Raw genomic sequence first — 72,089 nt, forward strand, 5'->3', positions numbered from 1 at the left:
TGGAGTTTCAGCTTTAGCATCATTCCTCCCAAAGAAATCCCAGGGCTGATCTCCTTCAGAATGGACTGGTTGGATCTCCTTGCAGCCCCCTCAAAATAAGTCATCAGCAATAAGTAATATATGAATATATAAAAGGTTGCGTCTTCTTCCTCTGAGTAGTAGACTGGAGAAGGCTCAGAATACCTCGTTGGTTCTAACTGGAAAGTTCCAAACTGGTTGATTAAGGTTTTATTTGGGAGTAAGGCCAACATCTGCTGGATCATGGAAAAAGTAAGAGAGTTCCAGAAAAACATCTATTTCTGCTTTATTGACTATGCCAAAGCCTTTGACTGTGGGGATCACAATAAACTGTGGAAAATTCTGAAAGAGATGGGAATACCAGATCACCTGACCTGCCTCTTGAGAAACCTGTATGCAGGTCAGGAAGCAACAGTTAGAACTGGACATGGAACAACAGACTGGTTCCAAATAGGAAAAGGAGTACATCAAGGCTGTATATTGTCAGCCTGCTTATTTAACTTACATGCAGAGCACATCATGAGAAATGCTGGGCTGGAAGAAGCACAAGCTGGAATCAAGATTGCCAGGAGAAATATCAATAACCTCAGACATGCAGATGACACCACCCTTATAGCAGAAAGTGAAGAGGAGCTAAAAAGCCTCTTGATGAAAGTGAAAGAGGAGAGTGAAAAAGTTGGCTTAAAGCTCAACATTCACAAAACGAAGATCATGGCAATTAGATGGGGAAACAGTGTCAGACTTTATTTTTGGGGCTCCAAAATCACTGCAGATGGTGATTACAGCTATGAAATTAAAAGACGCTTACTCCTTGGAAGGAGTTATGACCAACCTAGATAATATATTCAAAAGCAGAGACATTACGTTGCCAACAAAGGTCCGTCTAGTCAAGGCTATGGTTTTTCCAGTGGTCATATATGGATGTGAGAGTTGGACTGTGACGAAAGCCGAGTGCTGAAGAATTGATGCTTTTGAACTGTGGTGTTAAAGAAGACTCTTGGGAGTCCCATGGACTGCAAGGAGATCTACCAGTCCATCCTAAAGGAAATCAGTCCTGAATGTTCCTTGGAAGGACTGATGCTAAAACTGAAGCTCCAGTACTTTGGCCACCTCATGCGAAGTGCTGACTCACTGGAAAAGACCCTGATGCTGGGAGGGATTGGGGGCAGGAGGAGAAGGGGACGACCGAGGATGAGATGGCTGGATGGCATCACTGACTCGATGGACATGAGTTTGGGTGAACGCCGGGAGTTGGTGATGGACAGGGAGGCCTGGCGTGCTGCGATTCATGGGGTCACAAAAAGTCAGACACGACTGAGCGACTGAACTGAACTGAATTGAAGGTCAAAACTGCAGTTAAGTTAGGTATTAAATCTAGGTTTGGTACATGTGAGGCTGTTTTGAATCTGTGGACCATGTTTAGCAGTGTGTGTGTGTTTGTGTGTGTGTTCGCGCGCGTGCACTCAAGCGCAGTGGGTCATGTCAGACTCTTAACAATCCCATGAACTGTAGCCTGCCAACCTCCTATGTCCATGAACTTTTCCAGGCAAGAACACTGCAGGGAGCTGCCATTTTCTTCTCCAGGGGATCTTACTGACCCAGGGATCAAACACACATCTTTTGCGTCTCCTGCACTGGCAGGCAGATTCTTTAGCATTGTGCCACCTGAAAAGTACCATGCAGCTATTTTCCTTAAAATGAATTCAATTTCTTGCTGTGAAGAGATCTCTCTAATGTATATTTAAGAATGAAAAGATTTCATTAAGAATGAAATGAGGTTGATGAGAACGAAAGATTGAAAACTAGTTGACAGCATTGTTCTAAGCATTTCACATATTAACTCAGTCAGAACTTCACTACATCCCTATGACGTAGGGCCTATTATTAAGTTTTGCTAACAAGGAAACCAAGTCAGAGAATATAAACAGCTTTTCTGAACATAGTAAGAAGTGATATTAAGATTCACATCAGGGCATTCTGTATCTAGAATCTGTACCCTTGAACATATGTGTCCTGCTTCTTATGCATATTTGTAAGTGACTGGGTAATTTTAGTAGAAAATTTGGAAGTGTTCACACCAGGGAGGGAACAAAAGTTGCCTTTCTTGGCAGAGTATAGATGGAAAGGGAAAAAATCTGTAGCAAATGGCAAAATATATTTAATGTAATTTATTGAGTTTTACTATTTCATGTAATAAAAACACAAATATGATTAAGAAGAAGGGATTTAAAAAAAAAGAATGAATAGGAACAAATGAAAATGATGATAAATTTGAGAGCTTTTTGTCTCAAGTTGTTACATTAACTGAATCTGAACTAGTTATTTATTTAAACATTTAACTATTTTTAAATTCTAAGAAGTACTATTAGTTTAAAAAATGAGAGAACTGCATAAATCAGTTTGATCTTACCAATTAAATTAGTAAAAAGTAATAATGTTAGCTTATTTTCAACTTATCAAAATGAAATATTTTCAACATTCCCCTATCATTACCTGGGTAAGTAATGTAATTCTTGGTAAAGGAATGCACTTTCTCAACGTGAATAAACGGATAGTCTTGACCTTTAAATCAGCCACCCTGTGCTGGTTTGGCTGTGTTCATGCCAAGACTCTCTACAGCTTGCTATTTTAGAATTTACCTTGACTTCATGTTTCCCTTTCAGCCATAACCTAGAGAAAGAAGGGGAGTCAAACTGAACTGCAAAACTTTGGAAATAAAGTGCCAAGATGAGAAGGGGGGTGACAGAGGATGAGACGGTTGGGTGGCATCACTGCCTCAACGAACATGAGTTTGAACAAACTTAGGGAGACAGTGATGGACAGGGAGGCCTGGCGTGCTGCAGTCCATGGGGTCGCAGAGGTCGGACGCGACTGAGCAACTGAACAGCAAGGCATGGTCCTCTTGTCCTACGTGTGCTTACACCCTGACTTGCTGATAGCTTATGAAATAGTTCTAAGTCAGCGTCTACAACTTGGAAGCTAATCCACACAGGTATATAAACTTAAAATTTCAGATATTGCTGGGGCTGCAAAGTTGGTCCCTTACAAGCTGACTATCTCTGAAAGTGAACAGCATGAGATGCGAAATATAAACATTTATTGAGTGACATGACATTTGCCCCGTGAAAATTTGAGACTGATCTAAAGGTCAAGTCTATCAGTTTCTCCAAGTTGAGAAACTGCATTCGTTTCCCAAGAATCACATTACTAACTCTGGTAATGATATGGGGTTGTATAAAATACTTCATTTTAATATGTTGAAAGGGCTTCCCTGATAGCTCAACTGGTAAAGAAGCCCCTGTAATGTGGGAGACCTGGGTTCAATCCCTGGGTTGGGAAGATCCCCTGGAGAAGGGAACGGCTACCCGCTCCAGTATTCTTGCCTGGAGAATCCCATGGACTACACAGAGAGTCAGACACAACTGAGCGACTTTCACCATAATAAGCTGAAAATAAGCTGACATCATAAACCTGATAAGTTGTAGAGTAAGTGGTTTCAATCAACATTTAATAAATATTTATTGAGCATCTATTATGTCCTGGTGACACGGTGGTGAACAAGACAGACAAGGCCCAAACCTCACGGAGCTTCTGTTCCAGTGGGGCAGATACAATAAACAAGAAAGGGCAATAAGTGTAGGCATTTATCATTGTTAGGTAGAAACAGCAATAAAACGAAGAGCTAGAGGCCACTTCAGATAGCATGATTAGAGGATACCTTCCTGTGGAGATAAAGTATTTATCAGTGAGAATTTCATACAGTGAGAATGACAGGTCATGGGGAAAGCTGAGTAAATTATTTCAGGCAGAGAGGACAATAAAGCCCAATGGTAATGGAGACAGAAACTTTAGAAGGTTTGAGGATTAACAGAAGGCAGAGTTTCCTGACACAATTAGGGGGATGAAGGAATAGGTGGGCATATTGTACAGGATCTTATAGAATTTTATTCGAAGATGACAAAAGTAACCTATTTTGAAATATTCCACTTGTCAACATTGGGAGTACCTTGATATGGTTTACATTTCAAGAAAAAATAATGCTGCAAGTAAAACAAACTTAGTAGGATAAATTGGCAGATCAGCTTGGGTGGGGGACCTGGGGGGAAAAATGAGTCAAGGATGACACTTAAGTTCCTGGCTTTCATAAATTCAAGAAATAGTGGATGAAACTAGAAGGTGAATTTGATCGACCAGGAAGAAATGATAGCCCATTGGCCCAGAGTGGTATTGGTGGAAAAGGAGGAAAGTGGAGACATTCACTGTTTATTGGGTCGCTAGGGTTGCCCTACCTTTGTGTGACCTATAGCAGCCATCCCCGGGGGGGGGGGGGGGTTTTCGGGGAACACAATTTTCCCAGGGGGGGGGGGGGCGGTGGTGTGGATATGTATGTGCCGGTGTTGGGGGTGGTTTCAGGATGATTCAAGCACGTTACACTCACTGTGCACTTTATTTCTATTATTATTACATTGTGATGGATGATGAAATAATTAGACAGCTCAGCATAGCGCAGAACCAGTGGGAGCTCGGAGCTGGTTTTCTTGAGCTCAGGTGCTCATGTGAGCTATGGGGAGCAGCTGTAAACACAGAGGAAGTGCAGCTTGTCCATCTGCCATTCACTTCCTGCTGTGTGTACTGGTCTGCGGCCTGCGGGTCGTGGACCCCTGACCTATAGGATAATCCTGGTGTATCAGTAAAAAGTAAAGCTTCTCAAAATTCTCATTTCAAAAACATGGTTTATTTCACAGAAGGAAATAGTGAACTGAGAACAGGATCAACAGTAGAGACCAACTCAGCAATTCCTCGTTTCGCAGCTGCCTCAGCACGCATCTGCAGTGGAACTTTTCCTTCTCTTTATTTTGTATCTGACTCTTATCAAAGCAGACAAAGCTTCACGTGCTTAATTTCATTCTAACACTCTAACTTGAAAATGGAGGCTTTTTATTGGTTATCAGAGCTATACTCACTGGCAGTTTGACCACAGAAAAGTCACTTATCCTTTCTAAGCCCCAATTTTCTTATCTGTAAAATGGGAGTAATAGTATCTGGGAGATTACTATCATATTGACATAATATGTGAATGTACTGTGCAAATAATGATGAACTATTCAAATAGAAAACATAATTGTTATTTTTCTACCTTCACCAGCTCACATTGCATCAAATTCAAGATAACTTCCTTCTATTTCTACATCTTAACTAAGTAAACCTACAATATTCCTGCTACTGGAAAATGACACTGGAATGTGCTTGAGTGGATTTTTTCCTTGGTTGGAATTGTGTCCGTGGTCACATAACCACATCTCTCCTTATCCCTATTCACCTCATGACCAAGGGCACACACTTTCAATAGTTGACAGTGAGAGAATCTCAGAATGTAAAATTATTCTGGTGAAGAAGTTCTCAGAATGTGGTCCAAGGAGCCAGGGGATTCATGAGACCCCTTCATGGGCTGACAGGTTATTCCTTTTTCAAGTATTAAGTCTTTGTATCTTCACATACTGCAACCAAAATAACGTATCCTAATGAATGGAGCACAGGAAGGGAAAATATAGCATTCATCAATTAAGCCAGGCATTAGAGTTTGCAAAACTGTAAAACAATGTAACTCTTCTAATTTTTTTTTCATGCTATATTTTAAAGTGCCGCTTTCATTTTATTATTATTAAATGAGTAAGTCAATTGTTATTATTATTATTATTTTTTCATCCTAATGGAGTAAACACTGCCAGATATAATCCATATAAAAACTCTTTGGAGTCCTCATAATCTTTAAGAATGTAAAGGGATGCCAAGAACAAAAAATCTGTGAAATATTGTCAGAGTGCAATCAACCAGCCTAGGCAGCATTATTAAGCAACCCTGTGATCTTTCCCAGATAAGCTCTCATCAATTGAGTTTGCATGCACAGAAAGCTAATCCTGCCTTCTGTAAAGGTGTGAAACCTTCTGTAAAGGTGTAAAACCTTCTGCCTTTCTTCTTGCTTATCTTCCTCCCTTCCTTTCTTTCATTAATTTTATTGAGAGGATGAATGAGTTGGCTAACTGACAAAAATCTTGAGATACAAAATAATGGTCCATAGAGTCCATACAGAGCATGGACTCTAGCGAAAAAGGCATTCAATCAAATGATGTTCGTGAACTGTGAACACAGGAATATAAGGCCACAGAAGAGAGAGTTTTGACATCTGCCCAGGAGATCAGAAGGAGAAAAGCAGCGGATGGCACTTGGAGCATCACAAGATCTGAACAAATAATTCAGGTCTCTTTTTACTCTTGTGGTTCAACCTCTTATTTTAAATAGAAGTGGCCCACTGTGGCCACCAAGGTGGTACTTTACTCCTATTTCTCTTCAAGAGAGAATGTGTCACAGGAGTGCAGTTTGTTGACAGACTCCGGTTGCAGTGACTTCAGGAACCACCTCAGTTTTCCAGTCCAGGACAATGGCTAAGTGCACCATGAACTGATCATTGGCCTGGGCATTTTTCCTAAGACAAGCTCCTGCATGGGTGTCATTGCACAAGAGTTCCCTGTTGGACTGGCTGACACTATACAGGGTAGTATTCCCGAGTCTCTTTCTCTCAGATTGATCCTCCGTTTTTACAGAGGTCAGAACTAAACTGGAGTCTGAGACTTTTTCCCTTCCTATTCCACTTCCCTTTCTAAGTTCTCTTTCGCAGACATTCAGTTCAGTTCAGTCACTCAGTCGTGTCTGACTCTTTGCAACCCCATAAACTGCAGCATACCAGGCCTCCCTGTCCATCACCAACTCCCGGAGTTCACTCAAATTCATGTCCATTGAGTTGGTGATGCCACCAGCCATCTCATCCTCTGTCATCCTCTTCTCCTTCTGCCCCTAATCCCTCCCAGCATCAGGGTCTTTTCCAGTGAGTCCACTCTTCACATCAGGTGGCCAAAGTATTGGGGTTTCAGCTTCAGCATCAGTGCTTCCAAACAACACCCAGGGCTGATCTTTTTAGAATGGACTGGTTGGATCTCCTTGCAGTCCAAGGGACTCTCAACAGTCTTCTCCAACACCACAGTTCAAAACCATCAATTCTTCAGCACTCAACTTTCTTCACAGTCCAACTCTCACATCCATACATGACCACTGGAAAAACCATAGCCTTGACTAGACGGACCTTTGTTGGCAATGTCTCTGCTTTTGAATATGCTATCTAGGTTGGTCATAACTTTCCTTCCAAGGAGTAAGCGTCTTTTAATTTCATGGCTGCAATCACCATCTACAGTGATTTTGGAGTCCCCTGACAAAGAGTCTGACACTGTTTCCACTGTTTCCCCATCTAATTGCCATGAAGTGATGGGACCAGATGCCATGATCTTCGTTTTCTGAATGTTGAGCTTTAAGCCAACTTTTTCACTCTCCTCTTTCACTTTCATCAAGAGGCTTTTGAGTTCCTCTTCACTTTCTGCCATAAGAGTGATGTCATCTACATATCTGAGGTTATTGATATTTCTCCTGGCAATCTTGATTCCAGCTTGTGCTTCTTCCAGTCCAGCATTTCTCATGATATACTCTGCATGTAAGTTAAATAAGCAGGCTGACAATATACAGCCTTGATGTACTCCTTTTCCTATTTGGAACCAGTCTGTTGTTCCATGTCCAGTTCTAACTGTTGCTTCCTGACCTGCATACAGGTTTCTCAAGAGGCAGGTCAGGTGATCTGGTATTCCCATCTCTTTCAGAATTTTCCACAGTTTATTGTGATCCACACAGTCAAAGGCTTTGGCATAGTCAATAAAGCAGAAATAGATGTTTTCTGGAACTCCATTGCTTTTTCAATGATCAGCGGATGTTGGCAATTTGATTTCTGGTTCCTCTGCCTTTTCTAAAACCAGCTTGAACATCTGGAAGTTCGCAGGCATTACCCCCTAGTAAATTATCTGAACCTCAGTTCTGTCTCCAGTGAACTTGAAATCATATAATATCTTGCTCACACAATTGTGTAATAATTAAATGAGACGAGATATGTGAATTACCTTGATAAAATGTAAAGTCCTAAATGGGCTTCCCTGGTGACTCAGAGAGTAAACAACCTGCCTGCAATGGCGGAGACCCGGTTCAATTCCTGGGTTGGGAAGATCCCCTGGAGAAGGAAATGGCAACCCACTCCAGTATTCTTGCCTGGAAAATCCCATGGATACAGAGGAGCCTGGCAGGCTACAGTCCATGGGGTCTCAATGAGTCAGACATGACTCAGTGACAAACACACTACAGTGGTAAATAAATGAAATTATTATGGTTGCTACTCTGACTACCAATGCCAGATATGTAGAATGCCAAATGGTATTCTACATTGACTGTCAAATTTTTTCTCTATTTCTTTGATCCTTCTTTGTTTCAATATGCATTCCTGAACAGTGACTTTCAAACTTATTCTCAAGGAATATAGGAATCAAGATGTTCTTTGCCAAATACATGAAATATAGCTATATTTATGTCCATGATACTATTCATTCATTCCAAAAATATGTGAGTACTGTGTGCCAGAATTATTGAGGGTGTTAGGATTATAGCAGAGAAACAGGATTTGGAGTCTACTGTCTAATAAAGACAGTTTTCTAGTAGTAATATACACAGTAATAAATGTAGTCAGTTACTTGTAGAATCTGTATTAACTCATTCAGTCTTCTCAAAGCTAGATGAGGTAGTCATAGGTCTACACCAATTATGCACAAGTTATAGATGAGAAAACTAAGGCACAAAAAGAAGTCAAATAACTTCCTCAAGATCAAAATATTAATAGATGGTGAGTAGCAGAACCATGCTTCAAACTTAGGCAGTGTGATACAAGTTCTTGTTCACCTCTAAGCCATCTCTGAGAATCTAAGTGATCCTCAAGCTGCAGCTTCCCAGGATCCTTTGAAAGGGTTAAAACATAAGATAGTGGGGAACTGATTCAGTAGCTAAGGCTGGGAGTCAAGAATCTACATTTCTAGCAAATTCTAAAGAGATACATGTGCACCTGGTCATTTTCACCCAGCAGCTAGAGAATTACTGCCAAGTAATGCTGTGCTGTGCTTAGTCGCTCAGCCGTGTCCCACTCTCTGCGACCCCGTGGACGGCAGCCTGCCAAGCTCCTCTGTCCATGGGATTCTCCAGGCCAGAATACTGGAGTAGATTGCCATGCCTTCCTCCAGGGGATCATCCCAACCCAGGGATCCAACCCAAGTCTCTTGCATTACAGGTGGATTCTTTACCATCTGAGTCACCAGGGAGGTCTAATAAGCAATGCCACTTCTTTATAAACCTAGTTAAAATGATCTGAGCCTAGTACCAAACCGTGGTTTGCACATAAATTGACTTTTACTTCATATCATTTGAAATATACTAAATTTTCAGGAATGCAACTTTCAGATAAATCAATAGGACTTTGTCTGCTGGGAACTTGACCAAGAGTTTTCCAGCATGACATCTGATAAGGCAACTGTGACGTTCATTCAAGATGCTGTCATCTTTGGATCATTTCTCAATAGTAAAATGCATCCACTAGACTAAGGGGTATTTGAGTTATAAACTCATTGAAATAATTTCTCTTCTTAGAAAAAAGGTACCTGTCAATTTTACAGTTCTACATAGACACATAAAATGCAAGTATCTGAATATCTCATTCTATTCTCCAGTACATTCATACATGAGCATTTTAGGTAACGAAATACAGGTGTTTCTATTAAACGTTATCTAAAATATCTTTTCCTCAATATTTACACCTTTTCCCCTTACTTTCTGTGGTCATATCAATGAGATTTTTTCCCTCTGTTTTCATTTTAATTTTTTAAAATATCTTTTTGTCTTTTGTATTATCGGTACTTTTCAAGTAAGCTTATATATGAATTTCATTTCAAATCAGCAAAAGGTCTCTATAAAATATTTGTTATAAAAATAAAGCTTTGCATCTGATCAATTTGAGAATCACTAGTTTTTCTCCCTGCTAATGGAGAGAGGACTAGTTTGAGAATTATTAGATTAGTAGAAATAAACTAAATTGAAAGTCAAAGTACCTGAGGTTTATTCCTAAATCTTAGTAACTGGCAATGCGACTGTTATTATTATCTCTGGATCTTCATTTCCAAATAGCAAAACAAATCCATTAGGTTAAGAAGTCTTCGAGATTCTTTCCTATTTATTCATTGACTAGAGATGTGTTTTCAACTTTTTTCACAATTGTTTGTGCTACTTTGATTACATGATCAAAGAAATTTTCAACTTGATTATTCAATTCATAATTGATGATCTAACATAAGTTTTAGTATTTCAACAACCAATGGCACATTTTCGCAGAGATTAGGAATGCTACATTTCTCTGTCAGCATGTTATCTCTGAACAGTAAATGGGCTAGTTTAATTCATGCTGTCAGCTTTTCATCCTCAGTAAAGGGCAATAAAACCTAGAAGGGTGTTAGCTCCACCCATGCCTTTGCAGTTTGTGACTATATTAGAGAGCATTTTCATTTCTGAGCTTTCAAGGGCAACGCCTTCTGCCTAATTGAAATTGGCTTTCAGGCCTAGAAATCAAGATAAGGTTATTAAGTGAATTTATTTTAACACCTCAGGACACTTCCTTAGTTTTTTCAAGCCATTATCTAGGGAGACAAAGGTGAATAATCGGGACTTGCTTCCTTGAATCTGGTGGAAAAGGTGGGCATACAAATATTTATTTGAAATCAGTGTAATGAGGGCAAAATGAACATGCCCTAGCAGGAACACAGGAAAGTCTGTCTTCTTCATCACATGTTCTTGATGATGCTCGAAGCCTGACGCCTAGAACACTCTGTACAGGAAAGGAGCCCCGACTTCCAACAACAGATAGGAAAGACAGCAGCTCTCACAGAAAAGGGGGATAATTAAACTGCACAAGGAAGCATCTGGAAATCGTGCTACTTAATAATTACCAGCGATCAGACTGGCACTCTGAAACCTGATCACAAGACCGACTATCTCCCACCAGCTACCGTCCTCATCCAGGGCAAGTTACTTCCTCTCTCTGGGCCTGCAGCTTTTCAGTTGTAAAACAAGAGCCTCAGTGCCTGTACGCGTTTGCGGGCGCGCGGGCGCGCAACTAAATCCTATAAAATTAGCAGGAGGACAGAAAACAAAACACTAATACACAAAAACTGCAAGTTTGCACTACAACTGAATTCTCCTGTAGACAACAGGCCAAGAACATGAACAGGAAACCGACAAAATCCAGCAAAAAAAAAAAAAAAAAAGGCAAAGAAAGTTTTCGGAAAAGGAAGGAAGAGCAGTTTTCAAACAGCAGGGGGTGGGTGGGAGTGTGCTGGTGGTCGCACGTAAAGTAGTTCTGAGGGGAAAAAGGTAACTGAGTGAGGACTAAGTGGGGACGACGAGCAAGTAAGGAAAGCTGCCCTGGTTAGACCGCGCGCTCTGGACCCTTCTCCCAGCCTGGATGCCGCCAGCCCCTCACCGCCGCCTCCGCACCTGGCTCCCGCTTCTCTCTGACCTTCGGTCTCCCCTCGCCCGCAAGCCTGACTCTGTACGCCTCCCCCCCACCTTTTTTTTTTTCTTTTTTATTCTCAGTCTCCCTCCCTCCGTTACCCCTCCAGGAGCGAAGGAGCGCGTCCGGGGCGCCCATGGAGTGGCGGTGGCTCTCCTGCCCCTGGAGAGCTGTCCTCGGGCGACCGAACCCGGAGCCGGCGGCCCCCAGGCGACCCGCGCGCCCCGCGCCCCCCCCCCGAGGGGCGGAGCGACCCCTAGCCCCGCCCGAGACCCCACCCTCGCCGGGCCGCGTTTCCGGCCCTCCGCCGACTTCAGGGCGCGCGCGGCCGCGGCGGCTGCAGTCCCGCCCGGCGCGCCGCGGCTCTCTTCCCCCCGCCCGCTTCCTCCCGTCTGCCTGCATGGGTCCCCGGCTCGGCTGGCGGCTCGCCGCGCTCCTGCTGCTCGTCTGCGGCGCTGGCTCCGTGCGCGGGGACACGCCTGCCAACTGCACCTACCCCGACCTCCTGGGCACCTGGGTCTTCCAGGTGGGCCCCAGCGGCTCCCAGCGCGATGTCAACTGTTCGGTGATGGGTAAGCCGCCGGCGCCCGGGCACCCGCTTCCTCCCTGGGTCTGCCCGGGGCTCCTGCCCTTCGATCCCTGTGCCCTTGTCCCCGCAGCGAACCCCCCTCCCCGCTCCCGTTGGCGGGTGGCCGGGCTGTCGTGGCTGGACTTGGGGTCCCTCCGGGCGCCCCCTCCCGCTCCAGGGCGGCGATGTCAGAGTGGAGAGGCTGAGCGCTTCTAACTTCACGTGGTCTTGATTGTTTCCTGGGCCCTCAACACTTTCTGCAATAACTTTTTTTCTCCCTTGAGTTTTGTTTCTTGTTGTTTTTTGTTTGTTTGGAAGAGAGTTGAGACCAGGCAATCTTATCTCCCCATCCAATGCTCAGTATTTCGTTGTGCCAGTGAAAAATGAGCTTAAAGACTCTTGAGAATATAGCTGTTAACTTTTTCTCCTTTTGTTTGATTGTGGAAAAGAGCCCTTATGCCCAGCGGTTTTGATTTGGACTTGTGTTGATGCTGTTAGTCTGAGAAAGCTTCTGGTATGGTTCTCCTCCACAGTTTCATGTATTGAAGGATGGGTTCATGTACTGCAGGGCAGGTAGTATATAATTGTTTTTTTTTTAATACCTCTTTAGCCAGTAATTTGAAATGCAGGGAGCCAAGCACAATGTGTAGGTCACGGAAGGCTCTCAGTATCTAGTATCTGAGCAAACTCAGGGAGATGGTGAAGGACAGGGAAGCCTGGCTTGCTGCAGTCCTTGGGGTCACAAAGAGTCAGACACAACTGAGCCACTGAACAACAACATTTGAACACACTAGAACATTTCATATGCTCTCCGATAACACTGCTATCCTGAGGACAAATTTTAGTCAAGGGAGAGGAAAAACACAGTCTTGGGTCAGGAGAGGCACTCTTGTTCTACTCAGGCCCTTACCACACTGTGGCTTCTGCAGAATGAGCAGAGCTCTTGGCCACAATTTCCTTGTTAACAGAACAAAGATTGCTAGTTCATTTGTCACTGAACAGACTTACTCAGCTGTCCAACTCCAGATGACCATGTGGCAGTTCATAATATGGGGCATTATAATCTTTTTCTCTTTTAAAAGTTGAACTTGGAGGTCCAAAGCAGAAGGGAGATCAGGATTTGCATTGTTCTGTTGCGTGGAATCGCCTGTGTGCGCTCACTCAGTCCTGTCCAGCTTTTTGCAGCCCCCATGGACTGTGGCCCGCCAGACTCCTCTGTCCTTGGAATTTTCCAGGCAAGAATACTGGAGTGGGTTGCCATTCGTATTCCAGGGGATCTTCCTCCCCAGGGATCGAACCTGGTTCTCTTGTGTCTCCTGCCTCGGCTTTTACCACTAGAGCCGCCTGAGAAGCCCTTGGAATCTCCTATTTCAGAGCATTAATAGGAAACATGGAAAATTTGTGCACAGTGTGGAACTTCCAGAGAGGACAAGCAGAATCCTTTTCAGGCAGCCTCTGCCCATATACCATACTTTGACCTTAATCTAATCATTAAAGACAAACCTGAGTCCCTATTTTCTGAAGGTTAAAAGTTTAGTTCCTATCAGTATAAATTAGCTTTGTAGGATAAAAACCTTGAGTTTGCTGAAGACTGGAAGGATTGAGATTCTGAGATTCTGAGCTTTGTAGCCATTTAGGAGAAAGATACCCCATTTCTTCTTTGAAGAGATCATTGTCCTTTGTTCTTATGAACTGATAGCAGATGTTTTTATGTTTTTATATTTCCACTTTTTGACTACCATTTTGTCTTCTCCCCATTTCTGTCTGTCATTTTCAACATTCCCTATTTCTCCTTTTCTTCAGGGAAAAATTTTTTCAGTGTTTGGATCCTCTGGGAAGGTAGTGGCTGTACTTTTGGGGTCTCTACCTGATGGGTTACTTAATATATCTTTTGAGCCTTCACTTCACAGGCTTGCCTGAGACCCCTCTGGGATTATTCAGAAAGAGGCCACAACACACTCTGATATCTTCATAAGCCAGATCCACTGGTATTCAGCAGCAGGAAAGGAAAACTGCTTAAAAATAACGGAACTTATAGATGAGACTACCTCCCATCGAAGTCCAAATAACTTTCCTTTGTTGTGTATTTTCTTTTGTTTAGGACCACCAGAAAAAAAAGTAGTGGTGCACCTCAGGAAGTTGGATACAGCATATGATGACTTTGGCAATTCCGGCCATTTCACCATCATTTACAATCAAGGCTTTGAGATTGTGTTGAATGACTACAAGTGGTTCGCCTTTTTTAAGGTACGTTTTGTTGGAATATGCATTCATTATTTCCAGTGATTTGCTATCTGAAGAGTCTTCTAATGAGGAGACCCTCAGTATTTTAACTTTAGATTAGGAAGATAACCAGAATTGTACCAGTTTTTCCAAGAGAAATTAGATGATGTAATTTTGCCACTTTATTTAAAATTATGACTTTGGTTTAAAAAAAGGAAAAAAAAAAACACTCCAAATCTATATTTGCATGTGTGCAATCCATCTGTGTTTGAATTTACATTTTGGTAAGTATGACTAAATAATTTATTTTCTTTATTACTACACCTTTATTTCTAATTGTTGCTTTAGTTGGCTTCCTACTGAATCTGTAGGAAAGATAGGAATTTTATAAACTTTTCTTGAGGTTATTATACTGTCCCTCTTATCATTGTTTGTTAGCTCTGAGAAACTGACCTGAATGACTCATTGAAATAATGTCATGTACTAAATATATTAATGTGAATAACTTATTTGACTAAGCTCAGACAAAGAGATGGAGAGCCTTGGAGTTACCCCTTGGGCTAAAGTAAAAGGTAGCCCCGCCAGCCCAGCTGGTTTTCTTCTCTCACTGGGGAAGAGCTGATGTCCATTCCAGTGGTCTTACACACTGCTGCTAATTGCAGACACACTCTAGGGTAAAACAGTTGGGCACAAACTGCAATCCATCCCAGATATCCTTCCTGTTTGCAGAGTATTAAATGGTTTAACTAAGTTGAACCCACAAGCCAGAGACTAGCTATTTCTTATTATAAATAAAGGTTATTAAATAGAGACTCTTTCAAGGGATAGTATTGATAGCCTTTAAAACATATGGTAAGAGGTAACCAATTAAATGATAAGAGTTAACCAATTACAGGATTTTGTGGGAACATGAGGGAATGAGTCTGTTAAAGATGAAGAAAGACTAAGAATCAGCAAAAGATGAGTTTCTGAACTTATTGTGATTCCTCATGTGGGTTGTGATGTAATCTAGTCAAATTTCTTAGAATCATAATGCCCAATACTTTTTTTTTTTAAACTATGAGGACCCCTTCTTAATATGAAAAAAGAAAAGAGAGACAGGAAAAACTGTCTCCTCTCACCTGGATTGGCTATCTGCTTTTCAGCTGGTGGGAACCAGTCCATCTGTGCTGGCCACTGGCAGGCCAGCGGTCTGCTTTATTAGTTGAAGCCCATGCTTGACCATTTATTAAATATTTTTTATTATCACCCCTAGATACTATCACCGTATAGATACTATGTATTTTTAAAAATTGTTAAGAGTATCTGTATGAGCTTTTAAAGTGGTAGTGTGTAATGTGATTCCTTCTGAATATAATTCTTGATCTTAGGCCTAGGGCTCTATAGACCTCTTACAGGTACTCTGTTACAGTCCTTTAAAAGTTTTTTGCTTTTAGGTTGGGAGTGAATGCCTGTGGACTTGATGCTCAATGAAAGAGAGATTCGAATCCATTCTTACCATGTACCCTCTTGCCCCTCCTTTCCCCTTTTCTCCCTTTTTCTTCTGTGGATACAAAACAGGTAATCGATATTTGTTTAAAACATGCAAGTGAAGTAGAATTCAGTTGAGAAATAGGTTGCCTGAATTATTTAAGTACAAGATAGGGTGTAGTATATAAATAGATGAATAAATAGTTTTACCCATTTAGCTTGGAAGACTTTTCATTCTTCACTTCGGTAGGCTTGGAGAAACAGGTAGTGGAGCCTCTGATGACACCGTCAGTTACCTAAGATGTAATCAGAAATAGGCAAGGGCCATTTCCCTCCATTAATATTTTCCTGTCGGTTTTTCTGCTCTCAGCTTGATTAGCAGTCTGGAGGTGGTGGGGACAGAGGGTATGTCTACCAGCCATACTGACCCTTGAACAATAACAGGTTTGAGCTTCATGGGTCCACTTACACAGAATTTTTTTTTTTTTTTGATGGTAAATACTGCAGCATTGCTCGATCAGAGGTGAGTTGAATCTGCAGATGAGAATCCAAGGTTGGCTGATACCTTAGATGTGGAACCCAGATTGTGGAGGGCTGCCTGTTAATTATTGGTGGATTTTCAGCTACTTGCAGGATTGGTGCCCCAAACCCTGTGTTGTTCGTTTGTTCAAGGGTCAACTCTATTTCTCTTTAGATCGAAGGTGTAAGCAGATTTCGCACTTTTCTGTAGCCTCAGAACATTATTTTCAGGTAAATAAAGGCTTTTTAAAGCCAAATAAGGTTATAAGTGTTCTCAACCACAATTGGGAAGTCATTGTGTATAGTCTGTTGTAGGGTAGAACCCTACCTGATCATGTGCTTCTGAATGGCATTCTCTCATTAGGAATAAAAATAACAAGGGTGATCTCCTGCTACTGATTTCAGTATATTTTTAAAAGTGTCCATTTGACCAGAACCATTATCAGGACTGTGTTTTCTTTTCCTGCTGAAAAATCAGACACTAGGCTGTGGTTAGGTCATGTGATAAGTGTCATAATTTCAGTAAGCAGAGCAGAACATTAACAAGATATATGGTTTTAAAATTTCTCTCAACATAATCAAGTAGTTCCAGAGAAACATGCTTTCCAGAGTGATAAAATGCTATGTTCTCTTAGCAAAGCCAACTAGAAAAGTAATGGAGAGCAGCAAAGCTTAACAAATTCAGGAAAAATGATAAAGTGGACTTGACTTTACATAATAGGACAAATACTTTGGGGGGAACACTTTTTAACATAAAAGTCTTGCTGGACTTTACCCGAAGCCTTACGGAATTTTGTGCAGTGGTGCTGGGGAAATTACGCTGGGTGTGTGACCCAACAAAGTGCACCTATTTACGCAGAGGCATGTGAGATTGTTTTTTTCCTACTGATATTAGAAGTAACTTTTAAATGAAAATTATTTTTTAAAAAAATAATTATCAAAATATAAGCAGTATTTTACTATTCAGCTATCATATATAAGCTAACTGCTATTGCAGAAACATTTGACGAACGTTTGTCATTTATACCCTCCGTTGTCAGTCTGCCAATCAGCTGGATTTCAGGTCTCTCCTCTGACTGATAACAGACTCTCCCACTTGTTTGCTCTTGTCCTGTTTCAGATAGGCTTTCATGAAATTGTTTCTTAGGGTTGTTCCTGCTCGAGTTTGTTGAGTAGCTGATGCGGGCAAGGTATCCTGTTAGGTGTCTACTCCTCATCCCTCAGCTCAGCCTGCAGTTCAGAACAGACAGCTTCCACACCATTCTCCCTACATTCCAACTTTGGAGCCATGTGGTACCACTTTTATTGCCAGGAACGTGCTGTATTAAGTCGCCCTTATTCAGGACTCATCTGGAGAATAAGCAGAATTTTTCATGATTTGTTCTTTTTAGGCCTTTTTTCCCTTGGTTTTAACTGCTTAAGAAATTGGCAGTGGAGTAGATGATCTCAAGCTAGATAGATTTCCTTCTCAAGAAGGAAATCTTGATGCTGAAAGTTTATGCACTGTGTGAGTCAAGAAGGAAGCACTAGGTTTATATTTTTGAAAGACACTTTTTCCTCCTTAACTTTCACCGTAGGTTCAGTTATCAGAACACTCGGGGTGAGGGGTTACAAACTCAAATGAATTTAGGGCTCACCCAGGCAGATACCTAAGCATCTGAAACAACTTTATGTAAAGCAGTAAGGAGTAATTTGACTTATGGCCTATGAAATGAAAACTTTCCTACAGACATTTGAATTCAGTTTTCCCTTAAAATAATGTGCTGGCCACAGACCAGTTTCTAAGACTATCAACTTTTAATAGGATTGCCATTTGACTGTAAGTCCAACACATCTGCAAATGAAAAGTACTTGCAGATGAAAAACAACCACCTTCTTTTATGAAAACACACAATGTAACAAAACAATATAGAGGATGTTTAATTATGACTGACTTTGTGATGGGTAGGTAAGTGATTATTTTTTCTCCTTTATGCTTTTGTGTACTTTGTTCATTTTTTTACCATGAGCATGTATAACGCTCCTCTCCACTGTCCTCCACCTGATTGCCAAGGAAGGAAGTGGTGTGAAACAGACTCAGCTCCAAAGGATACTCTTAAGTTGAATAGGCTTTCTAACCTTTTGCTGTTTCCCCTTTTACTTTCTGAGACTGTAAAAGGGAGTAGTAGAGAATGAACTCAGTTTATATTTTGAAGATTAAACTACTCAAGGGCTGAAGAAAGTACGTGGAAGAGAAGCTAGATTCATAATGGCTGAAAAACTTATTTGGTGATGGTTAAACAAAGTTCACTGATTTCTAATTGAGTTTTTGTTTGGGAGCTACTAGTCTTAGTAGAACTGTAAGCTAAAATCTCTACCATGAGTATTTCTAAAGCAGCTTGGCACTCAACACAAAGAAATCCATACCAGAGGATTTATTTGCCCGTTTTGTGTGCCAGTGACTTGTAAATTTCAAACTTGTCACAACAGCCAGAAATCATGTGTTTTCTACAGCAAAGGATTTGGGAGTCTCATTGTGGTCTTTTCCATTGTGACTTCTGGTTTTATTTTTAAGATGTAACAATTCAACTTTCAGAGTATTACTGGGATAGAGTTACTTGCTTTAATATAGATTGAATACACCAAAATGAGGTGTTTGTCTTTCTTTTAAATAACTTGATGTTTACTTTTAAAAGTGTTTCGATTCAGGAAAAGAATCAGAAGACGCCTAGCCATTTGTTTTCTTTCATGATGATGCTTTATCTCAACTTAATGACTGAGTTTTCCATTGTAAACCTTTCATAGGATGTCACTGATCTTATCAGTCAGTTTTTCATGCAACTGGGAACTGTGGGGATGTATGATATTCCACATCTGAGGAACAAACTGGGTGAGCTCCACTGAAATACTTCTGACTTTCTTATTAAATGCAAGTTTCCCTTCTCCCTGGTGGCTTATGTAAGTTAATGTTCGTTTCTTCCTCAGGGAGCGGGAGTTGGAGAATAGATGGATCATGGTTTTCTTACAGATTTCTTGCTTGAGCCTGCTTATTTGCCGCTTCTTACCTGCCTGCAGTTTTTTCACTTTAGTATGCTCTGTTTACACACAAGCTTTCTCAAGCATGATGCTCGTAAGTGGACATGAAACCAAAAAGGTAAAGACTCAGTGAAGGAGAGGATGGCCCAAATTCAGTTCACGTCCTTGAAGTAGCTGTGCTGCCTGAGATTACTCATTCTTTTCCTAAAATGACTCAAGAGGGACCTGTGTGAGACCATGGCATTTTAGATGTGTCTTCCCAGTAGAAAAGGTGGCTCTTCCTAATGACAGAAATTAACATACCTGTCACTCATCCCTATGAGACACCACCTGTGTCTTTTTAAACTGGTTCCTTCTCAGAACAGACTATTGGCTAGGGAGAAGAGGATCTTTTTTTACTGTGTACATTCTCCTCATACTTTCAGAATAGATGTTTAAATCACTTCTCTCCCTGGATCCATAAATTTTGGTAGCTAAAATTTTGATGTAAAAGTAGGCGGTGAGAGAGAAGAATTGATGGGGACTTGCCCTCCCTTGCATTTTATACGGCAATCTTTCTCCTTTCCCTTCCTCTTTTACTTAGCTCCTAGGTAAGGAAATGAGATATGAAAAAGGGAACTGGGGCAAGTGTTGAAAGTACCATAGCCTTATCCTGTGTCATCGTTTTTCAAGCTGTTTAATGGGCCAGCAATGGGCCACACATGTGCCAGGAAAAAATTGTTCCTAAGTTGTGTCACTTTGTTTTGTAAAGCTCTAAAGGTTCCAGGCAGCCACTAATAAGAGATCAAAGTGAATATTAGAGCTGGAACCAATAGGCTCGCTCTTCTACCTACTCAACTACCAGAATTTATTTATTTCTGGTAGTTGAGTACGTGCAGACTGTGTGAAATTAGCTTCCTTTCAGAACTGCTCAGAATCTTTATTATGCTGTAGCCGAGGAGGGAGCTACAGTAGAAAAACTTTTCAAAGTTTACCACGTTTTCCTCAGAAAAAATAAGGTATTCTCAGAATGCAGTTTATAAAATTCTGTCTTAAAGCTCTCGTTCTTTTCCTAACTTGGGGAGATGCTTTTACCAGTAGAAAAGATAGATCCTTTGTAAATGGGATAAGTAGCCTTGTACCTGGGAATATTGATCAAAGTAGCATTAAGCCTGACTTCCCTGGTGGCTCGGACGGTAAAGCGTCTGCCTCCAGTGCGGGAGACCAGGGTTCGATCCCTGGGTTGGGAAGATCCCCTGGAGAAGGAAATGGCAACCCACTCCAATACTCTTGCCTGGAAGATCCCATGGACGGAGGAGCCTGGTAGGCTACAGTCCATGGGGTCGCAAAGGGTTGGACACGACTGAGCGACTTCACGCACTTGCATTAAGCCTACGTTTAGAATTTGTAAGATATACATGCTATTATGTCTAGGCTGCTAGATTAGGCTTCTTATCTATATTTAAAAGCTATGTTAGGCTTATTTGGTAGCATTTAATTTGAAATGCATCTGCATGCGCTTCTTCAGCATGTTGGCTGCACGCACAGTACGTGTTGCTTAAGCATTCAGCTTTTGAGAACAGTGGCTTTTTTGTGAATGTCTTAAATAACATAAAAAAAAAATACCAGCATTTAAAATACTCAGTACTGGTATTTTTTTTTTCCACGTAAATAAATGAATATGTTTAAGCATTTTTTAAGAGACAGTGTGATCCTTGGTGGCTTGTAACTCTAGTTTTCATTGTCTTTTAGTTATTAAATAGAGCGTCTGTTGAGCGGCTCTTTTAAAACCACAGCCAAAAACAGACTTTGGGGCTAAGAGGCAGAACAGCGCCCGCCAGTGGACCTGCCTCCCTCTAACAGCTCGCGGAGGCCTCTAGCAGCCACAGTCCCTCTGGAGTCTCTGAGGGCACGTAACACGCAGAGCAGTCCTGGTACCTACCTCCGAGGCAGCTGCCCTCCGAACGTTTCCTTGGAAAGCAGCCACCACCATTTTGGAATGTGAGCAACCAAAGACCAAGCAGGAAAAAGGAAAAAGTTCTGCAAGTCTTAGGTGGCTTTATCCTTCAGCCTTTGAATGAACAGAATGATATGCAACACCAGGGTTTTTTGTTGTATTTTTTTCTCTTTTGAATGTTCTTTTGTTGAAGTGATTTTTTTTTTTCAAACTGCTTAGGACTTGAATTATTTGTTGTATTTTGTGCAGATTTTACTCACAGTTAAAATGGTCTTCCCACGGGCCTTCTCTTTTGCTAATGACCTTGAGGAACCCCAACACGTGTTATAAGAAGAAAATCAAGCTTCAGAATATCCTGAGATGCACAGATGCATTGTGGGAGAGAAGATGGTCTCAGGGAAGACATGTTTTGGGGGGGGGAGCTTTCTGAGATAAGCTGAACTGCTGAAGGGTCTCTTTTTGCAGATCATAGATCTGCAGTGCCCCTGTCTAGAAAGATGGTATGATTAATACATTTGGGGTGGTGAGGGGGTGCTATATTTTTTTCCTTAGATGCCAGTCTTGTGCTAAGAGCTTAACATGCTTTACCTTACAAATAAATGTCCTGTGAAGTACATATTACTAGCTTCAGTTTTCAGATAGGGAGAATTACTCTCATACAGTGCTTAAGCTCACACAGCTTCTGTTTGTTTTTGTTTTTTTTTTAATTTTGTTATTTTTTTAAATTTCTTTGGCCATGCATGTGGCATCTTAGTTTCTCAACTGGGAATCAAGCCCACATTCCCTGTACTGAAGTGTGGAGTCTTCATCACCAGACCACCAGGGAAGTCCTACACAGCTTCTAATTGTAAAATGATACGGGCTATTTGTCAAGTTTGTTTCAGGAAAAAATATTGGTACTTCAGGTCACATTTGGGCAGATTTTCTGGTGAATCCCAAATGTTAGTTCAATGCACTGAATTGCTCTTGTTAAAATTTTAGGAGAAGAACTGGCCTGAAGCTTAGATTTCCTTACCAAATGAGGCTACTCATTTTCTTTCCTAAGCCTGGGTCCCTTTATTCAAGACAAAAATTTACTTTCTCCTTCCTTTTATAGTTCTCCAAATTGAAGGAGAGTTTTATAAGCTTCAAATTAAGTACCCATGTCAAGCTTACTTCTCTTAATTACGTTATTGTTCAAAGCCATTGCTGCCTTTTAGTTCTTTCCTGCTACACAATGGACTAGTTTCCTCCTCAGTTGTTTAGAGCTGATTAAACATCAGCCTTGGCAAACCAGAAACGTGGGGCTCCACCCAATTCGTATTTCCTGGGAGGACTTCTCTGCATCCCTTAAATTACTCCTGGAGTGGAGAAATCTTTCTCTACTGGTAGATTGTCATCATTACTTTATTGGTTCAGATAATTATGTCGTTTGAGAGGCACTGGTCTGCTGTTCTGGAAAGGTTGTATCTTATAAACACTAAGGAACAGTACATCCCACTGCTACCTGGATACTTTCTTCCATCCTGATAATTCTGTATCACTCAGGTTCTTGGTGCCATCTCTGTGCAGTTCCCCAACTCTCTCCATGACTGGGAGGGATGCCATTATGTTGGTTCCAGTTGTACTTGGCAGGGATTTCTGACCTGGTAGTACTCTGCTGTAAAAGGAATGGCTTGAGCATGTCTTCTTCTTCCAGACTGAAAGCCTGTATGGCTTCAGATTTTAATGCGTGTAGAACTTTATCTGGGAACTTTGGAAGATTATCCACATTTCTCTAGTCTTTTCAAAGACTTCAGCAGTAATACCAGCTTTCAAAAAATTAATTCTGTAGGATCCTAGAAGCACAAATCAGGAACGGTGCTACGTTTATATTTCTGGTGTTCTGTTCTAAAAGATTTATCATGTTACATGCCTCCAGTGTTCTGTAAGAGTTGTGTATTTTCAAACTGGATGTAAATACTGACAAAGCAACAAATGTGTATATATTTAGCAAGGCATTTAAAATCACCCCTACCAAAGTAGTTTTTTCCCAAAGTGGTTTCTTCGAGTAACTTTGCATTTAATGTTTGTTTTGATTATAGAAGACTTGGGTACAAATTGCAGGTATCTGTGTTAGAAGTACCCATAATAGATTACTGCTTAGCATTCTCTGTTGTAATTGCCTGTTTGTCCTTTCCTCTGATTTTTAAACTCCTTGAGGGCAGTGATCAACTCTGTATTACCGACCTTTTTATTTCATATGTATAGCACACTATGTGATAAATAATAGACCTTCAATAAATATTTGTAAAAGAAAGAAAATTGAATAATATATCATTGTGTTGTTTTCCTGTTTCATTGTGTTTCTGAAAGTTTTTTTGCCTTTGTGTCCTTTAGAGGCTGTGGTGGACCTTCAAACCATATTTGTTGAATGACTTTGTAGAAAAGGGATGAGACTTTTAAAATTTTATTCTGCTTATTTGTCATTTTTAATTTTTTGTGTGAGACTATAGAGGCTAACGGAGAAGGAAATGGCAACCCACTCCAGTGTTCTTGCCTGGAGGATCCCAGGGACGGGGGAGCCTGGTGGGCTCTAGGACACGGGATTGCAGAGAGTCAGACACAGCTGAGTGACTGAGCATGCACGCAAATTAGCTCTCGGGAGACACTGAGCTTTATTTGTGTCTACAGTGGTTCCCCAAAGCCTAGATAACCAAAGACTCGTATTTTCTTAGGATGCCATAGGTTATCTGTGCCCCACCCCTTGAGAAGCACTAGCTGAAGGTTGTTACTGTTGTCAGTCACTCAGTTGTTTCTGACTTTTCACGACTTCATGAACAGCAGCATGCCAGGCTTCCTCATCATTCACTATTTCCCGGAGTTTGCTCAAACTCGTCCTTCGGGTCGGTGATGCGATCCAACCATTTCATCCTCTGCTGCCCCCTTCTCCTCCTGCTCTCGGTCTTTCCCAGCATCAGGGTCTTTTCCAGTGGGTTGCCTCTTAGCATTAGGTGGCCAGAGTATTGGAACTTCAGCTTCAGCATCAGCACTTGAGTCAATGAATTCTGAGATTTCTTCTAACCCTACATCTTAAGAGTTTACAAGCAAGTAAGTGAGGAATGAGCCAAGGGACTTTGGTTACCTTGCTGAGGATCAAATTGCTGTTTTCTTAACTAGTTCTGGAACCTACATTTTGGTTTAAAGGGGACATCGTCTCAGCTCTGGAAATAAATCTGTGACCCTCCATTTTCACAATTGCCAATTCCTTAAGTAAAATGCTAGAAATTATTTGGTTGCAACCACTGCCACAATTTCCTATCAGTTTCACAATTCATTAAAATTCAACTTTAAAAATAAATGGTCAAGCTGAAATAGTGGGCAGAAAACTAGAAGGAATCCTTGGAATGACATAGGTTTGTTGATGAAACATGTGACCGTCCTGGACGGTTGGCGAAATACCTGTTTAGGAAGATGTGCCTTATCCTAAAGGCTTTATTCACACCACAGACTGACAGCATGTGCAAACAGTTGGTCTGCACTTGCAGAGGCAGACACAGAACACAAAGGGCATAATATGGAGTAAACACTGTTCTTCAGTATTGTTGGAAGGAAATCTCTCTACTTGTGCAGTGTATGATCAAATCATTTAACGTGATACAAAGTATTCTTTTCCGAAATGGTGCTTGATGGATTAGACCTACATGTCCAGATTTTTTTCTTATATGTCCCACAGTATGTGGTGGTGTTTAGTCACTAAGATGGGTCTGACTCTTTTTTTTGTGACCCCATGGACTAGAGCCTGCCAGGCACCTCTGTCCATGGAATTTTCCAGGCAAGAATACTGTAGTGGGTTGCCATTTCCTTCTCCAGGGGATCTTCCTGACTCAGGGATCGAACCCAGGTCTCCTGCATTGCAGGCAGATTCTTTACCAACTGAGCTATGAGGGAAGCCCAGTTATGTCATTAGTATTTGCAAATCCTGTTTTCATTGTAAGTGTTATTTGAAGCCACTTGTTCATTTTGTGTGAGTTAAATTGCATCAGATGTGCGTGAATCTAAGCATGCACACATGAGCAGGAATACGCCATCTTCCAGCCATCTTACAGGCAGCACGCTGCTATTAACAGGTGAGCCTCTGACACTGGGTGGGCATATCAGTGTTACTTTGTATATGAACTAATAGTGGAAGTTGGTTTTCAGTTTTATTTCTGTATTACAAATAAATATAAATTATAAAATGTTCTTTCTAATATTTTAGTGATTATCTTCTCATTTTGGGAAACCACTGGTTGACAAAATAAAACTTTTTATCCGCTGCTCAGTTGAGAGTTGGGTTTGAGAGTATAGGTTCTTTGATGACATGAATAAAGTCTTAACAGCTTCGTATGACCCATGGTAACAGATGGTAGTGTTTATATTGTTACTTGTTTAGTGTTTTATAAGTTTTTAAACTCTTGACGTCAGTATCATCTTTATCCTTGATAGGAATCCAGTGAAGTAGATATCATACCTGTTACCAGCTGGCGAAATTGAGGCTCCTTAGTTGTGATTTGTCCAATGTTACATAAATGATAAGTGCAAGAACGGGAATTTAAAGGGCAAAGTCCTTTTTACTAAAGAGCATTTTTTCTCATAGCCAGTGCATTACATAAAGGAAGTATTCAAATATTTGCGAATGTAATCAGGAAAACAGTGGAACAAAAGGTTTAAGTGATTTTCTCACACTTAGTGTCCAAAAGCAGTTGAGAATGAGATCCAGGATAAATAACTTAAGTTCTAAAATATCCCAACCTTTTCTTTTTCAATTGGTTAATATTGCTAGGTAATTGGATGGAACTCAATAGTTGATAAAATGAATAGGAAAGTGAAGAAGGGCGGCTTTCAGAATGGCAACTCAGTGATAATTTTGAAGAAGCAAATGAATAGTTACTGAATGCTAGTAGTTTTCTAAACTTAAGTGCTAGGATTTGTAATTTCTTCAAATTTTGTGTGATTATCTATTTGTTGCAATAGAAATTGGCATCAGTGAATAGAAACTTAAATTATCTCATTTGTGCAAGTCAGTATTCAGAGACTGTTTATATAAATAAAATAAATGAAAATGGTTAGAAAAAATTTTGACTACATTTCAAGCTGGATAGTGTGGCCAAAACTTCAATTTACTACTTGGTAATATTTTCAGAAATCACATAAGATGTATTTTACAGTAGCAGAAAAAATGACAGCAATACTGAGAATATTCAAATAAAGAAAATAATGGCACAGTGCATGGTCCTCTCAAGGTACTGAGTGCTTGGCTTCTGGGGTGGGTTAAATATCTCTTTTCTACTAAGTTACAGCTGTCCTGCATAGTGGTATTATAGTCCTCTTCTCCCCTTCATAAGGCAATTTCAGGTTCTAAAAGAAGACTGTATTATTTTAGATTGGGAAAACTACAGAATAATATACAATAAAAATTTTAATGGAAAATAATTCCTTCAAATTAATGTATAAAAAATGGTACATAAATGGATATAGCCTCTCTTAGTAATTTGCTTGAGTGAAAACAGTTATAGTTTTTTAGGATTATTTTGGATCACTTAGAATGATTAGATGGGGCTTCCTTGGTGGCTCAGATGGTAAAGAATCTGCCTGCAGTGCAGGTGACCTGGGTTTGATCCTTGGGTCAGGAATATGCCCTGGAGAAGGGAGTGGCTACCCACTCCAGGATTCTTGCCTGGAGAATCCCATGGACAGAGGAGCTTGGTGGGCTACAGTTCATGGGGTTGCAGAGAGTCAGACACAACTGAGCGACTAACAAGCACATTTAGAGAATATATAGATGCTCTGTATAAGTAGGGAGTCTAAATTATTTACCTACTTTGTGAATAATAAGAAAACCGTAGATGTAAAGACTGTGCAGTTAGGAAACTTGCAGGGATGTTTTGGAAGTTTCAGGTCAGCTTAAGTTTACAGGTGAGGAAACAGGTTTGGAGAGGAAAAATTGGCATTCCTGAAGTCATACTAGGAGTCAGAACTTGGGTCTCTGTGACCCCTTTTTAATTATAAAAGGATCACACTTTAATTATAAACTTTTCTGAGTTTCTCATGTTACTGTTTAAGCAGAATTTGGCATTTGTTGTTCTTTCTGTTATTCATTTATTTACTCACTCATCCAGTAAATAATTGCTTTCTACTGCTAGTGTCCTAGTTACCAAATAAGCAAAAAATCCTGTTCACTGTGAGAACAATGCTTATGTGGTAAGACTAACCCTACAGGCTACTGTGAAATTAAATGGGTTAGTATTTATAAAATACAGCCTGTGAGGCTGAGTCTGTTATACCATCCTGATTTTGCAGATGAGGACACTGAGAGTACAGAGAGGGTAAGTAACTTGCTCAGGATCACACAGCCTATAAGAGGCAGAACTGGATGCCATCCAGGAGTCACGCCTGCAGACCATGTCCTCTACCTCTGCCCTGAATCAAAAATCTTCGACAAAAATTTAGGTGAAATTAGATGACCTTTAGATGTGTGGATCTTAGATGAAATCAGATGAAACAAACGTTTAAGTGAAACAAAAATTTTAAAATTAGGTAAAAATTTAGGTGAAATTAGATGACCTTTAGCCATGTGGGTCTCTCCTTAGATGGAGAATTTAGGTGACCCTTAAGATGTGTAGGGCAACAATTTGAATCTGACTCATGAAAGCCAGTTAATTTCCAATTTTTTTTTAAGGAAATGATGAATAAAGCAATGATTCTTACAATATTTGAACTCAAACTTTAATTATATCTTCTCTATTTAACTTTGCAAAGTCTCCTTTTTTTTTTCTCCCCATGAGAACAGTATCCCAAAGAATCATTTTGAAACTCACATAATATAGATGAAAACCTTTTGCAGATTGCTTAAGCCTTTCCTGTGTGGTTTCTAGGTATCTCCTCTCAGTGTTTTTGGCCAGTGACTTGTATGTTTATTTCTCTGGCACTCCGTGAGAAGACGGAGTGTATAAAGAAATGGGGCATGGTATTTGGGAAGAGCACTTGATTCTGGAGTCCTTGGTTCTAAATGCTAGTTCAGCCACGTCTTTTAGTTCTCTTTTCTGTCCCCCGAGTCTATACCTTTATGTTCTGTTGAACCTCTAAGATTTATGAGTAATCTGTAAAATGTATATAAAGTATGATGTGATAGGTAAATGTTAAGATCCTGTAGTTCCATAATATTGATGATGAAGGGTATAGAGTCATTGATCAATATGAACGGTAAGGATCTTTAGCACAGTCGGTCATGTTTTAAGGATTTTTTTCTTCTTCTCCAGTCAAAGTAACAACCCAGCCTTTCCCTCAAATGGAAATTCATTTCGTATTAGCGATCATGTTTATAACTATGACTAAGCTGTGCCTGCTAGGCAAACAAAGCCACACTGACGAAATACATGGGCCCATTTCTTCTAACGTGCATGCCTTGAACTTTTGGTATGTTGGGAAAGTCATTTCATCTGTGATCTAAATTTCTGGGGAAATTTCCCAGGCTTTTCCAAGCATGGTTAACTTACTGAACCACATGGTTTTGGTTCAGATAAATAATCCCATGAATTACATGTTTGCATAGTTCACAGAGTTCCCGTTGTCTTAAGGTCGGGCGCTACATCAGTATACAGTGTGTGCATGGCTAGCACTTATACCTGGAAAGTGTTATGTGACCGATAAGTATTTGATATATAAGTGAAAGGGCTTATTGTTCAGTCGCTGAGTCATTTTCGTCTCTTTGCGATCTCATGGACTATAGCACGCCAGGCTTTCCTGTCCTCCACTATCTCCTGGAGTTTGTTCAGATTCATGTCCGTTGAGTTGGAGATCCCTCTTCTCCTTTTGCCTTCAGTCTTTCCCTGCATCAGGATCTTTTCCAGTGAGTCGACTCTTCGCATCAGGTGGCCAAAATATTGGAGCTTCAGCATCAGTCCTTGCAATGAATATTCAGGGTTGATTTCCTTTATGATTGATTGCTTTGATCTCCTTACAGTCCAATAGGATATATAAATAATGTTTTTTTTCTTCTTTTTCAAGAAACTTAACCATAGTCTCAGACAGAACAAAGTTATTCTAGCAACATCTGGACCATCCCTCATAGATGTTCTTTTCTAAGACTTTGTTGGCATGTTTCTCATTCTTAGGAAATAGGAGCATTTTTTTAAAGTGATGAGCTTTACAAAATCTATCTGTTTATAAATATATAACTTTATAAAGTTAAAAGGTTTTATATAACTTTTTATATAACTCTTTTTTTATAAATAACCAAGAAAACTCCATCCAAAGGCTGTTTTCACCTTTCATTTTTTAAAAACCATGTTTCATATTAATAAAAAATTTTACATATTTACATTCCACTTAAGTACCATCTTGTAATTTTTTTCCTGTTAATAGCTCTTGGGTTGTTTTGTTTGTTTTTTCCATGGACACCCTGCGAGGTTGTAGGATTTTATTTCCCTGTTCTTGTTCAGTCACTCAGTCGTGTCCGACTCTTTGCAACCCCATGGACTGCAGCAGGACTCAAACCTAGGCCCTCGGTGGTGAGCGTGTGGAGAACTACCCACAGAACCGCCAGGGAATTCCCAGGTTCTCTCTCTCTCTTTTTTTAAAATTGTTCTAAACAGAGAGGTCAGTACATTTTCTTGCAGGGTACATAGTAAATGTTTTAGGCTTTATGAGCCTTATAGTCTGTTGCAGCACCTCATTCCTGCTGCTGTTGCACCAAAGCAGCCAGAGTCAAGATACTATAAACCAGTGGCCCTGGCTGAGTTCCAGCAACACTGTTTATAAAAGCAAGCAGCCTTCTCCAGCTTCTTCCTCTGTGATGAACATCCTCCTGTGTTTAGCTTTTTTTTTTCATTTATGTGTATCTGATACTTTGAACAAGGTTGCTCTGAAAAACTCTTAAAGCCTTGTTAGGTTACTTTTTTGTTTAATTGGCGGAAAATTGCTCTATGTTACTGGTTTCTACTGTGAGTGAGTGAGTGAGTGAGCTCAGTCGTGTCTGACCCTTAGTGACCCCATGGATTGCAGCCCACCAGGCTCCTCCGTCCATGGGATTTTCCAGGCAAGAATACTGGAGTGGGTTGCCATTTCCTTCTCCAGATCTTCCTGACCCAGGGATTGAACCCAGGTCTCCCACATTGTAGCCAGACGCTTTTCCATCTGAGCCCCCAGGGAAGTCTGCTGTATAGGACTGTACAATAATGCAACTCATCATAATTTTACATATAAAACCCCTCCCCACCTGGGGCTTCCCAGCTGGCGCTAGTGCTAAAGAACCTGCCTGCCAGTGCAGGACCTGAAAGAGACATGGGTTCAGTCCCTGTGGGGAAGATCCCCTGGAGGAGGGCCTGGCAACCCACTGCAGTGTGCTTGCCTGGAGAATCCCATGGACAGCGGAGCCTGCTATAGTCCATGTGATAGCACAGAGTCAGACACGCCCGAAGCGACTTAGCACACAAGCTCTCCCACATGAGCCTCCCTCCTCTCGCCCATCCAGCCCCTGTGGGTCATCACAGAGTGCCAGGCTGGGCTCCCTGTGTTACATAGCAACTTCCCATCAACTGTTCCAGGTGTGATGGATATATGTATATCAATGCTACTTTCTCAATTCGTTCCACCCTCTCCTTCCCCCTGATGGATCCGCAAGTCTGTTCTCTATGTCTGTGTCTCCATTTCCTTCCCTGCAAATATGTTCACTGGTATTATTTTTCTAGTTTCCATACATATGCATTGATGTATGGTATTTGTTCTTTTTCTAACTTCACTTCATATAACAAGCTGTAAGTTCATCCACCTCACTAGAACTGATTGAAGTGTGTTCCTTTTTATGGCTGGGTAATATTCCTTTGTCTATATGTACCACATCTTCTTCATTCATCTGTTGATGGACATCTAGGTTGCTTCCATGTCCTGGATGTTCTGAATGGTGTTGCAATGAACATTGGGGTACATGTCTTTTTGAATTCTACAGCAGTGGTCGGGGGAGCAGTGGCCTAACCCTGCCTGGCCTGTCCACATCATATGAGGTCACCAGCGTTAGATGGTTTTGATCAGTGAAAATAGCTTCAGGTAGTTCAGCATAATAAATATGAACTTTTATTAACTTTTTCACGTGACATGCCCTCCAGTGTTGCAGCCCGGTCATATCCTAGACCTTTATTTCAGTGTTCCTTTGTCCTAAGTTGGGGCTTTAGCAGGGACATGAGGAATGGTGAGTCAAACCTATGCTTGTGGAGATATTCTTAGCTCGGGGTAGGGATGTGAGCTTCACAGTATCATGAAGCACCAAGACAGAGCAAAATGTACACGTGAGTAGCCTGCAGTCACTCACCCAGTGCAGCCTACTGGGTGGTGAATCCCAGGATCCAGACCTAGCTCTTTTGGATTCTAAGACCATGCATTTTTAACTCCATGTTGTTCTTACACAATCACTAAGTCATGTCTGACTTTACAGTCCCACAGACTGTAGCCCACCAGGTCTCTCTGTCCATGGGGTTCTCCAGGCAAGAATACTGGAGTGGGTTGCCATTTTCTTCTTCCCATACCAGGGATCAAACCCATGTCTCCTGCATTAGCAGACAGATTCCTTACTACTGAGCCACCAAGGAAGCCCTTTTAACTCTACGCCTAAAATTCAGAGACTCGGATGCAGTAAGGTAGTTTTACCTTTAGGTGTAGTTCAGCTTATACATTCCTTTAAACTTGGGGTTTGCAAACCATGGGTCTGTTTTTGTAAATGAAGTTTAACTGGAACAGACTGTGGTTCATTCCTTTATGTATTTCTGGTCTACCTCTCACACTGCAAAGGCAGGGTGGAGTGATAATGACAGAAGCCTGATAACCTGCAAAAGTTAATATATTTACTGTTTGCCCCTTACTCAGGCCACCTAGCACAGGTGAAGTAGTATCCATTCTGCTAGATTTAAGAGTCCACAAACTACATCCCGTGGGCTGAAACCACCCTACTGTGTGCCTTTGTAAAGAAAAGTGTTGAAACACAGCTGCCTGTGCTCATATGTTTATGTTGCCTTTGACGGCTTTTGTGCTTCTGTTCTATGAAGTCAGTGCCTGAAACTGTCTGTATTCAAGTCCCTTCTTAAAAAAGTTTACCATGCATTTTTTTTTTCTTTCCTCCTCCTATGCTCTCTACTTTCATTCAGGATTATATATCCTTCCTCCATAAGGATATATTAAAATATGAGGGTTTTTTTTAAGGCTCTGGAGCCAAAGTATCTGAGTTCTTGATCTGTCACTTTATACAGTTGACCCTTGAATGACATACGTTTGAACTGCACAGGTCCACTTGTATTCAACTTTTTTAAAAATAAATACATACTACAGTACTACGTGAGCCAGGGTTTGTTGGTTCCTTGAATGCAGCACCTAGGATACAGATGGATGATTGAAAAATTGTATGTGGATTTTTGCTCATGGTGTATCAGTGCCCCTGCTCTGTTCAAGGACCAGCTGTAGTTATTTTTCAGTGTCAACACTGATATAAAATAACAGGCTGTGCTGGTGAAATAAAGTGGAGAGAATATTTAATAATTAGGATATTTTAACTCCCTCATGATTAGAATTTGCTAAGAAGTTAGAAGGTTGACAGAAGAAAAAATTTAAATTCCTTGGAAGTTTTTGTATTTTGCTGGAGTGCCTCTTCTCTGAGTGGACCAGTCTGAGGAAGTGAGCAGGATTGTGTTGTTTCTGACCCTTCACAGCTCGGTTACCATAGGCACTGCTTGCTGTCTGAGGCGAGCCTCTGCTTACTCACTGGTCAGTCTCCTCAGAGGCTTGCCGTGAAGATTAAATGAGGTGACTTTGGTAAAGTGCTTTGGAAAGCAGCTGCTTTAAAAATATTGTTTTCTTTACCTGCCTTTCATTCTCTTGCAGTGTTGGTTGTGTAAATTTTGCTCGGTGGTCAGGGATGCTAATCCTAGAAATGTTTCTTTCTCTTCCTCTTTTAGCATAGTTCTCAGACTGAAACCTCTCAGATTTTGTTTTGCCTGACAGAGGCTGGTCCCTCAGGTGAAATGAAAAAGAGGCGTCGTTACTGTGAATGAGAGACAAGGAAACGGACCTGAGAGAAAACAGGTTCATGGGGCCTTTCCTTCTCTTGCTTGGTTGCAGTATAAAGAAGAGGGTGGCAAGGTAACCAGTTACTGCCATGAGACGATGACTGGCTGGGTCCATGACGTGCTGGGCCGGAACTGGGCCTGTTTCACTGGAAGGAAGACAGGAAATACCTCGGAGAACGTGAATGTGAACACAGCACGCCTTGCGGGTCTCGAGGAAACGTGAGTTGTCATCAATGAAAGATCCATTTAGTTTTGTATGGTGTTTATAAGGATGTTTCTGTACTGATCCTTGGAAAATTTAATTTGATTATATTAACTTTATTTGACTTAGAAACGTAAACCATGTTATGTACCACTTTACTGGAAAAATACGTTGAGTGATTTAACTGAGAGAAGAAAGTATTTTTTCAAAATACTTCTAAAGTTATGGACCAGTGAGGGCTTTAAAGAATCTTTATATAAAGGACCACAGAATTGAGTGACTTATACAGGCAAATGGAAGAACAGATGGGTTCCAGATCAGGAAAGGAATATGTCAAGGCTGTATATTGTCACCCTGCTTATTTAACTTATATGCAGAGTATATCATGCAAAATGCTGGGCTGGATGAAGCACAACCTAAAATCAAGATTGCGGGGAGAAATATCAATAACCTCAGATATGCAAATGACATCACCTTTATGGCAGAAAGCAAAGAACTAAAGAACCTCTTGATGAAAGTGAAAGAGGAGAGTGAAAAAGTTGGCTTAAAACTTAACATTCAGAAAACTAAGATCATGGCATCCAGTCCTATCACTTCATGGCAAATAGATGGGAAACAATGGAAACAGTGACAGACTTTATTTTGGGGTGCTTCAATATCAATGCAGATGGTGACTGCAGCCATGAAATTAAGAGACACTTACTCCTTGGAAGGAAAGTTATGACCAACCTAGATAGCATATTCAAAAGCAGAGACATTACTTTGCCAACAAAGGTCTGTCTAGTCAAGGCTATGGTTTTTCCAGTGGTCACGTATGGATGTGAGAGTTGGACTTGAAGAAAGCTGAGTGCCGAAGAATTGATGCTTTTGAACTGTGGTGTTGGAGAAGATTCTTGAGAGTCCCTTGGACTGCAAGGAGATCCAACCAGTCCATCCTAAAGGAGATCAGTCCTGGGTGTTCATTGGAAGGACTGATGTTGAAGCTGAAACCCCAATACTTTGGGCACCTGATGCAAAGAACTGGCTCACTGGAAAAGACCTTGATGCCGGGAAAGATTGAGGGCAGGAGGAGAAGGGGATGATAGAGGATGAAATGGTTGGATGACATCACTGACTTGATGGAGATGAGTTTGAGTGAACCCCAGGAGTTGGTGATGGGCAGGGAAGCCTGGTGTGCTGCAGTCCATGGGGTCACAAAGAGTCGGACACGACTGAGTGACTGAACTAATTCTAATACAGAAAAATCATTTTATTATTGCTATGTAATAAGATGTTGCAGGCTTCCCAGATGGCCCTAGTGGTAAAGAACCCCCCTGTCAATGTGGGAGACATAAGGGACATGGGTTTGATACCTGGGTCAGGAAGATCCCTTGGAGCATGGAATGGCAACCCACTCCAGTATTCTTTCCTGGAAAATCCCGTGGACAGAGGAGCCTGGTGGACTACAGTCCTTGGGATCACAAAGATTTGGACAAGACTGAAATGACTTAGCACAGCACAATAAGATGTTGCAGAATCCTTGCAGATACATGTTTATTTTGCATTAAATATAGGTGATGCTAATCTAACATAAATCTTACGGCAATAAATAACCGAGTTTCAAGTTCTTAGTATTTATGTAATGTTTTTGCTGAGGCTAACATAACAGATTACACAGACTGGGTTAAGCAACAGAGATTTGTTTTCTCATAGTTCTGGAGGCGGTAAGTCCAAGGTCACAGCGTCAGCAGGTTTGATTTCCTCTGAGGGCTCTGTCCCTGGCTTGCCGATGGCCGCTAACAGTTGTCCCTACACGGTCAGCCTGTCTGTGTTCTGATCTCCATTTCTTATAAGTATGCCAGTCATGTGAGCTTCCCAGGTGGCTCAGTGGTAAAGAATCCACCTGCTAATGCAGGAGATGCAAGAGAGTTGGGTTTGATGCTGGGTCGGGAAAATCCCTCGGAGAAGGAAATGGCAACCTGCTCCAGTCTTCTTGCCTGGGAAATCCCAGGGACGGAGGAGCTTGGCAGCCTTTAGTCCATGGGGTCACAAAGAGTCTGACATGACTGAGCAAACACACACACACATACCAGTCACACTGGAGTAGAGCCCATCCATGTGACCACGTTTAACCTTGATATCCCCTTTAAAGGCCATGTCTCTCAATATAGTTGCATTCTGATATACTGAAGGTTAGGATGTGAACACATGAATTTAGCTTATAACAGACAGTTAGTATTTTTCTTAAGTCAGGTCCAGTGTAAGTCCCTGTGAACCACACAAGAGATTTCAGACTTTATTAGTTGGGAAGGAAAAGATAAATATTATTGGTAGCAGATTTTCTATTTTATTTGTCTGTGAAATCCCCTGGAAGTGTGTATGAGCAGATCACCCAAAGCCAGGCCACACAGGCAGTAAAGGGCTCTGTAGCAGAAAAAGGGGACGTGAGTTCAAAGAGGACAGATTGCTCTTGTCTGGGGAGGCACTCCCCCGAGATTTAGACCAATTCATCCCCTCCATTTTGAACATAGATTTTAAGTTGCTTTGCTTGGCTTGACCCTTGAGTGACACATTTCCTGTGAAGCTGCTCACTGTGTACTATGTACTTTTCTGATATTTCCAGCATTGCCTCATTTAGTGAAGAAGCTACAAGCAGACTGCTCAGAATCTATGTTGCCTCACTTGGAAAATAAACATTCAGGACTAAGTTACCGTCAAGGTCTCTTTCAGCTCTTAATGATCAGATCTCAAGATAGATATTTACAATTTAAAAACGTCTTTCCTTTGGTGTTGGAGAAGACTCTTGAGAGTCCCTTGGACTGCAAGGAGATCCAGCCACTCCATCCTAAAGGAAATTAGTCCTGAATATTCATTGGAAGGATTGATGCTGAAACTGAAACTCCAATACTTTGGACAACTAATGTGAAGAGCTGACTGATTGGTAAAGACCCTGATGCTGGGAAGGATTGAAAGCAGGAGGAGAAGGGGATGGCAGAGGATGAGATGGTTGGATGGCATCACTGACTCGATGGCACTGAGTTTGAATAAACTCTGGGAGTTCGTGATGGACAGGGAGGCCTGGTGTGCTGCAGTCCATGGGGTTGCAAAGAGTCGGACATGACTGAGCAACTGAACTGAACTGAACTGAACCTGTGTCTTAAGAAGAAGCAACTGTAACTGTTTTTTGTTGTTTGCTAGTTTGTCAGAAATAGAATACAGAGAGTTTTATGTTTAATAAATGTACCTCTCTGGTTTCACACTTTGAAAAAAGTGGGAAAGTACTTTGATAAAAACATTAAAACATTATCAATGTGGTTGCACATTTTTGTTATTATTGCCAGTGCTTCCAGGTTGTTTGGCTATATCTCAATACTTTCTCTGTGAACATCTGAATTAAAACAGAAAGAAAAGTTCACAGTATGCCTAAAGTTACTCAGGTTAGGTATATCTTGTTTTGTATAACTGAATGTTAATGGAAGTTATACACTCACTATATGAATAACTTAGAGTAAATATAACTTATCTAATAAGTTACATAATATGTAATAACTTACATAATATAGCATATAAGTATAACTTATTTACTATATGTATAACTTATATGTATGTATAGTGTATGAAGTTATCCATACACTATATGGATAGCGAGTCATACTTAAGTCATAGAACCTTTTTTTAGTAGAAATAACGTGGTGAATTCTGTAATTCCTGGCACCTGGCACAGAGGTGTAATACGTGTTTGAGTTAAATGAATCAACTCCCTCCGTCTTTTGTCTTTGTAAACATGCTCTTTGTATATTAGATTTGTTTACATCTCTGTCCAAGCATTTGGCGTCAGTTAAACCAGTGCCTCTCAGTATTTAATGTTGCTGTGGATCATCTGGGAATCCTGTTAAAATGTCAGTTCTGATTCAGGTGGCCTGGAATGACATTCAGAGTCTGCCTTTCTAGCAAGCTTCCAGGTGCTTCTGCTGATACTGGCTCAAGAGCCAAATCTGAGTGACAAGGATATAAACCTTGTCCATACGGAACAACTTTCATCATGTGGTTATGATACTTGCCTTGCCATATGTACACTGACTGCAGTTTCGCTGTGCTTCACCCACCCCCTTTTTTATTATGGCAAAGTTTAAAAGGTGATGTTTGTGTGCTCAGTTGTGTCCAACTCTTTGTAGCCCCATGAACTGTGTCCCACGAGGCTCTTCTGTCCGTGGAATTTTCCAGGCAAGAATACTAGAGTGGATTGCCATTTCCTCCTCCAGGGGCTTTTCCCCAGCCGGGGACCAGACCTGAGTTTCTTTTGCCTCCCGCATTAGCAGGCAGGTTCTTTCCCACTGTGCCACAGATACACATTGAAGACAATTTCCCTGTCTCCGCCACCTTTTTTTTACGATTGTCAAGTTTAAAAGGTACGTTGTAGAAATTGTATTAATAGAGGTGCGATTCAGTGTTACCACTCAGAGATAACCTTGGTTGCATGTTCTTTATAGTATCAATATAAATGTACACTTTCACAAAAAATTGATTCATGCTATGTCAACTTCTTTGATAGTCTGCTTTTTTGTCTAATATAGTGTGAACATTCTCCCATATCACTAAATAATCTTCCAGACATGTTTACTGAATAAACTGTATAGCAAATGAAGTGCCATTATTTATTTAATCCATTCTTTGCTTTAGAATTCATGTTTATAATCTATTACTAGTATAAAAGTGTTTCACTGAACATCCTTATACAGTTATCTTAGTTCACTTAAATTTTATTTTCACGGGACGCATTGCAGTTCCAGGCTGTGGATATAAATGTACAGATAGAGAGACAGAGAGACTGATATACCCAGTTGCCTTCCTGAAGGATTATATCACTTTACGCTCAGGCCCAGGGTATGAGTGCCTATTTTAATGAGCTCTGTTTACATCAGTAAAGAGTGTATCTGAAGCCATCTTAACTTTGGTTGGCAGGTATTCTAATAGGCTCTACAGATATAACCACGAGTTTGTGAAAGCTGTCAATGCCATTCAGAAGTCTTGGACTGCAGCCCCATATGCGGAATATGAGACTCTTACCCTAAAAGAGATGATCAGGAGGGGTGGTGGCCACAGCCGGAGAATTCCAAGGTAATAAAGCACATCTCTGTATCACGGATAAAGATATGTGTTGACTGATATCTTCCCTTCTAACCAGCCCTGCTTGGGTCGCTCACTATGTTATTGGTTATCCCAGCTTAGATATTTATATTATCTTTTCTCTGACTGTGCCCCTCTCCTATTCATACGTATTCTGATGTTCTCCAGGTCCTGTTTATGGGCTTTGCTTTCTCAGCATCTGCTGCTTCCTTTGCTCTCTTTCCGTTTCTCCACGTTGGCTTGAGGGCTTTGTTGTCTCTCGCCTGTAGGATGGATCAGCTTCCTGTCTTCTGTCCTCTTGATCTCTTTCCCTCCCTGTCCCCACTCTTAGCCATTCTATGAAATACTGCCAGTTACATCTTCCTATATTCAGCTCTGATCAGGTTACTACCTGTTGTCTAAGGAATAAATTCAGCCTGGTAATCAAAACCATCTAAATTTGACTATAACTCTGTTTACCACCTTGACCTGCTTTCAAACAGTATGACAAAAAATTACTGAAAACTTTCATCTATCACCATTCATGAAACTCTCTTTGCTCACATACCCCTGAACCTGCCTATAAAAAGATGCTTACTCCTTGGAAGAAAAGTTATGACCAACCTAGAGAGCATACTGAAAAGCAGAGACATTACTTTGCCAACAAAGGTCCGTCTAGTCAGGGCTATGGTTTGTCCAGTGGTCATGTATGGATGTGAGAGTTGGACTGTGAAGAAAGCTGAGCACTGAAGAATTGATGCTTTTGAACTGTGGTGCTGGAGAAGACTCTTGAGAGTCCCTTGGACTGCAAGGAGATCCAACCAGTCCATTCTGAAGGAGATCAGCCCTGGGTGTTCTTTGGAAGGAATGATGCTGAAGCTGAAACTCCAGTACTTTGTCCACCTCATGCAAAGAGTTGACTCATTGGAAAAGACTCTGATGCTGGGAGGGACTGGGGGCAGGAGGAGAAGGGGACGACAGAGGATGAGATGGCTGGATGGCATCACTGACTCAATGGATGTGAGTCTGAGTGAACTCCGGGAGTTGGTCATGGACAGGGAGGCCTGGCGTGCTGTGATTCATGGGGTCGCAAAGAGTCGGACATGACTGAGCGACTGAACTGAACTGAACTGAACTGACCTGCTTTCAAACAATATGACAAAAAATTACTGAAAACTTTCTTCTACCACCATTCATGAAACTCTCTTTGCCTCACAAACCCCTGAACCTGCCTATAAAAACCATCAAATTTGCCACTGGTAAAAATTTCAAAATTCTTTCTCAGTTTTGATGTTCAGCAAAAAAAAAATAAAATAGTTACATATTTATCAATATACTTTTCCTGCCTTCAGCCAGAAGTGGCATTTCCCATCTTAGTTTACATACCCCATGATATGCTTCTGATGGGAAATTATTTCATTCTTTGAATTTGTATAGTCAGGAGTTTGGTAGATTTCTTTTATTCCCTGAAAACTATAGCTGAGTTTAACATATGTAGTCCCTTAACATTTATTAAATGACCAATGACATTCTTGTAATGCCATACCTTGCTGCAGGAGAAATTGATGTAACTGAAGGGTAGGAAACCAATTGGAAAAGCTAATGGGACTCAATACATTGTGTAGATAGGTTATTTTCTTTTAGTATATCAAAGCATTTTGTAATATTCAGAGAATATAATGATCATTTTCTTAATAGCTATAGAGTCCTTTGGTCAAGTTTTATTGTTTAAACAGACCACTGGTAGGTTAATGGTTAACTAAAATACATTGCTGGCCGAATGCTGGACTGGATGAATCACAAGCTGGAATCGAGATCACTGGGAGAAATATTGACAATTCAGATGCGCAGATGATACCACTCTAATGGCAGAAAGTGAAGAGGAACTAGAGAGCCTCCAGATGAAGGTGAAAGAGGAGAGTGAAAAAGCTGGCTTAAAACTCAACGTTTAAAACGGTCCTACCATTTCATGACAAATAGAAGGGGAACAAGTGGAAGCAGTGACAGAGTTGATTTTCTTGGGCTCCAGAATCACTGAGGATGGTGACTGCAGCCATGAAATTAAAAGATGCTTGCTCCTTGGAAGGAAAGTTATGACAAACCTAGACAGTGAATTGAGAAGCAGAGACATCACTTTGCCAACAGAGGTCCGTCTAGTCAAAGCTGTGGTTTTTCCAGTAGTCATATACACATGTGAGAGTTGGATGATAAAGAAGGCCAAATGCCGAGGAATTGGTGCTTTTGAATCGTGGTGGTAGGGAAGACTCTTGAGAGTCCCTTGGACTGTAAGGAGATCAAGCCAGTCTATCCTAAAGGAAATCAACCCTAAATATTCATTGGAAAGACTGTCGCTGAAACTGAAGCTCCAATACTTTGGCCACCTGATGCAAAGAGCCAACTCATTGGAAAAGACCCTGATGCTTGGAAAGATTGAGGGCAGGAGGAGAAGGGGGTGTCAGAGGATGAGATAGTTAAATACCATCACCTACTCAGTGGACCTCAGATATGCAGATGACACCACCCTTTTGGCAGAAAGTGAAGAGGAACTAAAAAGCCTCTTGATGAAAGTGAAAGAGGAGCATGAAAAACTTGGCTTAAAGCTCAACATTCAGAAAACGAAGATCATGGCATCTGGTCCCATCACTTCATGAGAAAAAGATGGGGAAACAGTGGAAACAGTATCAGACTTTATTTTGGGGGGCTCCAAAATCACTGCAGATGGTGATTGCAGCCATGAAATTAAAAGGTGCTTACTCCTTGGAAGGAAAGTTATGACCAACCTAGATAGCATATTGAAAAGCAGAGACAATAATTACTTTGCCAACTAAGGTCTGTCTAGTCAAGGCTATGGTTTTTCCTGTGGTCATGTATAGATGTGAGAGTTGGACTGTGAAGAAAGCTGAGTGCCAAAGAATTGATGCTTTTAAACTATGGTGTTGGAGAAGACTCTTGAGAGTCCCTTGGACTGCAAGGAGATCCACCCAGTCCATTCTAAAGGAGATCAGTCCTGGGTGTTCTTTGGAAGGACTCATGCTGAAGCTGAAACTCCAATACTTTGTCCACCTCATGCGAAGAGTTGACTCATTGGAAAAGACTCTGATGCTGGGAGGGATTGGGGGCAGGAGGAGAAGGGGATGACAGAGGATGAAATGGCTGGATGGCATCACCAACTCGATGTACATGGGTTTGGGTGAACTCCGGGAGTTGGTGATGGACAGGGAGGCCTGGTGTGCTGTGATTCATGGGGTCGCAAAGAGTCGGACACGACTGAGCGACTGAACTGAACTGAACTCAGTGAACATGAATTTGAGCAAACTCCAGGAGATAGCGCAGGACAGAGGAGCCTGACGTACTGCAGTCCATGGCATCATAAAGAGTAGGACACAACTTGGCAAATGAACAACAATAAAATTCATTGCTAAGTTTTTCTTCTGCAGACTAATGATCATAATCTGGCATTTTTCTACTCTGAGACTGTATGGAGTTTTTTACCTGTCTGACTGATAGCATTCTCTCGTGATTCTACCCCTGTCTCAAAAAAAATTTTTTTGTATAATGTTTCTCATAGCGTATTCTAAGGAGTGACTAGTCTATGAGATGTTCTGGTTAGTCAAAATTCAGAAAGGCAGCATATTGTATCCCTTCTCAGATTTACTAAAGTGAAAGAGCCATCCTGTGTCTGTGTGAGATGGAAAGTTGAGAGCTGTCCAGTAGCAATCCAGAGGAGCCCCCAGAGGAGGTGTGATCAGTGTTGGAACCTTAGGGAGACCAGGGCTATCTGGCCTATCTGAAAGATTTGAGCCTGAGACCCAGCTGCATTGCCATGTTTCTGCAGAACTCCTGTACTTGAATTTTTCTCTTTCCACCCAACCACCTTGGTTTTAGAGAAGAGAGAGATTTATGAAGCCCTGTTTTTAAGGCTAATAAGTCTCCATAGAAGGTTTAAGATGAGATAGAAGTGGGAAATGTTGAAGCCAGACACTGTGGTCTAGCTGCCTGGTTTTCAGTAGCATTTTTGTATATATGTTAGATCTACTGAAAGTGACATAATAGAAACTCAGAGATTCTTAATCTGAATCTCTGAAACTGAACCTGCTCAAATTGTAGGAAAACGTACCATTTATGGACATCTCTCTGAGTGAGTCCAGAGCTTTCTCCAAATTCTTAAGAATCTGGACCCAAATGATGAAGAGCCAATAATGTATAATGTGCCTATGATGTTTGTAATTCTCACTTCTCTGCCACCCAGCTTCCTCTTTCACTCACTTCATTTTCATACCGTTGAACTTCATTTATCACGCTGCTTTTATTCTATCTGTGTGCATTGATGGATAAACACTCTGCCTATAGGATGTAGGAAGAAGGAAGTTGACACTTCAATTGAGTGTTTTGTTCACATTTAAGATAGTTACTTAAATGTATCAGCAGCATATTTAGTCTTAAAGACATGGATGTTGATGGTCTTGGGAATCACCATAATAGCTTAATAGCTTATTAAAGACATCCAAGACTAGGTAATGTTTTAAGCACATTAATCATTATTGCATTGAATTATCATAACAGTGCTTAGAGGTAGGTATGACTGTGCACACCATAATAGGAGGTGACATAGTTTTATGATGTTAAGTTCTTAGACAAGTGTCCTACAGCTAGGAAGTGTGAAGCCACTGGAGGTGTCTTTATGTCTTTCTTTTATCTGTTTATTGACCTAGTTTGCCTTCTTCTACTTACATCCTATATTTCTCTGCCTTTCACTTCTTTTGTGACTACCATCACCACCCTCCGTAGAGTCAAACATCAGTAATTGCTCTGTTTTCTCTAAAACCTTTGTAGGTCATCTTCAATTTCCCATATCTACTTTTTTGGGTCAAAATATATGAAAAGAGAATGCTGTTATTTAGGCATACTAAAACTAGCAATGGGAATATATAAAACCAATATTGTTTCATAGGGGAAAATTACTAGATCCTGAAAAATAGATGGGTAATTTTGAGACTTCTCCAGTAGCCAGTGGCTGAGACACTGTGATCCCCATGCAGGAGGCCTGGGTTCAATCCCTAGTCAAGGAACTAGACCCTACATGCTGCAACTAAAGATCCCACATGCCACAACTGAGACCAGTCATAGCCAAATAAATAAATTGAAAAAAAAAAGGGCAGTCTATCTAACTTAGTTATATAATTGACACATTGTATAATAGACACATTTTTGTATGATAGACACATTGAAACTTTGGATCTGAATCTATATCCTAGCCAGCCAGGTGGTTGAAATTATGGGATTAAAGGTTAGGAGATCATCCTCAAAGGAAAGACTGTGTATTGATGTCAAGTGTCTATTTCCATCCTAGGCCCAAACCTGCACCAATAACTGCTGAAATACAGAAAAAGATTTTGCATTTGCCAAAATCCTGGGATTGGAGAAATGTTCATGGTATCAATTTTGTTACTCCTGTTCGAAACCAAGGTAAAAAAATGTCTGATTTTTTTCTTTTGTATTAAATCATTCTGAAATATTTATTGAACATTTACTATGTACCAGGCTCTCACATTCTGGGGATACAGAGATGAAACTGGTATGATCTACTTTAGTAAAGAAATAGAAAATCTATAGCTAATGAATACTCACTTCTTTTTGTATCCTTGACAGACACTGGTAATACGTGATCTCTCCAGCTGAGCTCAGCATTTCTTCAGTGTCCTCCTCAGTGTGTGTTTCAGATAGCTAGTGAAATTCATTAGAGCAGTATATAAGCCAAACTCATTTGTGCTCCAAGTTACGGAGACTTTTATTGCAACAAAGAATTGCAGCTAAAATTAGTCTTTCTTGTCTTCCTTCTGCAGGTGGTTTGTTGGAATCTTTCATTTTTTTAAGTGAAATATAGTTGACTTAGAATGTTGTATTAGTTTCAGGTGTACAGCAAAGTGATTCAGCTTATATATACTTTTTCAGATTCTTTTCCATTATAGTTTAATGTGAATATGTTATATGAATAAGTGATATCATATGTTATTTGTCTTTCTCTGTGATTCACTTGGGCTTCCCCTGTAGCTCAGCTGGTAAAGAATCCACCTGGAATATAGGAGACCCTGGTTTGATCCTTGGGTTGGGAAGATCCCTCGGAGAAGGGATAGGCTACCTGCTCAGTATTCCTGGGCTTCCCTGGTGGCTCAATCTGTAAAGAACACCTGCAGTGTGGGAGACGTGGGTTCAATCCCTGGTTTGGAAAGATCCCTTAGAGGAGGGCATGGCAGCCCACTTCAGTATGCATGCCTGGAGAATCCCGATGAAAGAGGAGCCTGGAGGGCTGATTTACTTAGTAAGATAATCTCTAGGTTCATCCATGTTGCTACACATTGCATTATTTCATTTTCTTATGGCTGAGCAATACTCCACTGTGTGTGTGTCTGTGTGTGTATGCACACACCATATCTTCTTTATTCTGGAATCCTTCTTTAAGTGTCCACCCACTCTCCCCCCACCCCTCCCCCATCATTAGTCTAATTATAGGAGCCCAGAAAATGAATCCTTAATTTTTTTTTGCTGATGAAGTAGATTTTTTGAATTGTGTAAGGATCTTTCAATTAACTTTACATCAGGATATGACATATAGTGGTAAGTATTAACTCAGCTTCCCGGTGGAATGTTTACCAGCATTATCACTATAATTGCATTTTGTCAGTTGTTTCTGAAAATTAGATACAGTATGAGTTGATTTAATAACGTTGCCTCTAATAGCACTTGAGAGCAAATTATCTTAGCCTAAATTTTAGCCAACAATAATTGGAGAATCATGTATACAATGCTCAGGTTTATTACTTCTAAGCTCATTTTGAAGACAGTTGTATGCAGGACTGATTTGTTACTATAAAGTGGGTGTAGTATTTGCTGTCTGGAAACATTCTGATTGGTGTCTCCTGAAAGGATTATACATTAATAACACCCAAAGATAAGCTTTCCTTCCCCTTTCCTAAAAATTCAGTGATCAGCCTCTCCCGGTTCTTAGTATTCACCACCACCCCTTCAGTTCATTCCCACTGCATCCTTGGAGAGTGTTCTGAATGTATGGGGCTTTGGGCAAGTCCTGCAGCGGCAGGGTTCCTGTCCTTTATCTGACACTGGAGGTCTCATCTCTTCGTCTTTCCTTTGTGCCAGTTATTCTTGGGCTCTTTGGCTCCAGAGAAAGTGTGGGTCCTTCTTTGAAAGGGGGCAGCTTCTTTGAAAATGAGGGATTGGAAATGAGAGAAAGTTAAAGGTAATTGAGAAATGAATGGAAAGTCAGTTAAAAAGATTTGATGATTAAGGTTTATTCTGTCATCGAATAGGTTTCCTGAAGTAGATACCACACACTGACTGTTGCGGGCTTAGCACATGGTTTTTCCCACTGCGTTGTTTTTATAGGGTATCTAACATGTCAGGAATTTTTGTTTAAAGGCTGAGGATATGAAGACTAATACAATACAGTCCTTTGTAGAGACTACAGTTTAGCAAGACTTAAAAACAAAACATTAAGATACAATATAACTGCTGTAAGTAGGGCATTTAAAAACTTCATTAAGAGAAAGTTGGAGGAAAAATTTCATTCAGCTCACTTCCCAAAAAGGTTTGATTGACTAGTGCTGAGATAATAATTCGAAGGAAATCAGACTTTCTAACCACAGATTTTTGACAGTGTCTCTCTTGTAGCTCAGTAAAAGCTGTTGTTGTCTGTAATATTCCATATTCTTTGCGTGTTATGAATATGGTTTGTATAGACATGGGCAGTTTAAAAACAGAGGGCTTTGAGTGATTCATTGCTTTTAAATTGATCCCTCATCTGTGGTATCTTCTCAGATATCTGAGAAAACAATGTACTCAGTGGTTCCTCTTCTGACTTCTTTGTGGTGTTCTGTACTTTAGGTTATGAAAAAAATTATTTTCTCTTCCTACTAACTGGGCTACTTGGAAGTTTCCACTAACTTAAATATACCAGTGTCCTATAGAATTCAAAATTACCCACAGTTCAGGGAATTTACAACTTTTCTCTATTCAGACAGCAAATTAAGAGTAATGAAAAAACAAAAACAAAAAAAAGTCCTGGGTAGGGGGATAAACTTTTACCCTAAATTTGTTAGGGTGAGTTTAAGCACCAGCCTTATAACTAAGGTTTACTTTGCATGTGAGAGGGAAGAGAGCTAGGAAATTGGAAGAGACAGACTTTCCTTGTTCATCTCCCAGTTGTGCTGTCTTTATTCTTGTGTCTTCAAGAGAGAAGGGGAGTATCTTTCAGGTTACATTAATTAGGAAATGCAGAATGATTTCCTAACTTCAAAATTCTAGTTCATTTTTAGTCTTGTTCTAACTATTGTTTATACTAAAGCTGGAAGGCAGGGGCGTTAAACTGTTCCACCCTATTCCTTTTACACCCAAGATGACAAGAAATGTCAGAAAGGTCAAGTTAACTGCCCAGTCACATAGCTGACTGATGGGGTGAGCGGGAAGGGCAAAAAAGAATCCTGGCTCCTTACTACCCGTTCAGTGTGTTCACCACTGTTAGAAGGTGAAGGCTGAGCGTTAACATGCAGTTAAGCCATGTGGCAATCACATTATCTATTTGAGATTGTGGAAACTTGATTACTGCAGAACTCTGCCTGGGCCAGCTCCCCCTCTTATTCTTTTCTTTTTGTTGTTGTTGTTTAGTTGCTAAGTCTTGTCTGACTCTTTTGCAACCCCATGGACTGTAGCCCACCTGGCTCCTCTGTCCGTGGGATTTCCCAGGCAAGAATACTGGAGTGGGTTGCCATTTCCTTCTCCAGGGGATCATCCCAGCCCAAGAACTGAACTCATCTCCTGCATTGGCGAGCTGATTCTTAACCCGGGATCCACCAGGAAAGCCCTCCTATTCTTTGTTGCCCTGTTACCTTCTTAAGAGAAAACGGTCCTTTTGGAATCTAGACTCTGGCCTTGACTTTTGAAGAGATGTTAATTTCTTCAGCAGCTGACCTTCTGGGAACATCACAGGCTTGAGGAAGATTATTTCCTTCCCTCCTCCTTGTAATTTCTCTGGTAATAGCACATTTTGAGTCCTGGAATGGACATGTGGCCTGTCCCTCACACAATGCGGGATGGCCTGAGAATGAAGGTTTAATACTTAAAACCAACAGAGTTAGTTCTGTGACTGCCATGGGCCAAGACTGCTAAATGGCCAAATTGGGATTGTTTCTAGACCCTCTTGTGATATGACTGATGTCTCATGAAAGGAACATTGGCTTTGCCATTTATTGTCACTCGTCTAGTTCTCTGACTTTCTACCATGTGAAAGAGGAGTCCTAAGGGCAGTATTATTTAGATGACTTCCAAAACAAAATGGACAAGTTAATTTTGGTCTGCCGAGTGATTGGAAGATGGGGAAAGGAAATTTGAGAATTCTTTAAAGTAGATATGGATCTGTAAATGGAAGAAACGGTATTCCTGTGTTAGGAGGCAGCTAGGCGCTGGCATCTGCCGTCCTTTAGTTTGGTAACTGGCCAAGCCATTTCCTCTTTCTGAGTCTCATGTATGCATTGTCAAGTCAGTAGATTGTGTACTAGATGAATTCCAAGGCCCCTTCCAAATGTTTCTCTTCTAATTGTCACAGTTTAGCAAAAGCAGTATGGATAAATCTGAGATGTTTATGGGGAGAATTTTGGGAGCCATCTGAAATGGTAGCAGTTAAAGGGTGACGGGGCACTAATAGACTAAAAGTAAATATTGACTGTTTCCAATGAAATAACTTTCTTTCCTGGCTATAAATATGTGTCTGCTTGTTCATAATCTGACTTCTTTCTACAGAGATGCACTGAGTTCCTTCATTGCATCAAGGTGAAGAAGATAGGTTTCCTGTAAACACTCAAGGAAATTCATAGTTTAGTTTAAGGAAAATAGTGTTAAGTAATTCAAGTAGAGTTTAGAATGTTCCCTGGTGGCTCAGATGGTAAGGAATCTGCCTGCAATGTGGGAGACCTGGGTTCAATCCCTGGGTTGGGAAGCTCCCCTGGAGAAGGGTATGGTTACCCCACTCCAGTATTCATGCCTAGAGAATTCCATGGACAGAGGAGCCTGGCGAGCTACCGTCCACGGGGCCACAAAGAGTCAGACACAACTAAGCCACTAACACTTTGACTTTCTTTCATAGCACGCCGGAGACTGAGCTTAGAATATCCTGGTATTCCTTTGTTCTCAGGGAAGGACATGAATGAACATTTACTTGGAGAAGAGAAAAATGATGCCCCTCATACTTTTAAAATATAATGTTATGAATATTTTTCTGAGGAAGGCAGTCACTAAATTACTAAATTCACATTTATTAAAGAGAACAAAGGCAGCATTCTCTTTATGTAGAATGAGTTTTGTTAGTTTTTGGGGTTTTTTTAAGTTATTAGTAAATTGAATAATATATCAACTTCATTTAATTTCCAGTGTCTTGGGTGCAGCAGATCTTGGATGCAGGATACCTGGGTTCAATCCCTGGGTCGACTGAGTGACTAGCTTTCACTTTTGGGGGGTTTGGTACAAGTATATCTCCAGGTAGAATTTACATCAATGGCAGAGGTAAAAGAGGCTATGTTATAATAAAGATATTAAAATTATGTTCATTTCCCTCTGGAATTGTAATAAGTGGAAATCTAGTTTTATTACATGCCATATTTTATCCTGTGTATAAATTTCTTCTACTCATATTGAAGAACTAGATTAAAAAATATCTTTATATAAATTACCTCATAATACAGTATTTTTTTCTTCTTTTGAAGTAGCAACTGTATTCTTAGCATATGCTTCATAAGTAAATTTATTTTGTCTTTGCCGGAGCATTCAGGTATTAAATTAAGCTGTTTTCTTTTCCCTTCTCCCCTACTTCCATCCAATTACTTTTCAATTTAGTTTCAATTTCACTACCTCCATCTTCTTTAATATCTTGACTTCCTTATTGAATACCTTAAATACCATACTGGTCATTATATAATAATTACTCTTTTTGTTATATTTTCCCTGGTTGAATCCAACTCTCTATAATAATACACCTATACTTGAGCCATTCTTAGAGTTAATTCCACCCAACAAGTTGCTTTAGAAAATACCTCTCTGGAGATATTTAGAAGCTCAGTTCATATGTATTCCTCCCTAATTTTCTTTCAACTTGACTCAGAATGTTGCAGATGTATCAATACATCGTTTCTTCATTATTAAGAATACTGTCAAGTGCTTTGCAGAAGTTAGGAGGTTTTTTTTCCCTCCCAAAGCATTCTCAAGGAAAGTCCCATTTAGTAATGTTTGCCTTTCGGTGAAAAAGCTGAAATCTTAATATTTGCCGGTAAGGTCAATAGCGTCCGTTGGTTGAGTCTCCTTTATTGTGCTAATCCTTAGGAACAAAAGCAGCAACACTCAGTATAGCTATATTAATGTATGCCATCCACTCAGGTTTTCTTTGGCTTTTCTTGAGGGCGTCCAACTCTCTGAGGTTATATGTCTTCCTTTTCCATCACCAGGGTCTTGCGGAAGCTGCTACTCCTTTGCTTCTATGGGGATGATGGAAGCAAGAATCCGCATACTAACCAACAATACTCAGAGCCCAATCTTGAGTCCTCAGGAGGTTGTGTCTTGCAGTCAGTATGCTCAAGGTAAGTGGTGTGTTTCAGGCACTGTTGAGCTGTGTGTAGTTTGCCATTGTTGGCAAAACCATCAGGATGGGGGGTAGAGAGAGCACAGAAAACCTGGGTGCACGTTCTGGCCCCATCACTCACCGCTTAGTGGTTTCCCACGGAACTCGCGGTGGCAGCCAGCACAGTGTCAGTAATCGCTATACTCTGAGTAAAGACGGGCTCTTTGGAGCCTCTTACATACATTACCCAACAGTGGTCAGAACCCTGAGGGAGCAGCTGTTATGCTACATATAGACAAGGGACAGACATGAAGCTGTTCTGTAGGATTTTGAAGACCTCTCAGCTTCTAACGAGTTTCAGTTCCAAATAAGGTCTCACTCTGAAACCTAATTCTTATTGAAAGCGTATGAACACTAGCTTCTCTCTAGAAGGATGTAAAAGTTTTGTATGTAGGCTTTCAGAACAGGGCATATATAAGGTATGTAGAAAGCCAGTGGATTCAGGGAGAAATCGTCTCATTTTGAAGTTTGCTGCTGCCGTCCCCAGATTTGGCTGCTTGGAAGTTCCTCAGTTCACCAGTGCAACTGCTGGTGTATAGTTATTTGTCAGTGAGCCTTTTATTCTTCCTGAGATACTTATTAAACACCCACATTGTGTCTTCTGGGCCCTGAAGACTCTAAAATATCACGAGAGTAACCTCATGAAGCTTACAGTGAAGCGAGGAAAATAGAAATTCAATAAGTATGAGAACAATGAAGGAAAAGTACAGGGTTATGGATGTGTATACGGGCATAGCTTGTTGTATTGCTCTTCTCAGACATGGTGTGTTTTTACAAATTGAAGGTTTGTGGTGAGCTGCGTTGAGCCAGGCTGTCAGCGCCGTTTTCCCAGCAGTGTTTGCTCACTTCATGTCTCTTTGTCACATTTTGGTAATTCTTGAAATACTTCCAACCCTCCCCCCAGCAAAATGATTATGACTCACTGAATGCTCTGGTGATGGTTAGTGGGTTTTGTTTTTTTTGCAATAGAGCATTTTTAAATTATGGTGTGTGTATTGCTTCTTCTGGAAAACATGAACACTTAATAGACTACAGTAAACTGTAAACATAACTTTTATATTCCCTGGGAAAACAAAGCATTTGTGTGACTTTCTTCATTGTGATATTTGCTTTATTGTGGTGGTCTGGAACTGAACCTGCAGTGTCTCTGAGATATACTAGGGCCAGGACTGGAGGAAAGGATATGGGGACCTGATTCAGACTTTTCTGCAGGAGATGGTCAGAGAAGACTTCCTTGAGGAAGTGTCTGCCTATTTAGTAGTGACAATAATTGCAAGCTTTTATTGCTTTTATGTGACTTAATCCTACAAGGAAGGTGCTATTGCTATCTGTATTTTACAGATAAGTAAACAGAGGTACAGAGAAATTAAATTCTTAACACAGTTTTGGGTTTGAATCTATATAGGCTTCAGAGCCTCCCACTTAACCATGAAGCTACCTTCCACTTCAGGGACCAAATGAATGTCAGATAGATGAGAGGATAGTTAGCTAGATGGCTGATGGAAGGTGAATGAAGTGGTATTTAAGCCAAGAGCAACTTCCAGGGGTGACATAAGAATAGTTAGTGGGCTTCCTTGATGGCTCAGTGACAAAGAATCCACCTGCCAATGCAGGGGACACAGGTTCTATCCCTGGTCCGGGAAGATCCCACGTGTCACAGACAGCTGAGACCAGGATCCACAGCTGGGGAGGTCCACAACCAGAGAGGCCACTGCAATAAGCCCGCACGCCACAGCTGGAGAGGAGCCCCGGCTGCCACAGCTGGGAAGGCCTGCACACAGTAACCAAGACCCGTCACAGCCAAATATCGAATAAATCTTTAAAAACACATCAATGGAGTGGAAAAGAAAACGTGCGAAATGGGACAGTTTCTCCTGTAGCCCTTTCTAACAGACGGTGGTAACCCTGTGTGTTCTTCACCCGCAGGCTGTGAAGGTGGCTTCCCTTACCTCATCGCTGGCAAGTATGCCCAGGACTTCGGGCTGGTGGAAGAGGACTGCTTCCCCTACACAGGCATGGATTCGCCGTGCAAACTGAAAGAGGGCTGCTTCCGGTACTATTCTTCCGAGTACCACTACGTGGGCGGTTTCTACGGGGGCTGCAACGAAGCCCTGATGAAGCTTGAGCTGGTCCATCAGGGGCCCATGGCCGTTGCCTTTGAAGTCTACAACGACTTCCTCCACTACAGGGAGGGCGTCTACCAGCACACGGGGCTGCGAGACCCTTTCAACCCCTTCGAGCTGACCAATCACGCTGTGCTGCTGGTGGGCTACGGCACGGACGCGGCCTCGGGACTGGATTACTGGATTGTTAAAAACAGCTGGGGCACCAGCTGGGGTGAGGACGGTTACTTCCGCATCCGCAGAGGCACCGACGAGTGTGCGATTGAAAGCATAGCGCTGGCGGCCACCCCGATTCCTAAATTGTAGGGTGTAACTCGCAGGGTTTCATGCTGACCACCGTCAGCCAGGACGGGAAGATGCCTTATTCACGGACTGGAGACGTGTACAGTATTCCTACTGCAATTTCAAAAGATTATAGCTTCCTGTGAAGATTTGTGCCTTTACAATTAAAAGTGCCCTTGATTTTAATTTTAATATACTTTCCCACTGAAGAGCAGTCTGCTTTTTCCTCAGTACTCTGTTCAATGTGGTTTTTATGGAGGATGGTAAATGATGAAGTAATGGATTTTGCTAATCATTTTGTGATTCAAACACGTGCTGTATTTTTAAAAAAATCGATGTGACCACACAAGCTTATTTTTAAATTGTATAAATCATGAGACAATATGACAATGGTTATTAAATTTTAAAAAAATTTATAAATATTCAAGTAATATGTATTATGGTTATGTATGTGCTTAAGAGAATTTTTACTCTTGACTTCTGTTATATTTGTTTCATGTATGTAAATACTTGAAAAAGAAAACTGATTTCAGGGCATTTCAACTAAAAACAACAAAATTATGAATATTTACAATAGGGGGTATATGCAGTTAAAATCTAGTGAACTGTTCCCTGGTGGCTCAGTGGTAAAAAATCTACATGCAATGCAGGAGACTTAGGAGATGCGGTTTCTAGGCCTGGATCTGGAAGACTCCCCTGGAGGAGGAAATGGCAACTCATTCCCGTATCACTGCCTGGAGAATCCTATGGACAGAGGAGCCTGGCGGGCTACAGTCCATGGGGTTGCAAAGAGTCAGACACAACTTAGTGAATGAGCATGCATGCATGCATGAACCCTGAAAAGTTATCTCCTGGGTATTTGAGGAGCCAGGGATTATAGAGAAAAGAAACTCAAGTTTTGATGAGTCTGGATATTGGTTAAAACGTTTTACAGTGTATCTTGCCCTTGAAGGTATTGGTTAGCCTTCATTGGCTGAGCAGTAATAGCCTAATAAGTGGAATATTACCAGTTTAAATTTGCTCAGGTCTTTGGGATCTCCAAGGGATATTTCAGAGATGTGAAACCTCCACACTGAGTAAACAGATATGATTCAGTAGAAATGATAGATTAGGCAAAATTAAACAAATTAATCAAAGCTCTAAACCATAAATAAGAACCACACGCCTTCTAGAACTGACGGGAATCCTGGAGATCATGCCATTTCACTTTCTATTAATCAGAAAAAGAAACTAAGGCTCACTCAGTGGGCAAGTGACTCATCCAAGGTCAAATGATGAGTCTTGATTAGAACCTGGATTTTCTAAGTCTGGCTGTCCTTGAGTGCCTTAGACACTGAATCTCTGCACTTTCCACCAGAGGGTCCAAATCACCAAGATACCAGGTGAAAACTTGGAGATTTCACATTGACATGTTAAGTTTCAGAGCTTTGTCTTAAGCCTCATGTCCTTCTTGCATTGCAATTCACTACAATGACATTTTTGTTCTTAAACTGAAGCATATTCCAGGAGTTTGCCTTGTGTTTAAAGGGTGGCTCCTGGCACATGGCCACATACCTTTGACCTTTTTACCACATGATGACAAAGAGGCAGACACTCTGAGTGGCAGGTGTAACCAGAGCCCTTATTATCTGGAAGACCTCCAAGGAGGTATATTTTCTTTGTTACTGTTACTGATTGAATATAGTTATAATCCTACTTTATGCCTAGCCTTGTTGCTACATGAATGTGTAAATAGACTTCACAATGAAGCAGGAATTCATTTTTCACTAAAATTCACATTTATCAGCTTAATACCTAAGATTTTCTTTAACCTGTAAACATAAGCCTATCCTTTGGTTTTTATTTGGACGTCAGTCAGCTGACCCATGGGAGAGCATGTCTGAACTTTTGCATAATCTCGTGAGGGCCCTGGCTAAGCTCTGAAGGAAAATTGTTGCCCGTATCATTCATTAAATACTTGAGGAAATATTAAAGGACTAAATACAGCCATGGTCTGGTCTCACAAGCATGGTTAGTTGAGGACGAACAATGGTTTGAAGAGGCCCCAAGTTTTCAGAGATTGCAAGCAGATCTCCCAGACAGCTCCAATTACGCTGCCCTCCAACTTGCATTTTTCGGCTGTGAGACATCTGCTTCTCCTGTGACTCTGCAAGAGAAAGATCACCATTTCACGTGCAGTGGTGGAATTAATTCAAGATGTTGACTGAATGGAACATCATGGTTTCTCAAGCCATGTCATTAAACTATTAAACTACAAAAAGTAGCTAGTTGCATCATCTAAAACTTTTTCATATTGGTGCTAACAGAACATATCATCAGTCTGTTGAGAAAGTGAGCTCTAAGGAAACAAAAAAAAATGAGTTTGGGAATTCTGGTAAGCCTCCCTCAAAACACTCCCAGAAAAGCTCCAGTGGTAATGTGCATTGATGATACTACTGGCCACAAAGAAAACAATAACTTTAGCTGGGCAGTCTAGCACAGACTGGATCCTGACCCTGGTGCTTTAGTGCCTAGAAGGGATTGCTGGCTCTGCCACACGAGCTGTGAAACCTAGGGCAGCTTACTCAGCCTGCCTTGCATCTATTCCCTCATCTGTAAAACGGGGATAATGGGATAAATATCTGTCCCTGTGTGAACGCTTCCTAAACCCTTGCTGTTACAATAAAGGAACCAAATGGGTTTGCACTTTTGAATGACATTAATTGCTTTATTTAAGGTCAGGCCTTACCCCATCCCAGGCAGGTAAATGAGGATAAATTCAGATAATGAAGTTTCCCTGACCTTTCAAACTTATTGACCTCTGATTCCTAACCTGGTCTTAGGAACTGACTAGATTTGGATAGTAAAGGATATTTGTATCTGCTTTTCAGAGCTTCGGGGGCTAAATGCCTTCATGAATGGAAAGCATGTACAATAGAGCTTGGAACGCAGTAAGGATATGTAATTATTAGTTACCGTTCAAGTCATCTTTTCCCCAAATTCAGATTGTAAAATAATCTTTTGCTTTGGGGAGGTAACTGAGATGTCTTTCTGGTAAACAAGCTCAACTCTACTGAGAGGGTAGAGGAGGGGTTTTGGAGATGTTATTTTAAAGGGAGTAAAGAACAAACAGGAACATGGCACAGAGAAACCCACAGAGAAGAATCTTCAAAAACTTTGTGAATTAGGGAGACGATTTTGATTTTCTGGAACCGAGGTTTTACATTCCCCACCACATCATTGCCTCGCCTGCTGCCTTTGTGGAAAGAAGTGTGACAGGTGATCAGATTTAGATGGCTACAGCAGAGATGAAAATCAGGCCCCGGCTGAGAGCAAGCACCTTGGAAGCAAGAAAGTCTAAAGGTTAAGCTAAGGTTGTAACAATTCGATTTTTCTAATCGGGATTTTCCTATTAGAATAAGCAACAGATTCACATAAAAATAGACCTGGTAGGCCATCTAGTCCACCTCTGTCATTAACATAAAAATGGATTTAGTGAGCTGGACATGCCTAGCTAATAAAGATAAATTTAGACCCCGGTGTGTGACAAACTTCCTACTGTACCTGTTGCCTCCCAATTAAGAAAAATGGAGAAAGAGATATAAATGTTATGAGACAAGCTGACCTTGTTCTGTAAAATCATTTCTAGGATCCTTTCCAGTTCTCAGAAATCCTATTCTGAACCCTTGGTGGCAAGTTCTCTAAGCTCTAATCCATGCGTGGTGGCTTGGGAGGTTTAATCTTAACAGTTTTCCTCTAAATATACTGATGTTAATATTTATATTTATTAACTGTAATAAAGATTTATTTTTGGACTACAGTTAAGTAGAAACTTCTGACCAAAACAGGCGAGCTTATGACAAATTCTTCAGCTCGACGGCAAGTGCATGGACTTGAATTTGTACGTTGGTCTTGGGTTAGCTAGCGATTGGGTCTTAGTTTCATCAGCTGTAAAATACTGACCTCGTTGAACTGTAGCTCTGATTAAAAGTGGATTTGCCTGAAATCGCCTAGACTGTGAAATAATTGAATCCTCAGCCTGCGTTATGGCTGCTCTGCACAACGTCCTCTTGAAGACAGCAAACCAAAGTTGCAGGAGGTAAAACAGCCCTCGGACAGAACGTGCAACTCACGCCTTCGTTGTTGTCTTCGTTTTCCTTTCAGAAGATCATTTATCAAGATCCCTTTTTCCTACATGAAGAGAAAGCAGAAGTAAGAAATTAAACTTCTCGTTTTCCAGTTTTGAGGATGTGAAGCTGATATGTTTTGATTTTGAACTTTCTAGCCTAAAAGGCAATTTGCTTTTTGAAATTCATTCTATAGGTAGTTAAACCAGGAAAGACTGTGATGAACTCCGAACTCCCCAAGTTGAGGGGAAAAAAAGCAGATGTGTTTCTTCCTCTATTGCAAGAGGTCTAAAGAGATTGAAATCCTAGCAATCAGTTGGAAAGAAATAAGTTGGAGAAATAACCTTCCCCTGAGGAAATGAAGGAAATGCCAGGAAGCTAAGGCTGTGCATTAAAGTAATCATTGAGATGATTTTTTTTTCCTGTAAGGTATTTCTTGCAGCTTCAAAAGTATTGAATAGTTTCAAGTGAAGTATAAGATAAATGATAGAAAATGAATGCTTTTAGTATCAGATTTTTCTACCCCCCATTCTCTTGTTTGAGGGGTTTCTGGACAGTTAAGAGAAAAGCTGTTTTCCCTCTAGATAACTATTCTTATGCCCCCATATGCACAGTATTCCCAAGAGATAGTAGACACAATCCCAGTTCTGCAGACTGAAATTCAGCAGAGCAATAAGAACAGGTCTGCGAGGAGAAAGCAAAATAGCACTGTGCCCTGAAAATACCATGTACTCTGGAATCAGACAACCTGTACTCCTCCAGTGATTGTTATTTAGACCTTAGACAAATGACTGAACAGAGATCTATAGTCTTTAGTGTTGACTTGTTAAAAGGTGATGCCAGGAAATTTCCTGGCAGTCCGGTAGTTAGGACTTGGAACTTTCACTACCGTGGCCTAGGTTCCATCCCTGCTTGGGGAACTAAGATCCCATAAGCCATGGGGTATGGCTTAAATAAAGAAAGAAATAAAAATAAACAAAAGGTGATGCCAATATCTATAATCAAGGGTTGTGGTGAGGTTTCAAAGAAGCTGTGAGTATTTACATACTACCTGCCTGTGTAAAAAAAGAAAAGTTTTAAGGTTTCAGGTGCTTTACAAAGGAAAAGATGTGGTACAAAATAAGAATAAATGAGCAAACTGAAGCCCAAAGAAATTTAAGGTGGAAAAGTAGGATGTGGCTGTGAATAAAGTCTGTACAGAGTCCGGCACATTACCTATGAGAAATGGAATATTTCCTGCCATGTCAGTCAACAAAGGACATCACAGTCATCAGCAACTGCAGCCACCAGCAGCGGTGAGCTGGTGAGCCCAGAGGGAACTCAGGAAGGAAAGAACACCTGCCCTCTATTAGCCATCATACTGCAGCCACTGTCTAGGGTGAGCCCCGAGGAAACTCAGGACACAAAATTACTGGCCTTAGATAGCTGAGGTGGAAAAGGCAATGGCACCCCACTCCAGTACTCTTGCCTGGAAAATCCCATGGATGGAGGAGCCTGGAAGGCTGCAGTCCATGGGGTCGCTGAGGGTCGGACACGACTGAGCGACTTCCCTTTCACTTTTCACTTTCATGCATTGGAGAAGGAAATGGCAACCCGCTCCAGTGTTCTTGCCTGGAGAATCCCAGGGACAGTGGAGCCTGGTGGGCTGCCGTCTATGGGGTCGCAGAGTCGGACACGACTGGAGAGACTTAGCAGCGGCAGATAGCTGAGGTACATATCAATTGAACCCTCCCATAAACAGAAAAGTGCTGAATTCCTTAACTTGGGCGGTTTGGCTTTTCTCTAACAATAATCCTTCGATGCTCTGACTGCCTGCCCTTTGTTGCAAAGCTGCTATAGAAGCCAGTGCCTCCCCTTGCCTCCCTGGAGCAGTACTCTCACAGTTGTTCCTGATGCTGCCTCTTGGTCTCGAAGTCCTAAAAATTCCCACTGAATGAAACAAAGCTCTCAACTTCTAGGTTGTGAATGTAAGTCCACACCTGATACATGGGGATCCCACTCCAACACTGGTTCTCAACCAGAAGTGATTTTTGTTCCTCAAGGGACATCTGGCGACACTTGTAGACACTTGGGTTGTCACACTAGGGGACAGTCCCCAGTGAAGAATGATCCAGCCCCAGATGTCAGCAGCGCCCAGGCTGAGAAAGTCCGAGCTACAACATGCCAACTCCTTTACGCTTTCTTCCCTGCCCCCAAATGAATGTTACTGACTCTGGAGGATGGAGAGAATTCTGAGTGCCAACGTTATCCCAGAAGCTTCCAGAACTTGAGCTAAACTTCGAAGAATCAAGAGGAGTAGTAAAAGATGAGGCCCAGGGAGTGAAGGCTAACTGACGTCATGAGACAAGAGAAGGGCTCTTCCCCTCAGTTCTGGGACAACAGGCTGAGCCCATTCTGCAGGACCTCCCACCTGATAGGAACCCACTGAAACCATAAGTTCCAATGGGAACTTGACTGGTGGAGAAGAGACTGGATGAATCCTTATTCTAAAAAAGGAAGAGAGGAGCAAGTGAGAACATAGAATGCTAATTGGAGGTCCTTGCGTGCAAGACCCTGATGCTGGGGAAGACTGAGGGCAGGGAGAGAAGGGGACAGCAGAGGGTAAGGTGGTTGCATGGCATCACTGATTCAATGGACATGAGTTTGGGTAGACTGTGGGAGTTGGTGATGGACAGGGAGGCCTGGTGTGCTGCAGTTCATGGGGTCACAAACAGTGAGACACAACTGAGTGACTGAACTGAACGGTGTGCAAGAAAATTCTGCCATAGAAGATGAACACACCATTTCAACCCACCAGACCTTTGAGCAAGAGAAGGACAAGAAAGGTTGTAGTATTTTTGCTTACAAAGAGCATTTAGTTGTTGTTTGAACCCAGGTCTCTACATGATGGAACCACAGAGCTTAACTACTCTATACTTCCTCCCTCAGGATGTCTTTCCTGTGTTTTTCCTTGTGATGTGTTCATTTTTCAGGTCCTGGTCTGTAGGTAACTATTATACTTGCTCAAATCCCGAGAGATTAAAAATATATGCCTTCAGCGACTTAAAGCAGGATGAAAAAAAGAAGGGTGATCTCAGAGAGAGACATCAAGTCAGGAGAGGAACGGTGGGAAAGGGATGACACGCTCTGTCTTGGACACGTTGCATTTCAGCTGACCACTGCACAAGAGGGAAAGCTTCTCCTTTCAACACGTGTCTCAGCAGAAAGGTGATAGCTAGTCTCCAGAAGGATTTGGCAAACCTAATGTTTAGCAGATTTGCAACAATAGCTCTAGGCTCAAATGAAAGATATTTTCTGGCAGTGCATCTGGCCCTCCAAGGGAGAGTGGATTCTATTACTTGGAGTCATATGACAAGGAAGGTATTAAGAGTAGCAACGTCTTTCCAATGTAAAATTAATTAATTAATTAAAGATGAAAAATGAGTGAGGCCTTCTCTGCTGTATTCCATGTACCTTGGAATGTTGGTAGAAAAGATATCACCGCAGGATGGGTTCACAGAACACATTTGTGTGCCCTGTGCAAGTTTAAAGCCAGTCCAGGACTCTTTCTATATGTTTGAGCTGCCTAGCTGTTGGGCTTTTGAAGTTGGAGATAATAAAAAGAGAAGAAAAAATGGTTCCTGCGATTTTTGCATAAATTTTTATGGAATTCAGCTCAGAGCCCTTTTGCATGAAGAGTGCTGGCTTTGGCAAGCATCCAGAAAAACATCCCTCTCTGTTTTTGTTTTGGAGCAGCTTTGCAGAATTAATCACAGCATTATTTATAGTTGTAAGAATTTGGAAACAACCTAGAGGTCCAGGAGATAGGAAATAGATCATTTATAGTACACAGGCTTGACAATATATTATACAGTATTAAAAATAACTATGCCACCAATGTAACAACCATAAGAAATGTCTATGATATAATATGTAGAAAAAATGATACTGTGTTTTGTTACATAAAATGCAGGTGGGCATATAAGCACCTTCAAAAGGGCAGAAGGATTATGAGTGGCTAAAGTTGTTTCCTTTATTGGTTTTATTATAACAGCTATGTTATAAATAACAGAAAATATAATCAAAATTTGCATGGTGGCCCAGAAGCCCTCATCACATAAATATGCTCAAGTCTTTTTTGCCTCATAAAAAAGCCACCAATTTTTCACCCTACAAAATATATCACATTATTTTTTCTTTCTCTCAACACCTAAGCTTCTTCAAAGAAACTTTTTTTACCTTCTTGCTATGTGTTTTCTCCTTAATCTAATGACATCTGCCTTCTAACCAGGTCACTTCTTTGAAATTTTTCACATTAAGTTAAGCAAAAAAAACGCCTGTGTTACTAAAAGCAGTTTTCAGTATTTATCTCAGCATTAAAGCATCTGCCTGCAATGCAGGAGACCTGGGTTCGATCCCTGGGTCAGGAAGATCCCCTGGGAAAGGCAATGGCATCCTACTCCAGTATTCTTGCCTGGAGAATCCCATGGATGGAGGAGCCTGGTGGGCTACAGTTCACGGGGTCACAAAGAGTCAGACACGACTGAGCGACTTCACTTCACTTCCTTAACTTGCACCTTTCAACTTTCAGATCTCTAACTATTTCTTTGCAGTTTTCTTTTCAGGCTCCTAGTCTTCTACCCAGTCCTTAGTTTTACTATTCCTCCAGCTTCTGTACAACCCTCTTCTCCCCATCACTATATCTTATCTCAAGTTGAGCTTTTTTACAGTCAGTATATATTATTTATGTGCTGGCAGAACGCCAATTTAGCCTTCATTTCCAGAGCTCATGTATTAGTTATCTACTGTGGCATAACACACTACCCAAAGACTTAGTGGTTTAAACCAACACAGGTTTATTACCTTACATTTGCGGTGGGTCTGGAATGTGGGTGCAGTCTCACTGGATTCTGTGCCTCATGGTCTCTCACAAGGCTGCAATCAAGGTGTCAGCCTATGGTCTGCCGTCTCATCGGAAAGATCAGAGACTGTAGGCAGTATTCAGTTTCTCGCAGGTTCTTGGATGAAAGGCGTTAGATCCTTGCCGTCTTTTGACCAGAGACCATCTTCAGTGCCTTGCCATATGGGCTTCACTAATGTGAGCACATCTAAGTGTGCAAGTTATGATAGCAAGAGAGGGAGTGTACCAGCAAGGTAGGATTCACCGTCTTCGTAATCTAAACATGGAAGAAGTAACCTTCTCAGTGGCTCCATATTCTATTGGTCAGAAGCAAATTCCTCAGGGAGAGGGTATTTCAGAAAGCCTGGCTACCAGGAGATAGAGATCACTGGCTCTTCTCGTAATGATGCCTACCATAGCTTTAAACCAGATATCTCCTTTCCAACTTGTACCTAGATGTCCAACCCCATTAGCCAGTGAAAAATGCAAAAATCTGAATATATCATCTTTTTTCCATCCCCAAAGCAAGTTCACTTTCATTCTTCTGGTTACTGGTTGGCTCCCTCATCCACCCAGTTTCCAAAATCAGAAACCTAGGAATTTCATTGGTTCATTCCTTCCTCACCCACGGCGTTCAGTTAGTTGTACAGGCTCAGTTGTGTCTGACTCTTTGCAACGCTATGGACTGTAGCCCACCAGGCTCTGGGTGTGACCTCCTACCAATTCTAATTTCTAAATGCCTGTTAAATTTGTCTCTCTGCACACCTGCCTTAAACCTTCGTGATCTGTAACTTGCATCACTGCTGTGTCCTCCTAGTATACCTTTCTACTCCCAGCCTTGCCCTCCCCACAGCAATGTTGACAATGTCACACCTCTGTTTAAAATCTTTAATGGCTTCCCAGTTCAGGCATATTTCAAGGTAGACAGCCTCATAGTATAAAAATGCACATTCAGTAAACCTGTGGTTTTCATAATGCAGGCTACAGAAATTTAAACTCAGCAAAATCTTTTTGGCTGGTAGGGATACACAGTATTTGAGGGACAGATATGAGAAAAATAGCTTTCTATTTGAAACTCTTAAATAGAATTCTAGTGGTTTGGTGTGGTGTCTCAAATACCGCAGACATCAAGTCAAAACAGTTGTGTTTGTCTGTGGTAACTGCCATCAATTTTTCTTTAAAACACAACCTTTTTGGAAGCCTGAATTCCTTGAAGGTATTTTCTATCAGATGACAGAGTCCAGTCATATAACTTTCAGGCATTTTTGTCTATTAAAACTTTCATGACAGTTCTTAGAAACTCAGCCCTAACTATCTGAGTGATTCATCTCTCAGAGTCTCTGCCAGCCCACAGGATGATAGTATGAGGAAAATGTTCTTATGTGGTCAAAGGCAAGGACCTGCACATAACAGGTCAAACTCTAATTCCTCCCCAGACCGTATTCCATTATAGTTGCTTGGAATTCAGCAGTGTTTTTGTCTGCTTTTTAATATCCCTCTTGTTCTACTCTGGGCCCATGGGCTGAAAGTGAAAATGGCACTTCCTGATAACATGCTGCTGTTGCTGCTAAGCTGCCTCAGTCGTGTCCAACTCTGTGCGACCCCATAGACGGCAGCCCACCAGGCTCCTCTGTCCCTGGGATTCTCCGGGAAAGAACACTGGAGCGGGTTGCCATTTCCTTCTCCAATGTGTGATGCATGATAAGTCGCTTCAGCTGTGTCCACCTCTCTGCAACGCTATAGACAGCAGCCCAGCAGGGTCTTCTGTCCACGGGATTCTCTAGGCAAGAACACTGGAGCAGATTACCATTTCCTTCTCCAGGAGTTATAACATGATTGGCTGTTAAATATTTTCCTAATTGTTGTCCCCAGAACGTGCTGATACCAGTTCTGGAATGTTTGGCTGAGAGCTGTCTATGAAGTTGTCTATCAGAAGCAGACCTGATAAGCCAACTATAAACTGGAGGCCAAACGCCTGTGCTTATTTTAATGTGTCATCACTATCCTTGAGACATAACTCACAGGATTCCCTAAAATACTCATCCTCCTTAAATTCAGTTTAGCTGGATCAATTTGCCAGGCCTGGAAAACAGTTGACACTTGTTATCCTGACAGCCCCATTCAAAAATGAGATAGGAAAAATAACATTTTCATTGGGACCTATGAGAAAGAACTATAAAAACCCCAAAGACTTGGTTTGGCAGAAATATTTTCCCATGCAAAAATGAATAGTGTTTCTGGCACTTGGCTGTAGTACTTTGCAGCTGGCAGCTGAATTCTCTTGGTCTCTGCCCAAAACTCTGGCCTCAAAAGCTGATCTTCAAATCTCCTATGTTAAAAAAGGATTTAAAATGCTTAATGACCATTTACATGTCAAAAATGAATCATTATGTTAACCTGATTATAAGTCACTGTGCCTGTCCAAGGAGTTACAATAATAAAATAACTACTTTTTGAATGGAAGAGTACTGTTCATATGCGTGTGTGCTAAGGCGTTTTAGTTATGTCCAACTCTTTGTGACCCTGTGGACTGTGACCCTGTGGAATTCTCCAGGCCAGAATGCTAGGATTGGTAGCCTTTTCCTCCTCCAGGGGATCTTCCCAACCCAGGGATCGATCCCAGGTCTCATGCAATGCAGGCAAATTCTTTACCACCAGAGCCACCAGGCAAAGCAAAATAATCTCTCAGAGAGATAAGACAGGTTTTAGCAGTCTATTTTGTAGGTATAATAACAGGTTCTGTGACACCAAAAGCCTGGCTCACAGTACTTGTAAGAAGCAATACTTGAGCCCACAACTTTAGACATAAGCCTATTCTCTATTTTGCCTCATTCTTGTCAATGTATATTTTCTGAAAAGCAGTGTTTCAGGCACTAAGATAATAATTCTTCCTTTAATGGTACCTGACTAAAATTATACACTCCTCTTAGCCAAATAATGACTTGGAGAATTATTTATGCTTTCCTTACCATTAGTACTTTTACACTATTTGTGAAGGTAATTATCCTACCCACGATGGATCTATTACTATAAAACAGGTATAGGCTCGGTTGTCTACTAACATGCCCATAAATGAACGTGTCCTGGTCCATAAATTAGGATCAGCTATGTTCTTTTTTCCTAGAAAATTAATTTTTCCAGGATTCCCTGTAATTCACCATCCTCTAACCCGTATCCACATATTATTTAATCTTTGGGACTTCCAAATGGGATCTTTGTTATGAGACAGGAACATAGCTTGTCTCTTCTATGTCAAAAGCCAATAGCTCTAATTCACTGTCTTTCAATTAATCAGATAATTTAAATTCTGTGTTATTTCAATCTTGTGCATATTGTTCCCTATCACCCTATGTCATTTTTTTTAAAGAAGGGAGAGCAGGAGTTGATGAGGGAGGAGTCAAAAGGGCAGCCTTATAAACCAATGCTTGTCCAATAATCAAGGGCCTCTGAGGTGGGTTGGTGTGGAATAAAAGGACACAACAGTCCAATATATAAATTTCAATGAAACATGACGATATGATCTAGCTGTTGCCGGTAAATGTAAGGTTCTTTCTTCACTGTGAAAGAATTCAGAGAGAAGCAGAAAGGTTAAGAAAGTAAAGTGAAAATTTATTTTAACAAGGATAATGCTCTTGGAGCAGAGAAGGCAATGGCACCCCACTCCAGTACTCTTGCCTGGAAAATCCCATGGACTGAGGAGCCTGGTGGGCTGCAGTCCATGGGGTCGCTGAGGGTCGGACACGACTGAGCAACTTCACTTTCACTTTTCACTTTCACGCATCGGAGAAGGACATGGCAACCCACTCCAGTGTTCTTGCCTGGAGAATCCCAGGGACGGGGGAGCCTGGTGGGCTGCCGTCTATGGGGTCGCACAGAGTTGGACACGACTGAAGCGACTTAGCAGCAGCAGTGCTCTTGGAGAGCGAGCGCCAGGAGGCAGGCGACCACCTACCGCCCTGGGTTGCTTTGGCAAGCACTTATGAGGGGTACAGGAATGAAGGGGCAGAATACTCACTGGGGGAGGAGTAGGTTGGGGCTAGTATTCCTTGATTTTCATGTCGACTCCATTTTCCCTAGGGGTTGTTATTGTTCGTTGGTTGCTGAGTAGTGTCCAATTCTTTGCGACATCAGGGACTGTCGCTGGTCAAGCTCCTCTGTCCAGGGGATTTCCCAGGCAGGAATATCACAGTGTGTTGCCACTTCCTTCTCCAGGGGAACTTCCCAACCCAGGGATCAAACCCATGTCTCCTGCATTGGCAGACGGATTCTTTACCACTGAGTCATCAGGGAAGCCCCATTGGGAGTCGAAACATGGTCTAAATTCTGGCAGCTGAGCCCATGCACCGCATCAGGGAGCCTGGGCACCTCAATGAACATACAGTGCAGTCAAAATTGTCTTGTTTCGTTTTAAGGAAGGAAGTAGATGGAATTTTGATTAATCTTTACATGCTGTGCACAAACATCTCCATATCCACCCCCTCACACCCCTGCTGTTTCTCTCATGGATTTACTGAGCGCTCACAGGTTCCTTTGTTGTGGGTAATAAACCTCTCCAACTTGCTTCACACACATTCTCCCCAATCTTCTACATTCTAAGAAAACGTCGGACTCCAATGATACATTTTCTATACTTAACACAATTGTTGGTGCAAAATTGATGTTCAAAGAATATTTGCTAGTTTTATAATATGAATAGTCCTACCTGCTAATTATAAAACTTCAAATTATTGTTTAAGTTCATCTGTGCTTAAATCCAAATATGGTTTTGGAGAGGAAAAAGTGAAATAAACTAAAAAATCATGCTGTTATATCATGTCCTTGAATATGAAGGGAAAACAGAATTCTTTTGTTTTGCTGAAAGTGAAAGTCACTCAGTCGTGTCCAACTCTTTGTGACCCCATGGACTATATATTCTGGAATTCATGGAATTCTCCAGGGCAGAATTCTGGAGTGGGTAGCCTTTCCCTTCTCCAGGGGAATCTTCCCTATCCAGGCATTGGACCCAGGTCTCCCGCATTGCAGGCAGATTCTTTACCAGTCGACCCACCCGGGCAGCCCAAAAATACTGGAGTGGGTAACCTATCCCTTCTCCAGGGGACCTTCCTGACCCAGAAGTCTAACTGGGGTCCCCTGAATGGCAGGTGGATTCTTTACCAGCTGAGCTACTCGCTGGACATCATTAAATAAGAGCAAAGAAGAAGACCTTCTACAGTCAGTTCAGTTCAGTCGCTCAGTCGTGTCCGACTCTTTGCGACCCCATGAATCGCACCACGCCAGGCCTCCCTGTTCATCACCATCTCCCAGAATTCACTCAGACTCACGTCCATCCAGTCAGTGATGCCATCCAGCCATCTCATCCTCGGTCGTCCCCTTCTCCTCCTGCCCCCAATCCCTCCCAGCATCAGGGTCTTTTCCAATGAGTCCACTCTTTGCATGAGGTGGCCAAAGTACTGGAGCTTCAGCTTTAGCATCATTCCTTCCAAAGAATTCCCAGGGCTGATCTCCTTCAGAATGGACTGGTTGGATCTCCTTGCAGTCCAAGGGACCCTCAAGAGTCTTCTCCAACACCACAGTTCAAAAGCATCAATTCTTTGGCGCTCAGCCTTCTTCACAGTCCAACTCTCACATCCATACATGACCACTGGAAAAACCATAGCCTTGACTAGATGGACCTTAATCGGCAAAGTAATGTCTCTGCTTTTGAATATACTATCTAGGTTGATCATAACTTTCCTTCTAAAAAGTAAGTGTCTTTTAATTTCATGGCTGCAATCACCATCTGCAGTGATTTGGGAGCCCCCCAAAATAAAGTCTGACACTGTTTCCACTGTTTCTCCATCTATTTCCCATGAAGTGATAGGACCGGATGCCATGATCTTCATTTTCTGAATGTTGGGTTTTAAGCCAACTTTTTCACTCTCCTCTTTCACTTTCATCAAGAGGCTTTTTAGCTCCTCTTCACCTTCTGCCATAAGGCTGGTGTCATCTGCATATCTGAGGTTACTGATATTTCTCCTGGCAATCTTGGTTCTTTATGATAATCAAAGATACTCTGGGATGACTTGTTCCAAACATGACTAAAAATCTAACAAAGAGCAAATACACTAGTGTCTCCATATTTCTTTTGTCGCAGCTGATAAACCTTTCCACCTTGCCTCACTAAAGTGCCTTAGTCATGCTTTATTTCTGGGTCTTGGCAGTGACTCTGTGGGGAATAACTGCCATGTAACCTCATGTTGAGCTCTGATAACTACACAGACATTCTGAAGTGTGAAGGTTTGGGATATATTTGGGGGACATCTAGAGATTATGTTAATATTCTACATAATAACATCCGGAAGTGGTCAGGGGAAGTGATCTGATCACAGCCCCCTCTAAAATATAGGCTTATTGCCAAGGAGGGAGAAGATGGACTTCTTTTTCTTGTGGCCAGAACAACAATGCCTTCATGTCCTATAAAAGCAGCCTAAATATTATGAAACATACCTGGGTTACTAGAAACAAAAAGGGTATGATTTCTTGTTGTTCTGAATCTAACACTTATTGAGGTAGATTCTGAGCAGACTTACGTGGGGTATCAAAGGAAAATTAATCACTAAACTATGCATGTATGTGTATTTAGATATATACGTGTGTACATGTGTACACATGTACAAGGTATGTACATGTGTGTACATGTACAAGTTCCCAGGGGGCTCAGTGGTAAAGACTCCACCTGCCAATGCAGGAACTGCACATCTGTTTCCCGGGTCAGGAAGATCCCCTGGAGAAGGAAAAGGCAGCCCACTCCAGCACTCTTGCCTGGGAAATCCATGGACAGAGGAGCTAGGTGGGCTACAGTCCATGGAGTTGCAAAGAGTTGGACATGACTTAGCAACTAAACAACAATGTATACTTACTTTAATGTATATGCGGGGGTGCGCTTCTGTGTGTGACAGAGAGAGAAGAGAAATTGAGAAGTAAAGGCCAATTGCCGAGAGAAATTTGAAGTTTTTATCATCAACTTACAAAGGGAAACTGGGGCTGTGCGTAAGAGGAGAATGAAACATTTTGAGTCGATGAGGCGTTCCTCCAGTTACAATTGTTCGGGTGTAGAATTGGCAGCATGTGGATACTTCCTTTACACGCCTGTGGTTTGGAGATATTTAAATCAGTCCTGATGCTTCCTGCTAGCGCTCCCTTGCAATCTGATCCTGGAAATGCTGCATACCTGAATGACCTCTTCATGCATCTGAAGCTGTTTCATCCCCAGGCTTGGCATGCCATCTGTAACTCAAAACTTCTTAGCCCTGCCATTGAGCTAGATTTTGCCTCACAAGAGAAAAAAGAGAGAGAACTAGACTTTCTGAAAAATCAGCATGTAGGTTGACCTTGGTCTAAACTCTAAAATCATCAAATGATTTCAGGTCTGTTATATATTCATCTGGGTTATTTTGAGCCACATCTATTTCCTTTTTTTTTTTTTGCACAGTAAAGTTTATTCTTTACTAGCAATACTAAGCTAACCTTTGTGTCATGAACTATTTTTCTATTTTATCATCTCAATGATTCTTATAAAAACCAAATATGTCTCAAGTTGTTTCCAAACCTGCATTGGTTAAAATCTTCACAAGATTACCACTCTCCTTGGGTTAAAATTCAAGCAAGAATCAGCACAACTGAGGTTAAAACCACAAACCCTCAAGTCAGACTGGCTAGCTTCAATTCTAGATTCTACATGCTTACTCATCTGTCTGTATTTCAGTTTCCTCATCTGGAAAATGAGTGTAGAGATAGCATCCATCTCATACATATGTCTAGAGTATTAAAGAAGCTAATTTACCTAAATCTGTTCAAAAAGTGCCTGGCACACAATAAATGTTTAATGAATGGTATCTGACTTTAACATTGACCCAGGATGCAGGTTGGATCCTTCAGTTCAGTTCAGTCACTCAGTCATGTCTGACTCTTTGTGACCCCATGGACTGCAGCACGCCAGGCTTCCCTGTACATCACTAACTCCCGGAGTCTACTCAAGTCATGTCCATCGAGTCTCTGATGCCATCCAACCATCTCACCCTCTGTCATCCCTTTCTCTTCCTGCTTTCAATCTTTCCCAACATCAGAATCTTTTACAGTGAATCAGTTCTTCACATCAGGTGGCCAATGTATGAAGTTTCAGCTTCCAATGAATATTCAGGACTGATTTCCTTTAGGATGGACTGGTTGGATCTCCTTGCAGTCCAAGGGACCCTCAAGAATCTTCTCCAACACCACAGTTCAAAAGCATCAATTCTTTGGCACTTAGCTTTCTTTATAGTCCAACTCTCACATCCAATATGACTACTGGAAAAACTACAGCTTTGACTAGACAGACCTTTGTCAGCAAAGTAATGTCTCTGCTTTTTAGTATGCTGTCTGAGTTGGTCATAGTTTTTCTTCCAAGGAGCAAGCCTCTTTTAATTTCATGGCTGCAATCACCATCTGCAGTGATTTTGGAGCCCAAGAAAATAAAGTCTGTCATTGTTTCCATTGTTTCCCCAGGTATTTGCCATAAAGTGATGGGACCGGATGCCAAGATCTTAGTTTTCTGAATGTTGAGCTTTAAGCCAGCTTTTTCACTCTCCTCTTTCACTTTCATCAAGAGGCTCTTTAGTTCCTCTTCACTTTCTGCCATAAGGGTGGCGTCATCTGCATATCTGAGGTTATTGATATTTAGTCAGCAATCTTGATTCCAGCTTGTGGCTCATCCAGCCTGGCATTTTGCATGATGTACTCTGCATATGTAAGCAGGGTGACCATATAACAGCCTTGATGTACTCCTTTTCCTATTTAGAACCAGTCTGTTGTTCCATGTCCTGTTCTAACTGTTGCTTCCTGACCTGCATATAGGTTTCTCAAGAGGCAGGTCAGGTGGTCTGGTATTCCCATCTCTTTCAGAATTTTCCAGAGTTTGTTGTGGCCCACAGAGTCAAAGGCTTTGGCATAGTCAATAAAACAGAAATAGATGTTTTTCTGGAACTCTCTTGCTTTTTCAATAATCCAGCAGATGTTGGCAATTTGATCCCTGGTTCCTCTGTCTTTTCTAAATCCAGCTTGAACATCTGGAAATTCACAATCCACATACTGTTGAAGCATGTCTTGAAGAATTTTGAGCATTACTTTGCTAGCTTGTGAGGTGAGTGCAATTGTGCAGTAGTTTGAACATTCTTTGGCATTGCCCTTCTTTGGGATTGGAATGAAAACTGACCTTTTCCAGTCCTGTGGCTACTGCTGAGTTTCCCAAATTTACTGGCATATTGAGTAAACAGTATCATTTGTAAGGATTTGAAATAGCTCAGCTGGAATTCCATCACCTCCCCTAGCTTTGTTCATAGTGATGCTTCCTAAGGCCCACTTGACTTCTCATTCCAGGATGTCTGGTTCTAGGTGAGTGATCACACCATCGTGATTATCCGGGTCATGAAGATCTTTTTTGTACAGTTCTTCTGTGTATTCTTGCCACTTCTTAATATCTTCTGCTTCTGTTAGGTCCGTATCATTTCTGTCCTTTATCGAGCCCATCTTTGCATGAAATATTCCCTTGGTATCTCTAATTTTCTTGAAGAGATCTCTAGTCTTTCCCATTCTGTTGTTTTCCTCTATTTCTTTGCATTGATCGCTGAGGAAGGCTTTCTTATCTGTTCTTGCTATTCTTTGGAACTCTCTGTTCAAGTAGGTACATCTTTCCTTTTCTCCTTTGCCTGTAGCTTCTCTTCTTTTTCTTAGCTATTTTTATTGTCTCCTCAGACAACCATTTTGTCTTTTTGCATGTTTTTTCTTTCTTGGGGATGGTCTTGATCACTGCTTCCTGTACAACGTCACAAACATAGTTCTTCAGGAACTCTATCAGATCGAATCCCTTGAATCTGTTTGTCACTTCTACTGTATAATTGTAAGGGATTTGATTTAGGTCATACCTGAATGGTCTAGTGATTTTCCCTACTTTCTTCAAGTTAAGTCTGAATTTGGAAATAAGGATTTCATGATCTGAGCCCCAGTCTGAGCCCAGTCTTAGTTTTGCTGACTGTATACAGCTTCTCTATCTTTGGCTGTGAAGAATATTTGGCTGCAAAAGCTTGGCTGCCAAAGATGCTTGGATCCTTATCTGACTTTTATTTACTATTTAGTATGTCTCAGGGACTTTTCTGGATTTCTCCACATGTAATTTTGTCCAGTATTCATAACAATCCTATGGAGAGATATTATCCTGATTTTCAGACTAAAAAGTAGATTCATCTTTATTATCATCCTTCTCCATCATATATTAATCCAATTCTATACAGCAAGTAATTCCTTCATATGAACTTGATGATGTAAACACAGGACATTAAGCTAGAGAGAGAGAGAGAAAAAAAAACAAGAATGAGAATATCTGTTAACAGGTGCTGAGATTACAGGCCATCCCGTTTTTAAATCTTGGCTCCAATATCTCCTCGAGACAC

General features: G+C 41.2%; 1 protein-coding gene across 3 annotated transcripts; it reads left to right on the plus strand.

Annotated features, from left to right (window-relative positions):
- Window positions 1–11,781: 11,781 nt before the first annotated feature.
- CTSC (cathepsin C) lies at window positions 11,782–56,440 on the plus strand. 3 transcript variants are annotated; one of them, XM_040256524.1, is made up of 7 exons: window positions 11,782–12,063; window positions 14,161–14,306; window positions 33,325–33,491; window positions 38,416–38,571; window positions 43,910–44,025; window positions 50,064–50,195; window positions 52,163–56,440. In XM_040256524.1, the coding sequence occupies exons 1-7, from the start codon at window positions 11,892–11,894 to the stop codon at window positions 52,663–52,665; spliced, it is 1,392 nt and encodes a 463-aa protein (XP_040112458.1). In that variant the 5' UTR covers window positions 11,782–11,891; the 3' UTR covers window positions 52,666–56,440. The 3 variants fall into 3 exon arrangements, 2 of the variants coding, with proteins under 2 accessions (XP_040112458.1, XP_040112459.1); XR_005723732.1 differs by lacking the exons at window positions 33,325–33,491; window positions 38,416–38,571; window positions 43,910–44,025; window positions 50,064–50,195; window positions 52,163–56,440 and adding exons at window positions 19,056–19,140; window positions 21,018–21,916; window positions 26,293–26,303 and having other exon boundaries at window positions 11,794–12,063; XM_040256525.1 differs by lacking the exons at window positions 33,325–33,491; window positions 38,416–38,571; window positions 43,910–44,025; window positions 50,064–50,195; window positions 52,163–56,440 and adding exons at window positions 19,056–19,140; window positions 21,018–23,515 and having other exon boundaries at window positions 11,794–12,063.
- The last annotated feature ends 15,649 nt before the right edge of the window (window positions 56,441–72,089 follow it).

This window comes from Oryx dammah, unplaced genomic scaffold (assembly GCF_014754425.2).
Source record: "Oryx dammah isolate SB20612 unplaced genomic scaffold, SCBI_Odam_1.1 HiC_scaffold_15, whole genome shotgun sequence".
Lineage (NCBI taxonomy): Eukaryota > Metazoa > Chordata > Mammalia > Artiodactyla > Bovidae > Oryx > Oryx dammah.

What these genes read in the sequence shown, in the direction of transcription:
- CTSC (XM_040256524.1), top strand. Translation starts at nt 11,892, where the DNA reads ATGGGTCCCCGGCTCGGCTGGCGGCTCGCCGCGCTCCTGCTGCTCGTC. An exon ending in TGTCAACTGTTCGGTGATGG is followed by an intron (nt 12,064 to 14,160) that starts GTAAGCCGCCGG and finishes TCTTTTGTTTAG; the next exon opens with GACCACCAGAAAAAAAAGTA. An exon ending in TACTCCTGTTCGAAACCAAG is followed by an intron (nt 44,026 to 50,063) that starts GTAAAAAAATGT and finishes TTCCATCACCAG; the next exon opens with GGTCTTGCGGAAGCTGCTAC.